This window comes from Sturnira hondurensis, unplaced genomic scaffold, assembly GCF_014824575.4.
Source record: "Sturnira hondurensis isolate 20B ecotype Veracruz unplaced genomic scaffold, ASM1482457v3 Scaffold0006413, whole genome shotgun sequence".
In the NCBI taxonomy this organism is placed as follows: Eukaryota; Metazoa; Chordata; class Mammalia; order Chiroptera; family Phyllostomidae; genus Sturnira; species Sturnira hondurensis.
In genome coordinates this window covers 42,687,019-42,758,143 of record NW_028079044.1, presented here as the reverse complement: position 1 = coordinate 42,758,143, position 71,125 = coordinate 42,687,019, and the positions used below count along the sequence as shown (strand labels likewise).

Here is a 71,125-nt window from a genome sequence, read left to right as displayed (position 1 = left end):
GCAATTGTGCGCAGTCGGCAGACCCCACGCAAGGACTTGGTTCTTCTGCTGCAGCAGCTTAGGCAGAACTGATGTCAGAGGCAGGCAGTGGTGGCAGCAGGAAGGTCTCCACAGGAACGGTCCATGGCGTGGCTGGGCTTCTTCCTGGTTGGGTGGTCCTGGCCTCTGTGGCATCCAAGTGTGGTCCCCTAGGCCTCCTGGAAGTTCGGTAACGAACTAATACTCACTCTGTAACAACCCCCTTTCTGCTTAACCAGCTAGAGTGGGTTCTGTTGTCTGCAACAGAGAACTCATCCTTGGAACTCCAGCTTGAACCTTGCTGCCTCCCCCATACCTACTTAATATCTCAGTGAGGAACCCATTCTGGGTTGACCACTTTGATCGCAGATGCTACCCCATGCAGCACCTGGGTGAATATCCACTGGGTGAAGCACAGGGCCACCTTCCGGTAAACCCTGCCCGACAGGACAGGAGAATGGAAGTACCCGCTTCAGCCGTTTCTGTGGACGAAGTGGACTGTTTTCCTTCTGCGTGTACTGCCCACCCACCCATGCCAGCACTTGTGGACTGTTTCCCTTTGAGGAGAACAGCAATGTTCTAGAAGATTCTGGATTGCACCCCTCTTTGGCTCTATGGACTTAAAGACTGTAGGGGTGAATCTGTTCACTGTGGCCAACTTCCCGCTTCCCTTCGATGAGCAAAATCCCGCTCTGTGTGATAATTAGGGACAAACCTCTGAGTGGAAAAAGACCCACAGGCTCAGGATGACAAGCTCTGCCTCGTTCATTCATTCCACCAGCACTTACTGAGTGCCTCCAGGGTGTGTATGTGCAAGGTGCCCAGACCTCTCAGTAAGTGCCCCTTTGTAATCGGGCCTCTTCCCTTTAGCCTTCAGACTGTCACTAAAGTAGTTAAAGTCTCTAAGCCTTAAATTATGAGCCAGGTGGCGCAACTTTGCTACAATGTAGTTGTGCAATTTCAGGCACAAATATTATGTTTGAAGTACAGGTGCGGGAGCAGATTTTGGTGATAAATTTTGAGAGGACGAATGTTTCAGCAGCCCAGCCCCTTGGTTCCTGACTCCTGTGGGTTAGAACCACGACGCCCATTAGCCCTGTGAAGAGCAGCCTTGTGACTCTGGGTCCTAACACGGCCTGGGGTGCCAGGATGCACACGGTGGCCCCCGTCACTGTCAATACACCTGTTGGAACTGAAAGCAAAACCACTATCTTGTTCCAGGGCTGTTCAGGGTAGGGCCAGGTCTAGCTCCTCGAGCCCTGGGGCTGCTGGGACCACACCCACCACCACCTGCCTCACCTGTCAGGGGGCAGAGTAGGAGAACCTGCGAGGTGAGTGCTGTAACCCCTTCCTCTCCTCCAGCTAGGGCACCTTGCCATCCTCCCCACCTGTATGTGGGGAGTGGGCAATGGACCTTTCTAGCCAGTTCATGGAAAGGCCCATTTGGTTCCTGAATCAGAGCCTGTATGTCTCTGGAACTAGGGAACAGGTCTTTGATCAGACCAGAAGTCGGGGATACAGGCCTGAGCCAACCACAGTCCCTCTAAGACAGACAATGACGGCAGAGCTGAGAAGCCTTTTCTTCCATCCTCAGATGCTCGGGCCCCACCTCAGGCTCTGCACAGCCGACAGCACAGCCTGTGTGAGGTGGTGCCCACAGTCCAGTGGGAAAGACCTTGAACTGGGATAAGCGTTAATTAAGGTCAGGGGAGCAAGAGCCATGAGAATACGGGGCCAGGAGGCCTCTCTGAGGTCCTGACAGGTAGGCCCTGGAGGAATTAGCTAGGGGAGGCGGGAGGGAGTGTAGAGGTTGTGTTGTGGGTAGTGAGGGGTGGGAAGAGGTGATCTCGAGAGGTCAGAAGTCAAGGGGGCAGACAAGGGCTTTGGCCTGTATCTCGGCCATGGCAGGAGCTACTGGTGCCGGCACCCAGCACCCAGAAAAGGCCAGGCCAGCATCTGCAGCCGCCTGCTGGGCTGCACTGTGGAGAAGGACAGAGCGTCCAGCCAGTCAGGGGTGAGGCCTTCCTTCTCAGAGCTCTGTCAGCACCATTCAGAGCAATGACTCCCAGAAGCTTCCAGAAACAACAGGCTGACTCACACATCCACAGGTCCAGTCAGAATGGAGCCGGGAGGCTGTGGCCTCCCCCTGCCCTGGACAGACGGCAGAGAAGGACTGGCTGCTTCCCACGGGGCGTGTCTGCGGAAATCTGCTCCCTCCCTCCACGTGGCCTCTCTGAGCCTCCCTAGACTTGCCCAGCGGGCTGCGCCCTGGCCTCTGGCTTGTCAGAGCCAGAAAAATGAGATGAGCCACGTGGACCCCAGCCAAGTCCTACCACGTTTCCGAGTCCTGGTGGGAAAGGGGCCCGGCCAGGGAAGCCTCCGCCCCCTCCCAAAGTACCGCAGGCGAGCCTCCCCAGCCCCCTGCTTCCCAGATGGCCTTTCCCCTCACCCCGCCTCCTGACCCCCTCTACGTTTTGTATGTGTTTTATTACCATTTTTAAAGGCAGAGAGAACTGGAAGAGAGGCATCAGTCACAGTGAACTTGGGGTCTGGAACTCCCTCCCCCGACCTCCTCCAAACGGAGCAGTGACTGCTGAGAACCGTTCGAGGAAAGACAGGTGCCACCTGCATGCGGCCTGTGCCAAGCAGGTGAGACAGTGACCGTGGGTGTGACAGAAGTGAAGGGAGAGGTGGGGGCTGAAAAGAAAAATCCGGGCTCCTGACAGCAGGGAAAGCCCTGGCGGAGATATTTCCCGAAGCTCCTGGGCTTCACCCTCAGGCACCTGGGCAATTCCCCTTGAGCAGCTCGGGGGGGCCACAGCACATGGGCCAGAGTCAGGACACAACACCACACACCCTGCTTTCCCACAGGCTCCCCAGACTTCCGCCATCAGTCACGTGCACTACAGGAATGTCCACTTCAGTATTTGCTCCTGGAGAGAGATGTTCTGGAGTCAGGAGACCTGGAGCGGCTCTGGCTGCCGTAACGAAGTACCAGTGACTGGGGGACTTAGGCAACAGACATTCATTCCCTTGCCATTCTGGAGGCTGGGTGTCTGCAGTCAAGGTGTTGGAAGGGTTGGTTTTTTGGGATCCTATGAAAACCTACGAAATCCACGGGACGTTTTGATTTCATTGGATGCATGTTAAAAATCATATATGCAGTTTTAAAAAATCATCATATGTAATATATTGGAAACTGCATCCTTTGTAACTAGTTTATAATGAGAAAGTTGAGTTACCAACTGAGCATCGTGCAAGGAAGTGCGTAAAAATTTTTCAAAATGATCTTAAGGGGTGTAAAGTGGGGAAACGCTCTTGGGTCGTGCCACTGGGGATGAGAGGCCAGCACAGCTGTCTGACTCAGGATGGAATCCTGTCTGCTGCTACCAGAAGCTTGAACTCAGGCAGGTCACTTTGAGTTTGGCATCTGTAGATGAAGGGTCATCATCATAGTGACTGCTACGCAGGAGGTCGAGCCCTGAGATCTTGACTGCTTGTTCTGATAAGCTGAAAAAACCACAGGGAGGACTAGATGGGGCAGGCACGGGCTTTGTTACTCACATTACAGGGAGCGCTGATGGGGGCCAGAAGGGGAAGCAGGGCCACGCCTCTGAGGCTCAGATAAAGGAGTCACAAATCCTCCACCTGACTCTAAACTATGTTATCTCAGTGTGTTCCTGAAGAAAAGTTCAAGAAGCAGTAACAGGACTGAAAGGGGGATAAGGAGGGAGTGTACAATCTGTTCCAAAAAGGGGATAAGGAGGGCGTGTCCAATCTATTTCCAAAACAACACATTCCTTCTAGCCGGGGACCCTCTGGCCAGCCTCCTATCACCAGTGGTGGAAGAGCCATGGCCAGCATGATCCTACGGTGATGATTTGGGTGGTTTTTGTTTTTGTTTTTTTTTTGAGTAAATGAGCCCAGAGGAAAAAGTGCCTACTTCCCCCAGGTAAGGAGTGGGGGAGAAATTGAGGGAAGAAATAGCTGTTAGGTTTGGCAGAGAAGGGGACCATTGACCTGGCTGAGGAAGGCAAAGAAGCGATCCTTGTCCCAAAACGGAAGCCCAGCTCCCTCAGCCCTATCAAAATTACACTGAAGCTACAGAACCACCATCTTTCAGAACTGCCTGAGGACTAGCTGAATGGAAATCCACTCAGAGATTTAAAGAAGAAGCCATGTTGAGACTGGTAGGTGGGGAGGAGACGAGGAACTGGAGGGTCCCACACCCACAAGTGACAGATAAAAATTGCAAGGGATATCTTGGCTGCTGAGGTCCACCAAAGGAGCAAGGGGTCCCAGCCCCACACCAGGCCCACAACTCAAGGTTCCAGTGTTGGGAAGGGAAGTCCCTGTAACTTCCAGCTGTAAAAACTGGAGGGACTTGAGGCTGAGGGAGACAGGACTCCTGGAGTCACAAGCAGTTGCTCTTCAAAGGCCGACACTCAGACTTAATCGGACTCAAGTGCTCAGAGGTCCAGCAGCTCCAAGGGCACCAGGACATATGGGGAGGAACTGAATTGTCTGGCATCGGGACCTGGCAGAGGACATTGTTCCTCTGATGAGTGCTTCCTTCAAAAAGCCACCAGGTTGTTGCCATACCTGAGTCTCTGCCCCACTCAGTCAGGTCTACTGAAGCTGTTCCCAGTGGCTTTTCCATAAGAGTGGCCTGTCTTGGAATACACTTCAGACTTTGCTAAAATCTCTCAAAGCAGCAGCATCGGGCCTCAGTGTGCCTTGTTCTTCTTGCTAAGTGGCCCCAGGCCCAGCACTAGCTGTAGCCAGCTGTGGTTTGCAGCTTGGCCTCTCCTGGGTACCTCCCAGCCCAGCCCAAATACCAGGCATCTGCAGATTGCTTTGCAGCTCTAGCCCAGTGCACTTGGGAAGAACACAGGGAGCGGCTGACTTTGGCCTGTACCTCCCAGGAGGCCCCAGGGCCAGTGCACCCGGTGGACAGCTTCAAATCAAGTCAAAGCACACCGTAACCTCCTCCACAGGGGACACGTTCAAGGGGTGAACTCAGTGGGCACCAGAGCCCTGCTGAAGTGAGTCCTACTCTGTCAGTGGGGCCTCTGCACAGCTGGTCTTATTTGGTGGTGGCAGGCAGTCCTTGCAGCCAATTGGCCTGGGCGTAAACCCCTCCCTTTCACCGGCAATCAAGGCTCAGCTGCAACAGGAGGGTGTGCACCTGGAGTGCCCAACTTGGGTGACTGGGGAGGCTCAGCCGCTGGAGCCTGGAGGACACTTAGTGCCTTAGGCCACTCTCCCAAGCCCAGGAGTCGAAGCAGCTCTACCTGATACTTTGAACCAAACACAGGGTGGCTGCCAACTTGAGGAAACAAAGAAACATGAGCGAAAGGAAAGAAGAGAACAAAGCTCTGGAAAAAGAACTCAACAAAATGGAAACAAGAAATTTACTAGATGCGGAGTTCAAAACACTGGTTATAAGTATGCTCAATGACCTTAGGAGCTGGGCTTAGAACTTCAACAGCATAGAAAAGGACTTGGAAACCATAAAAAAGACCCCGACCACACTGACCCCTTGTCAGGGCCTGGTGCCCACTACAAAGCATGGGGCTCCACCCATGGCAGGCAAGGTGGCCCAAGTCGGGTGAGTGGCCCTTCCCCAGCCCAGATAGGGGCCTTGGCCCTCGGTGGGCAGCAGTCAGTCTCCAACAAACTCCTTGCTGGAGTGGGGTCCTGGTGTTGCGGGTCTACACTTTGCAGAGGAAGTTCAAACCCACCTCTGTGCACCTCAGCACCAGGGCCCATTGACTGCCTTGCCGGGTCTACATGGAACATGGAGAAAACAGGAAAACAGCAGCGGCCCCGGGGGCTGATCATGAATCTCATCCCCAAGCAGCTGCTGCCCACACTGAGCCCTGTGCTCTGGAACTCAAGGAAGGTCCAGTTCCAGTTCACCCACAGGGGCCCAGAGATGCTCAAACACTTCCACCACCTCATTGGCCAGGGCCTCGTCGGTGTCATGTACTTCCCCCACATGCCCCCCCGCATGTGCTCCTGTACCTGTACAAGATCATCGTGGGCCTCATCCCCTTTCGCCAGAGCAGCTTCTGGCAGGCCGCAGGCCTCCTGAACCACAAGCAGGTTCAGCAGCAGAAGCTGGAGCAGCAGCGCCCGACACAGGCAGGGCAGGCACCCGATGGGCTGGGGTGCATTCAGGAGGACCGGGTCAGGCCCTCACAGAATCTGCTGCAGCTGTGTCTGCAGCAGCCTGGGCCTCAGGGCACTGTGGGAACCTCTGCAGCTTCAGAGCAGCCACAGCCCCAGGTTGCTGCCCAGCCCTCAACCCCCACAGGCACTGCCCAAGGCCCTCCTGGAGCAGCTTCCAGCACGCCCACTCCTGGACCTATCCTTTAGTCCCAGAACCCTGGGGCCAAACCCAAGTGCAGAGCCTCCTTTTCAACTCACTGCTGCCCCAAACCAGGGTGCCCTTCCCTCAGGCCTCCCTCTCCCACCCCCAGGCACCAGAGGCCCCTGCATGGCTGCCACCACCGCACCAGGGCCTGGCGCTCTGCTCCTTGCCCCGGTTCTGCACCTGCCGTCCACCCAGACCTGGCCTGCACAGCTTCCCCCCTCAGGCTCCACTGCAAGGTCAGATGCTACTGAGCTTGTGGTCTGGAACCTACTCACCCTGACTCCATCCAAATGGAGCAGGCCACCCTCTCCTCCTCCGCCTCCCTGGCACCTTTCCCAGGGCTTCCAGTCCAAGGAACCCCAGTGTCAAAAGGACTCTCCAGTCTCTGTTCTCCCCACATCCAGCCCAGGGACAAACCAGAGCTGGCTAGTGGATGATGGAGACCCCTCCACGCGGGTCCCTTGGGCTGCCAGGCAAGGCCAGCACTGGGAGCTGGATCACTGGCCAGAGTGGGAGCCCCAGGCAGGGCTACCCCACACCAAAGCTTCTCCTCCCTCTCTCTTTCCTTCCCCTCCTGCCTCTTTCCTCTCCCTTTTCTTCTTCCTAGTTCCTTCCACTCTTTTAAATTACTTAAGTTTTGGAGTAGGAAATAGATGAACGTAATTCAGCTATTTTTCCAACTATTCAAATTGAGCAGTGTATAGTCTTCATCCCAGAAAAATATCAAATTCCCAAATTGAGCAACATTCTATAAAATACCTGATGTGTCCTTAAAAACTATCAAGGTCATCCAAACAAGGAAAGCCTTAGAAAGTGTCGCAGTGGAGGGAGCCCAGGGAGAAGTGACCAGTACATGTGACGTGGATCCTGGAGCACACAAAGGGCATTTGGGGGAAATAAAATCTGAATCAGGATGGATTTCCATCAGTGACCAGTCAGAGCTGGTTCATTAGTTGTAACAAAAGTACCACACTCACGTAAGATGATAGTAATAAGGAAAGCTGGGGGGCGGGCTTGATGGGAACTCTATCTGCAATTTCTCTGTAAATCTATAATTGTTAATCAAGTTTATTTTTGAAAGTCTTCATCCTTCTGGGTTCAAGTGTGAGGTTCCTATTCCCCCACACATATTTATCGTTGACTTGTCAACCTTAGGTTCCCGTGTATCCTTTCAGGGGTTCAGTGTGCAAACACTAGCAAATGTGAATACCTGCCCTGACCCCCTTTTACAGAAATGGGGGCACCCTCCCCAACCATCTCTGCTCTGCTTTCCTTGCTCGTTGGTATCAGGCTTAGAGAGTCCACTGTTCTTGTTTATACCTGGAAAAACAACATTCTTGGGGCCAGTTCCCTGCTTATGGACACCAGCTGCTTCTAGTTACTTCTAGTTACTAACTTGGAGTTCTGGCACGACTTCAGGGAATAGCCGTGGCCATGATGAATCTAAGTTTATGAGAATAAAATCCTTTCGGGGGAAATAGACTAGAAATGAGTTTGGGGAAATTAATACAATCTTAAGTGATCGAGAGGAGCTAACTCACGTACATTTAAAATAGGTTATGGCTTGTATGGAATCCATGGGATATTTCCATTTCATTGGATGCATGTTAAAAATCATATAAGCAGTTTTATTTATTTTCTTAATTAGCATATACAATATATCAGAAATCACATCCTTTGTAACTGTTTAAATTTATGAGAAAGTTGAGATATCAACAGAACATGATGCAAGGAAGTGCGTAGATATTTTTCAAAATTATTTCAAGGGGTGTCAAAGCGAGGAAACACTTTTGGGACGTGCTGCCGGGGATGAGGGGCGAGCGCGGTGGAATGGAATCCTGCCTCCCGTTACCATCGGTTGGAACTCGGGGAGCATCTCCCTGTCATTCCGTTAAGCGGGTGCATGTGAAGGGCCATCGTCATACTGACCCCTTCAGGTGGCTCCGGGAATACACGAGCCCGGAAGAGGGAGTGCCTTCATCCGCCCCCCTCCCCGGAGCAGGAGGGGAGGGGCAATCGCGGAGGGGAACACCTATCAGGCTGCGGGAGGAGGGGGCCTTCGACCCCGCCGAGGAAGGCAGGCATCTCGGACATAAAACAGCAGCCTGGCTCCCGCCACCTTACAGAATTGCCCTGAAGCTGCAGAATAACGGCGCTGCAGAGCCGCCCGAAATCTAGCGGAGTGGAAATCCTGCTACTAGAGGTTTAAAGAAGAGTCCACATCGAGACTGGTAGGTGGGGCAGAGACGAGGAGCCGCTGGTCCCACGCCCACGTGTGGTGGGTCAGAATCGGGGAGGATAGCTGGGCTGCAGAGGTCCCCCCAGAGGAGTGAGGGGTCGCAGCCCCGAGTTCCAGTGCCTGGAGGAGAAGTCCCCATAACTTCCGGCTGCGAAAACCGGCGGGACTTGCAGGCCGAGGGGGACTGAAACGCTGCCGGAATCGTGGGCCGTGCCTCTTAAAGGGCCGGCGCGGGACTTGATCGGACTCACTTGCTCTGAGTTCCAGCGCCGGGAGAGCAGCTCGAAGGGCGCCAGGGACAAGTGAGAAGGAACTGAATTATCTGCCGTCAGGACGAGAGCTGGGGCCGAGAAGCTCTCTCTCAGACAAAAGTGCTGGCGGACGCCATTGTTCTTTGATGAGCCCTTCCTCCACAGAGCTGGCTGGCGGGCGCCATATCTGATTCTCCGCCCCACCCAATTTCGGGCCTACCCAAACTGGTTGCAGTGGCTTTGCCATATAAGAATGGTCTCTCTTCACTACAGACTTTGCTAAAATCTCTCAAAGGAGCAGCATCAGGCCTCAGCGTGCCTTGTTCCTCTTGCTAAGTGGCCCCAGGCCCAGCACTAGCTGTAGCCAGCTGTGGTTTGCCGCTTGGCCTCTCCTGGATACCTCCCAGCCCAGCCCAAATACCAGGCATCTGCAGATTGCTTTGCAGCTCTAGCCCAGTGCACTTGGGAAGAACACAGGGAGCCGCTGACTTTGGCCTGTACCTCCCAGGAGGCCCCAGGGCCAGTGCACCCGGTGGACAGCTTCAAATCAAGTCAAAGCACACTGTAACCTCCTCCACAGGGGACACGTTCAAGGGGTGAACTCAGTGGGCACCAGAGCCCTGCTGAAGTGAGTCCTACTCTGTCAGTGGGGCCTCTGCACAGCTGGTCTTATTTGGTGGTGGCAGGCAGTCCTTGCAGCCAATTGGCCTGGGCGTAAACCCCTCCCTTTCACGTGCCAACAGCAATCAAGGCTCAGCTGCAACAGGAGGGTGTGCACCTGGAGTGCCCAACTTGGGTGACTGGGGAGGCTCAGCCGCTGGAGCCTGGAGGACACTTAGTGCCTTAGGCCACTCTCCCAAGCCCAGGAGTCGAAGCAGCTCTACCTGATACTTTGAACCAAACACAGGGTGGCTGCCAACTTGAGGAAACAAAGAAACATGAGCGAAAGGAAAGAAGAGAACAAAGCTCTGGAAAAAGAACTCAACAAAATGGAAACAAGAAATTTACTAGATGCAGAGTTCAAAACACTGGTTATAAGTATGCTCAATGAACTGAGGGGGAGAGTAGATGAACTCAGAGAGAACTTTAACAGCATAAAAAAGGACATGGAAGCAATGAAAAAGACTCAGAACACAGTGGCCCCTGGTCAGGGCCTGGCGCCCACTGTGCAGCCTGGGGCTCTGCCCTCAGAAGACACAATGGCTCAAGAAGGGGTGAGTGGCCCTTCCCCAGGTCAACTAGGGGCCGTGGCTGTCGGTGGGCAGCAGTTGGCCTCGAACAAGCTCATGGTCTGGAATGGGGTCCTTGAGTGGCACAAGAAGCCCAAACCCGGCTACGTGGACCCCAGCACCAGGGTGATGCGGTCATTGCCTTGTCAGGTCTTCGTGAAGCACAGCGAGAACTTGAAAACAGAGCTGTGGCCCCAGAAGCTATACATGCATCTGTTTCCCCAGCAACTGCTGGCTACACTGGGCCCTGTGTTCCGCAACTCAAGGATGGTCCAGTTCCATTTCACTGAGAAGGACCTGGAGTGCCACCGAGACCTCTACCGCGTCTTGCGCAACGGTTTCGTGGGCTGTGTGCACTTTCCCCGCACGTCCCCCTGTGAAGTGCGAGTGCTTATGCTCCAGTACTCCTCCAAGAAGAGGATCTTCGTGGGTGTCATCCCCAACGACCAGAAGGCCTTTGTCACCGGTCTTCGTCAGGCCATCATCAACTACAAGCAGGTTCAGCAGCAGAAGCTGGAGCAGCAGAGTGGGATGGGGGCGTAGAAGGCACCCCGCCCTGCGCTGGGGCCCATTCTGGCGGGACCAGGCCAGGACCTCGCAGAATCTGCTCCAGCTCTGCCTGAAGCAGCCTGAGCCTCAGGGCACTTTGGGGGCCCCTGAGGCTAAAAGGGCAGCCCCAGCCCCAGGGTCTTGCTCAGGCACTGCCTAAGACCCTCCTGGAGTGGTTCCACAAACGCCCCCTCCTGGACCTGTCCTTGGGCCCCAGAACCAACTAACTGCGGAGCCTCCTCTTCACCCCACTGCTGCCCCAGATCAGAGTGCCCCGCCCCCACAGGCCTCCCTTCCTCATCGGCCGCCAGCAGGGGTTTCTGCATTGCTGCCCCCACCGCACCTGGGCCTGCTCCATTTGGAGGGAGTCAGGGTGAGTGGGTTCCCAACTCCCAAGCTCAGCAGCACCTGACCTTGCAGTAGAGCCTGTTGGGAAGCTGTGCAGGCCAGGCCTGGGTGGGCAGCCGGTGCAGGAGCAGGCCATAGCTGGGTGGTTGTACTCTATTTGTCAAAACTCACAGAACTGTATAGCAAAGAAGGTAAAATTTACTGTGTGTAAAATTTAAAAGCAAAATTTATAAAGCACTTGAAAAAGGATCCTGATGGTGGAAAAGCACTGTCAGGTAATAAGAAAAACCCTTGCAAAGACCTGGGGTGGAAAGTGCTTGTTCTGAGGGGTCTCCCCTACCCACACTGGTCTTGGGCCACCAGTCATTCACTATTGGCCAGGTGTAGAGGCTGGACCATGGCCTGCAGGAGCCCCCGAGCCTGCCCACCTGGTGGCCATGTAGCACTGACCTCCTGTTACTCTGGACTCAATTGAGGGCACCAGCCCAGACTCTGCAGAGCAGTGAAGAAGCACACGTGTGTTTCATCATACCGACGTGATCAGAAAAGTCTGACCACTGGTGGCACAAGTATTAGCAGAATATGTGCACCACCTCTCAGCTCATGTGGTTTACCTTCCACAGATGGGCTGGGGGCTGACGGTGGTCACCCCTACGTGGGGACCCAGCTGGGTACCCCGCAGGCAGTGGTGGTGATGCAGTGTCTGGACTGCAACCAAGTGGTCACCCCCCTTTTCTCTCTGGCATGTGTCCCAGGACTTGGGGTCTAAGGATTCCCTAGTACCAAAAGGACTCTGCCTCTGTTTTCTCTGCTTCCAGTGCAGGGACAAACCAAAGCCGCTGGGGGGGTGGCTGAGACCCCTCCACACTGGGTCTCTCGGCTGCCAGGCAAGGCCAGGACTGGAAGCTGGATGTCACTGGCCAGAGTGGGAGCCCAGGCTGGGCTGCCCCTCACTGAACCCGTCCTGCTCCCGCTCCTCCCTCTTTAATTTCTTCCTTTCCCTTACCCTCCTCCCTCTTTCCTCTCCTTTTTTCCCCCTAGTTCCTGCAGTATAGTTTTTAAATTACTTAAATTTTTGAGTAGGAAATAGATAAACAATTCAGCTATTTTTTTTTGGCTGCTTAAATGTATATAGTGAAAAGTCTTCATCCCAGAAAAATATCAAATTCCCAAGTTGAGCAACATTCTATAAAATACCTGATGTGTCCTTAAGAACTATCAAGGTCATCCAAACAAGGAAAGTCTTGGAAAGTGTCACAGCAGAGGGAGCCCTAGGAGTTGGGGCCACTACATGGGATGTGGGTCCTGGAGCACACAAAGGGCATTTGGGGGAAGTAAGGAAAATCTGAATTGGAATGGACTTTAGTCAGTCACCTGTCAAGCTGGTTCATTGTAGCAAAGGTACCACACTCACATAAGATGTTGGTAAGGGAGCCTGTGGGTGGGCTTTATGGGAACTCTTATCTTTGCAATTTCTGTTAGTCTGTTAAAGTAATAAAGTTTATTTTAAAAGTCTTCATCCTCTGTGTCCAAAGTGTGCTGTTCCCACTCCCCCACCACACGTTAGTTGTTGACCTTTGGTTCTTGTGCATCCTTTCAGAGATTGCATGCAAATGTTAGCAAATGTGAATATGCACCCCCCCCCCACACACACACCTTTTCTCATTTATTGGTATCAGGTTTAGAGAGGCCACTCGTGTAGAACCGGGAAGGTGTTCTTTGTGGCCAGTTCCCTGTTTATGGACCTGAGCTGTTTCTAATTTCCAGTTCTGACAATTTCAGGGAATAACTGGCCATGGGTGAGTGCCTGTTGGACACCCTTCTCTGTCCCAGTGGGACTGCTGCATCCACGAGTTTGTAATTATGGGAGACTGGGACAGTGGGATTTAATTCACACATCAATCAGCATTCCTGGGGCCTGAAGATCTGGGTGAAAGTTCCCTGATCACCCAAGTTTTCAGTAGGATTCCTACGAGTGGGCCTGTGGGTTCCCTCTGGGTCCTCTGCCTGCGCCTCTGCACTCCTGTGCCTGCAAGGTCTCTGGGCCCTAGTAACCTTACCCCAAGAACCCCTCTTAGTGGGGTTGTCCTGCCAGGGAGCATGGGTGGGAGAGCTTTCTCCAGGTTTGGGAGGTGGGTTCCCAGTGGGGACAGTGATGGTGGTAAGTTCCACTCAGTCCTCGAGGTTTGGGGTCAGTACAACCTGCCTGAATCCAGGACTACTAAGACATTAGGGTGCTCTAAGGGGCCCACCACTCTAGCTACCTGGGGCAGGGGGTGGGGTGGCCTTACCTGCCCTGTATCTCACAGACTTCCTACTCCAGCGGTCACCCCCACCTCTTTATCTGTTCCTGTACTTCCAGGAATTCTAGTTGCTTTTTAAGATGACATTTTCTCTACATCCTTACACTCATTGCCATTAACATCCCACCTTATCTCCCAAATTCTGGGTGGTTTTAAAAATTCCTCTCCCAGCACTTTATAATAAAAATTTCAGATAAACAGAGAAGGTGAAAGAGTCACATTTAGGTGGTACATCTACCAACTAAATCCACCTGGACATCTTACTACTCGCAGTCTGTCCTTAGGTCTGTTGGTCCACTCTTGTCTTTGGAGGTACTTCAAACATGTGGACATCAGTACACTCCCCAAGCCCTACTATAAGCTTGGCATTTTAAATTTACTGCTTTAAAGGTAAAATTTACATACAGTAAAATACACAGATCCTAAGGGTGCCTCAGTCTGGCTGATTTTAGATGGTAGGAGTATTTTTATTTGGTAATTACGCCTTTACTTTATCATCTGTTAGGGAGAAAATCCACACTCCGCTTATGAGTGTGCCTCAAGCTTCTTTTAACTATGAGTGTATTTAAATAAGCTGGGCGGCGGGCTGGAGGAAGGGGTGGGGACGGGTGGCGACGATGGGGGTGGTGCTTCTACGATGCTGGGGCTGTGTGTGTCTCGGGGATTCGTTTCCGGAGCTTCGGTCGCCTGTAGGGACCCGTCTGGGGCGGGGTCTGCAGTGGGGCTGAAACTGTGCGTGATGAAGAGTGTATTTTCGAATCACTGGGCTTCTGCGCAACCCCTCTAACAGTTTGAGACTGGGAATGTATTCACGGGGTCCGGAACACAGTAGGGTCCAAAAAGTGTTTCCCGAGATCACAAATGCTCAAACGCTTTGCAAGCACTATATATATTTAAAAAACCAAAGTCTACCAAGGCCGGGGGCATGCCTTTTATTCGTTTCTACCCCCGCTACCCAGCGCAGCGCTGTCTAGCGAGTCTCAGTGTTTCTCAATCGATGTACAGACCCGCAGGAGGGGGAAGACCCCAGCGCGGGTAGGCGGTTCCGCCAGGGCATCCTCCTGTGCGGGCACTGAGGCGGGTGACTCTGAATCTTGCCCTAAGGCTCAGTAAAAAAAAAAAAAAAAAAAAAAAACCAACAAAAAACACCAAAAAACAAAACCTATTTTGAGCATGCGCACAAGGCTGCCCAGACAGCCTCATTACAGTACAGCAGAAGCCTGCTCGTAGGTGCCTCGTTAGCGCAGTAGGTAGCGCGTCAGTCTCATAATCTGAAGGTCGTGAGTTCGATCCTCACACGGGGCACAATACTTTTCTTCCCTCGAAGACTGTAACTTCTAGGTCTGTACCCTTGTGTGGAAGGGGCGTTTTTGTTTGCTTCTCTGTGGGACTAGGAGACACCAGGCGTCCTCGCTTTTCCTCTTTGGGGTCACCGGAGTATCAGCTGACGCTGGGCTCAGCCTGTACTTTCTGAAGTACCTTGAGCGGGGAGGTTTCACTGATTTTAAACCCCTGACTCTGCCGTGCTACTCCGCAGCCTCCGGGCTTTCTGGGCCCGGATCGGAGGAGCGAACGGAGGGCGGACGTTAACAGGGGGCGAGACTCTTGTTAACGCTACCCCGTGGCCCCGTGCCGGCTGTGCCTGGACGCAGCTGAGCCTCTTTGGAAGAACCCCCATCCTCACCACCTCGTGCTGCGGCGGGGCTGCAACGAGGGAGCACCCCTGCCGTTCCACGCTCCACCCTTGGCTTTCGCAGGCGACGTGCATACCCCTGAGTTAGTGAGAAGTTCATGTGTGATAAATCCGCTCCTACATTCCTACCTTCTTAAGCCTTTGGGTACCTTCATCTACATCATGCCAGGGAAATTCTGGCACGTCAGTCTGATTACATAGAGGCCAATTTGAGTCCACGTTTCTGACAAGTAAACTGCTAGAGCTCCTTGCCTGAGTGTGCCAGTTTTCTTACTGCCTCTCAACTCCGACGCACTCTTTAGGACCTGCTCTCCAATAACCAACTGGATTCTTCAAGCCCTTCTCCTAGTGTGCCCCACGTCAAACTGCCAGTAGGGGGTGCTGGAGGACAGGTAGGGAGAATGAGCGCCTCAGCTCCTAAGTGCCGTTTTGCTTATTCTTGCTCCTGTTTCATGGTTCATCAGTGGCGTGAGTGAGTGGGGCTGCCCGGGGGTGCTCTGCCCTAGCCGTGAGCTCAGAGTTCACAGTCTTTTAGTGACTTCGCAGTCTCAGCCCACTGACCACTTTACTGCAGTCCCCCCAGCCCGGGCATGGCATATTCCAGGCCTAGTGCCAGCAGCAGGGCCCCGATGCGCTCTGAGCACCTGCTGTCTGCCAGTCTCGGTTCGCCTGGGCACCAGGAGGTTGTTCCCTGTGGCCCTCTGGACATGGCCTGTGCTGGCCGGTATGCACTCTGCTTCGACAGCTCTCAGGGTCCTGACTCCCTGACTCTATGTGCTTTTCACCCAACAGCCTTGGGAGGCCTGCATCCCAGAGACTTACTTCCTGAGACCTGGGGGCTGTGGGCCAGCTGTGGCCTGGGCCACCCAGCACCCCCCTGCTACCCAGCCGTCTGCAACCCCTTCTCCAATGAACTCTGAGCCTGAGCCTTGGGGTAGGGAGGGGGCCTTTCTTCCAAGTTTTTCTTTACCCTCCCTCAGTCCTACTCACCCTTCCAAATTCTCACCGCCTCTTTTAGTTATGCCACTGTCATAGTTCAATAACTCTGTAAATTTTTCCTGTTCAGATGATCATGTGTCTTGCCTCCTGGTTGAACCCAGAGTGATAAGAAATTAAGCAGGAAGTCCAGAATCTGTGATAAGTGCACCCATACTCATAGATTAAGCCTTTGGCAGTCCTTGGAAGTCGTCGTTACCGCTTCATACTGGAGAGACACTCTTTTAAGTGTAGTCGTTGTGGACAGGGATTTAGCTAAAGCCCCAAATTTATCCAACACTGTGCAATTCACAGCAAAGAGAAACCTTATGAATGTTAACAAGTATGAAAAGACCTTCAGGAAGCTCTCTGCTTTGACAAACTCAAGGGAGTGCTTGACAGAAGCTGTTAGAATAGAGCCAATATGGGAAGAATTTTTGCAAACCTCAAACTTATTGAGCATTTAAATGGTAAAGAAACTGAGGTAAGGTTGAAGATATAATGTCAAGCAGCAGGAAGGGATCATCAGAAATGTATTTCATGAAATCTGATAACCTTTGAAATGCCAACCAAGCACATATGACCAGAGATCCAGTCATGTGTCTGAAATCTAAGGCTGTGACTTTATCAAGATTATTTTGGGGAGAACTGTAGGCTCAGAAAAAATGGAGATCAAAAGAATCGCTTCATTTGATTGAAGGTATGCATAACTCACTGTCATTGGATGAACAGAAACTTAAAAAATATGAAGTATTGTGGCCCTGGCTGGTGTAGCTCAGTGGATTGAGCACGGGCCTGCGAACCACTTGATCGCGGTTCGATTCCCAGTCAGGGCACATGCCTGGGTTGCAGGCCAGTTCCCAGCAGGGGACTCACAAGAGGCAACCATACAAACATGCAAACACTGATGTTTCTCTCCTTCTCTCCTTCCCTCTAAAGAGAAATAAATTAAAAAAAAAAAGAGATGTGTGTGAAGTTGCAAAACCAATTGAGTAAGGTATAAACTCTAGTAATAAAGAGGACCTGGACTAGGGGTCAGAAACTGGTCATATATACCTGCTTCTGGATGGTAGAGTCATAATATTTATCTTTCAATTATAGTTGATATTCATTATTAGTTTCAGGGGAAACAGCACAGTGATTAGACAATCATGTACTTTACAAAGTGATTCCCCCAGTAAGTCTAGTACCCACCTGGCACCGTACATAGTTGTTATATTACCATCTTCCTCATGCTGTTCTTTACATCCCTGAGAATTCCATGTTAGATTTGAATGCCTTTAGGTGAGCAAGTTCTAGCTGACCGAAGTTCCCATCATACCCTACGTATTTTACATCCGGTGACTTCCCGCCCCCAATCACACCAGCCTGCCCTGTGAAGGCATGGGCGGACCTGAACACGAACAAAAAATGAAGCTGAGGAAAGTGCTCTTGGGAAACCGGTGTCTTGCATGGTGACACATTAGAACTTTGCCTGCTGGACAAAGAGAGCAGTCTGCTTATTGAAAATATTTGGTTCACCATTAAGATGGCGTTTGGTGACCAACAGAAAAAAGAATTCCTACTACGTATTGCACATTGCTTTATGTACACTATCTTATTTAATACTCACATCAAGTCCATGGGTGACCTCTGCCCCCCATTTGGAAATGAGTTCAGAGAACTACTACTTCGCCCAGGGTGAGGGAGCAGACTGGCGTGTGCTAAGGGCGGGAGAGGGGAGAGGGGAGAGGAGCCGTGCTCAGGAGACGCAGACACACACTGATGTTGGGAGTATGGTGTTCAAGTGCGATCCCACCGAGCTCGGAAGAGGAGATCCTGCTTGGGGGGCGGGGGGAGGGTGTACAGAGGGCTGCAGTTTCGGCCACTCCACACTGTGGGGGCTCTAGTCTCCGCCAGGTCACTTCTCTGTTGGTCCTGGCCGAATAGCTGTTGAGATGGTTTCCTGCTCTTCCTGTTTTATCTTTAAAATTAACCCCCATCAACTAAAGTGACGGAGGTTTATGCTGGTTCTCACAACCTGAAAGAGCCTAATACAAGCAAAATTTTGTTCATTGTAAGAAGTACCAGAAGCCACTTCCAAGCCAAAACATAAGAATTTAATGGAACACATAATTTTCATACACACAGTTTTCTATACAAAATGTTGATTTTTACAGGAATTTAAAATAAATAATCTAAAAATTAGTGTCACTGATCACAAAAGAGGTATTTCTCTCTTTGACTCTCTCGCGGTGACCAGCCTCCTACGTGGCCACAAGAGGCGGTATCTGGCACCTGCTGTGAGTCCGAGCCCGGGCCGCCAGCCTCCGGCGGAGAGTCCTCACTCTCTCCAGCAGATCCGGGCCCTCCGCGTGCGGACACTGGGCTTGTCTTTGGTTCAGAGACACTTGAAAACAGAAAAATTAACAATCGTTTAATTTTCTGATGTTAGCAATGATACAACCTTTATTCTAAAGGTAAAGGTGTTGTAAAAATCAGTAAGGAAATATTCTAAAAACCGAATTTCTTAAACAAAAGCCTACTGACATACTTACTACTGAGCCCTATGTTGTTCCATTTACAAGCTAAATATGGATTTGTTGAATTGAATGAATGCTGTCAGACAATTTGTCTGCTTTTGGTTACGTAGCATTTTTTAAGTTTGGAGATACTGCCTTTTCAATCAGGAACAAAGCCTGTCCAGAAGAGAACGTGAGTTCTTTGCAACAATGGGGGAACTTCCTCATGAGGATACTTAATGGAATGAGAAGAGGCATTCCAATTTACCAGAATTAATACTGTATACACCATGATCACTTCCCAATGATTAAGTAAAAATAAATGGGGAAAAAAATAGGATGCCCCTACTGCCTGGGTTTGGTAACACTTCCATTGCCTCCATTTTAGGATTTCCATTACCAATGTCCTGGGAAGATGGCATCACTGTGAGACAGGATACTAAGAAGCTAGGAAAACTCCTGGGCAAGTGGAATGGGGACACTGAGACAAGGAAAGTAAGCAAGGCCAAACAGCTTGGGAAAATTATAGCCAGCAGGCAAATGGCAAGACCTTATCTCCTCTAACCAAGGACACCTGAGAGCAGATAGTTTACACCTCCTCCCCCTGCCAGAGACTGCGTAGCTTCCCGGGCCACACACCACGGGGGTCGGAGAAAGAGAGAGAGAGAGCCAGAACAAAGGGAGCCGGCTCGGAAGAAGCTGCTGACTCCCCTTTCAGCTCTCCCTCCTCCTCCCAAGAGAAACAGGACCTCTGTGCTCCCCCTAGGAATTCCCCTTCCTAAATTCCCGCATTTCCTCTCTATAAACTTGCTTCTGGAAGCTCAAGGAGAGGTGGATGTTAGGGCTTTTACCCGCCACCTTCTCAGACCGCTGGCCTCTGATATTTAAAAAGTGCCGATTACAATTGTCTCTGCTTTGGGCTGAGCAGTGACAGGCAGCACGTGCGACTCTGCTGCCTCTGGTTTCAAACGTGCCACAAATATAATTGAAGTCATAGTCTTGCTTAAATATTGCCAAACTTAAAATAACAGAAGAAACCTTTCTGGTTTACCGACTTACTCCAGGTAGAGGAATCCATTTCAGAAATGTCACTCAATAGTGAGGTTGTGGGCAAAAACAGCTGGAGGCAACCTCTTCGCTTTGGCACCTGGCACTACTGTTACAAGAGGGAGGTGACAAAGGGCATCTGGGCGTGTGGCCGCAGCACACTGCAATTGCTGAGGACAAGGACAGGATGAAAAGCCCCTCTGAGAAGGACCCTGAGAGGAAGAATACCATTCAAAGTGCAAGGGAAGAGCATTTGGGATTAAGAGCTGAGTAGATCTGATAAAGCACTTTAAAAATACCTTTAACCAAAACAGAAAGCCATCAAACAACTCAAAAATACAGCTGCTAGGATAGAGCTCCCCAACTTTTCCTGGAGGGGGATTATGAAATGTGATCGCCAAGCCTTCCCGGAGAACTGCCTGCTGGCTCTAACGAGGCAGCACCGAATCCCAAAGTATACAGACGATCAGAACCAACAGGCGCACATTTTACCTGACACCTTACGTAGCAAGCAGAACAGCGCTCTGCCTGTTACTGGTGCCCCCACCCCCATTTTCAATCTATCAGTCCCCTCATTTCAGAAGTTACACTCACCCTTCAGCTGTGCTTGTACTGTTCCCTAACTCCCACAGCTTTACATCCAACGAGACACCCAAGTCTTTGACTTTTCATCCTAAAGTCACGTAGGACTGTCCCTTCTTTGCCACTCCCACCCTAGGGTCCACGCCTCCGGGAGCCAGACGCAGAATGTGTGGGTCACACTCATCAAGATGCCTGCTTTTCCCTGCTCGAAAGAGCTGCAGCTAATGGTTTTAGCTCAAAGAATCATTAAGACAATTGGCTAAATACCAAATGACTAATTTGATCTGGTGGGGGGATGGCATACGAGTCACCCTCAAATATTAACGGGCTGTCATGTGGCTGATGTAGGAAGTATCACCTGCATTGTTCCAGAGAAGTTTCTAGTGAGAATTAAAAAAACAAAACAACACAGACGAGAAAAGCAGATTCAACTGTATGAAGCCTTTAGTGAGACGCTAGCAGAAAATGGAATGAGGCAGCGGGCTTGGCAGCTCCGTGAGTACGCTGGCCACCACTCCCGCCCACCCAACGCGTGGATGACTTGCTTATCGGATACTGGCTCTTCAGGGCCTTCCAAACTGGAGAGCTCAGGTTCCTTGCCTCTCTTCAGTCCTAAATCCATCCTGCCCACAGTGGTTTAACACATCTCCCCAAAGGGACATGCAGTAAATTACCACACAGCTAAGGGGTCCCCCTGGCCTACAGCGACGTTTCTCTGTGTCATCAGCACACTCCTCCTGGTGCCTCCTTTCTAGGTCCTAACCGACACCCCAGTGCTGGGCACCTCCCGTCAAAACGCCATTCTCCTGCCCTGGTTGCGTGGCTCAGTGGGTTGGAGCACACACCAGAAGGCTGTGGGTTCGATCCCCAGTTGGGGCGGGTGCACGGGGCAAACCATCCATGTTTCTCTCTTCGTTACCCACCTCCCTGTCCTGCCACTCTTCCTTTCTCTAAAATCAATAAAACAGCCCTGGCTGGTGTAGCTCAGTGGATTGAGCGCGGGCCTGTGAACCACACGATCATGGTTCGATTCCCAGTCAGGGCACATGCCTGGGTTGTTCCCAGGCCAGTTCCCAGCAGGGGACACACGAGAGGCAACCATACATTGATATTTCTCTCCCTCTCTCCTTCCCTTCTCCTCTAAAGATAAATAAATAAAATCTTAATAAAATAAAAATCTGTTTAAAAAAATAAAATCAATAAAACACATCTCCTTGGGTGAGGATTAAATAAACAAAAAGCCATTTTCCTAACCATAGCCAATCATCTCCCAGTTTTAGGATTAAATGGCTTTGGATTAACTTACATGCCCCAATGAAGGACACAAAAAATCCTTACCCATTTACCTTTGAAAAACGGCTGGTTATTAATTCACTCTTCTCTCAGTGGGGAAATCGGGGAAAGGCTAGAAAGAGTCGGCAGCGTGGTGGGAGGTGGCCTGCGGGCAGAGGGCCCACGTGGAGGGAGACGCCCCACCGATGAGAGAAGCTCTGCCAGCTTCTCCCCTTTTTCTGCTTCTGAATCCACACCTTCTCTAAAAGCCTCAAGACTGCTCCCTCTCTCACGCTGGGCAGGTGTGGCAGGCATGGGGAGAAGCGGCTGCAGCGGTTAGTGTCTTCGGAAAGCCAGTGTTAAATGCTTAGTTTGTGCGCAGCAACGGTCCACTCGCCGCTGTCCCCAGGCTCTCTGGGTGTGTCTGGGACTTGAACCAGGGAAGTACGAGAGGGATCGGCGGTTTTGAGAGTGGGTGCAACTAAACAGTGACAGCATCTCACCCGTGTTTTTACTTTTTAAATTTGTGAACTACTAAAGTAATGTGCACCGCAGCATCGCTCATAAAAGCCAAAAAGTGGACACGAGCTCAATGTCCATCAACTGATAAATGAATAAGGAGGCCGACACAGAGGCCCACACTCTGTGCGATTCCATTTATGAGAAATTCCCTGAGGAGGCAAATCTACGGAGACAGGGAGTGGATTGGCCGCCAGGGCCGGGGCTGGGGGTGGGGAGAGTGAAAGGAAACGAAGAATGAGGACAAGCAGATACGGGTTTTTTTCCGGGTGCTGAAAATGTTCTAATGTCGTGGTAATGGTTATATAACTGAATATACTGTTTAAGATATGGTAATACGATACCACTGAATTGTAGACTTTAAAGAGGGGAATGGTATGGCATGTGAATTATATATCATTAAGGCTATTATTTTAAAAAAGTAATGCCCTGGCTGGTGTAGCTCAGTGGACTGAGCGCGGGCCTGCGAACCAAAAGGCCGCTGGTTCGATTCCCAGTCAGGGCACATGCCTGGGTTGCAGGCCGGGTCCCCAGTAGGGGGCACATGAGAGGCAACCACACACTGATGTTTCTCTCCCTTTTTTTTCTCCCTCCCTTCCTCTATGTCTAAAAATAAATAAATAAAATCTTTTTAAAAAGCAAGACATACACATTGTAAAAGACCTAAACAATACAAAATGTAGTGAAATAAAAGTCCCCTGTATCTGTACTCTACTTTAAACGGCAATTCCGACTTCTCTGTTGATGCCACTATAATAAGCCTTAGAACACCGAGACCCAACGTTTGATTACGCCCTAGCGTAAGTTTCCTCGTGTCACTGTAATATACGATTGTCCCGAGGGCCAGCTGTTGGCAAAGCACGCAGTTTTACTAAAGTAACTAGAATGGCACCATGGGAACAGCTCATACGCCAGTACATTAAGGGGATGCCAAGGTCCTCAGAGCCACAGAACAAAACAATGCCACCAGGTGGCTCCAATTTTCTCATGATTGAAGCTGTTTTTTCAACAGCCCCACCACCTCAGCCCACTGTTTCTGACCCGAACCAAAAAGGTGATGAGGGATTAGCTTTCAGCTGAGCAATAACGTGAAGAAAAGGGCCGAGACACCTGCAGGGTTTGTCCATGACAACAGACCGCACCAAACGAATGCACCTGTGGCAGGGCACGAGCCAGAAGGCCCGCCCAGCACTCACCTGCGTCACGGGGCTGTGCGGCGTCCTCTAAGGCATCATGTATCTCCTGCTCCAGAAACGACCGTCTGCATGCATCGGAAAGAGCGGAAGCTTCCCTTTCTAAGTTCAACCGAAAGTCCTTTTCTTCAGCCTCCTCCCACTAGATGTAAACCAGGGAACAAAAGGCCACATAAACACCGCGGTAATGCACGTTCCTGCAGTGGAGGACACCCCTTCTGCTCCCTCTCTCCTGCTGCCTCCGGTGCGCCCAAGCATGTGGGACCAGTCTGGTGTTGGGCGATCTGGTGCCTGCCCCATGCATGGCGACTGGGGACCTGGACGCAGAGGCGCCTCGGGTGCCACCAGCAGCCCACAGTGCCATGTGCCCACGAGTCCCAGTGCCACCGAACTGACAATTGGTGTCACTACACTGCAAACCTCAAATTCTGTTAGATGAAGCTTTTTAAAATTAATGGCATCTGTTCTATTTAACGTGAATGCTATGTCTTAACGAAGTCTACAAAATTCAGAGAATAAACTTTCTCTTTTAGTTCTATTTAGAATAGCTGGCCTATGTTACTGTACAAGGCACACGGCATGACGGCGTAATTTATGTATGCCGTCAGGTGATTCCAACAGGCGCGGCTAAATCCATCTTTTACAGATACAACAAAAAGAAAAGAAAAAAAGGAACAAATGTTTTCTTTGTGATGAGAACTTTTAGGGTTTAGTCTCTTAAGGACTTTCCTGGCTAGCGTACAGCAGCTGTTAGCTATAGTCGGCACCTTGGGGAGAACGAACTCTTTGCCCAGCTCCGCTACACATGACAACTACAGGGAAGTCGAATCTCTATTAGCCCCTATTTTCTTCTTCCTAAAGTGAGAAAACAATAGCTCAAAGGGTAATTAAAATAATCAATTTAAAATACTATATATAACTCCTATAAAACTATAGGAGTTATATATAGTTATATAACTATATAACTATAAAGTTCATCAATAGTCAAGAGATGCTATAGCTTTTATACGCAAAATTTCTGCTATAGAAATGCTAATGAGTTAAATACGCATGAAATAACAACAACTTGAAAGAATCATAGGGCCCAGGAGGACCACAGAGATCCATCCCTTCCCTGCTACTGATGAGGAGCCTGAGACTGAGGGATCCTCCAAGGCCACACAGTAGCCAGGCCAGGACCCAGGACTCGGGACACAAAGGGCATCTCTGCACACGGCGAAAAGCCCTTCCGGTTCTCACTGTGCTCTCAGAGGAGCCCCTTTACCCACAGGAGAGTCACCCCTCACTGTGCAGCCCAGCCCCAGCGATCTGGGCATCGCTCCCACCCCTCCCTGTCCTGGAACGAAAGGGGAGGAGGAGGAGGAATCTGGAAGAGTAACTGGAAGGAAAATTGTTAGGAAAAGGTTTCACAACGGCCACTAGGATCCAGCAGCAGAAAGCCAGCTGCACAGCTCCTGACCTCTGCCTGGCCCTTCAGCGTCCTCAGGGGGCCACCGTGCCTGCACACCCAGAGCGCAGGTGCCACGCTGTTCAGGGAGGGTCAGCCAGAGGGTTCAAGTGTGTGATGTACGTGCTTCAGTTGTCCCCCCAGCGCCCGTTCTCTGACTCCTCTTTGGGAGCAGAATCCTAACTTCATTCGGGATGACAGGGCTCCCTGCTAAAAAGCCTTCCTTTCCAACACTGCGCCAAAAGGGGCTGGAAACGTGACCTGGGAATTCTGGAAAGCAGTTGGAAAGGAACCATCCAGCTGGGAGGTGGGGCCCTTTACACTCCCGCCCCACCTCCTTCCTGCCAAGAGGAACGTCTGTGTGCGGGCTGGAGCCCCACCTCCCCAGGTGGTCAGGCACCCGTGACAATGACAGACACACACCGGGAAGCAGTTCGGAGAGGCCGGGGAGGCCGTTTCCCTGAGGACCTCCGAGTCAGGACACCACCCCCGGACGGCCCACCTCCAGGCTGTTTTCACGTGAAAAAGAAAAACTTGCATCTTGCTTGCCATCGCTGTTATTTCGGCTTTTGTTACTAGCAACTACATATAGTTGTTTTTTTAAAAAATCCTCACTCAAGGATCCCATAGGTGTGTTAACCCTGGCCAGTAACAGAATGGCGATGGTTTGGAGGGGAATGACGCTTCAGCCAACAGAGCCCCCTGGCCTGGACAACACGCAATTGTTAACTGTTCGAAGTCTTTCACGTTGCAAGCATAAAGAGTCAGGTGAAGCAGTACTGTCTTCAGTCAGCCAGAACAAAGCCCAGAAGCCGAGACACTGAGACCCACCAAGGTACATGAGGAAGGCGCACAGTAGATTTTTAGGTGGCCTCCATCAATGTTGGACTTCTCTGAGCAACACCTATTATTGAAATTAGACCATCTTTAAGATATTTTCCAACAAAAAATTACCTGGTTTGATGCTTTTGTCATTTGATTATGTCATGTTTCAAAATTTAAATTAACAAGTTTAAAACATCATTTACCTTTTTGACTTCCTTTCCCAGCATTGCATTTAAGACTTCTGTTTCTTTCCTTCTGTTTTTCCGAAGGAGTTTGGCCATTTCCTGGTAACATTCATTTCGCTGCAGATCATCCTGTCTTTGTTTATGTAAAGCCTGAATTCGCCAGTCAGTATCTAAACACGCTTGTTCAGCTTTTGCCAAGTTTTCTTTAATTATCTAAGAAAAAAATAGTCAATTTTAGAAATAAGGTCAGACTACGTATAATTATGGTGTATCTGTGTAATGTATCTGAGTGTCTAGGGCAGCTGTTTGTAGCCCTGGGTGCATATTAAATCACCTCTAGCCCTGGCTGGATGAGTCAGTTGGTTGGAGCGTTGTCCTGTGCATCTAAAGGTTGTGGGTTCTATCCCCAGTCAGGGAGCATATGGGAGGCAACTGATTCATGTTTCACTCTCAATGATATTTTTCTCTCTCACCCTTCCTTTCTCTCTCTCTAAAATCAATAAATACATTCTCAAGTGAGAATTTACAAAAGCACCTTAGGTGTTTAAAACAAACTGATGTCCCTGACCCACCACACACCAGTTCAATCACTCTCTGGAGCAGCTGGATATTGGTTTTAGAACGTTCCTCAAGGGATTTGAATGTATAGCCGAGGTTGAGAACTTCTAGCTAAAAGACAGGTGGGGGTTAAACAATTTTCATGTTTCAATCCTTTGAAAAGGAGTCAGAAGAGTCCATTCTTACAGACTGGACAAAAGCCTTTAAGGAAAAAAATGGGAATATTCAGGGAGTATGAGCCAAGTAATTGTTGCAGAACAGAAGGTGGGGGGAACTCCTACACTATTCCTGGCTTTTGGACCAGGGCCGGGCCCTCCCATAAACCTGCTTAACACTCCATTTAAGGGATCCTAGAAAACGTTCTCTCTTGCAGGTCTCAAATTCTACTTCTACTCATTTAAGCCAGAATTTCTCCACAAGAAATTCTATAAGATAAGTTTGGGAAATTTTCTTAAAGATTCACAGTATACCACATCTTTAAATTTGGCATGAAAAATTTTAAGGTAGCATTTCTAATACGCATTTGTTACCCCTCCCATTTTACTAAGTAATAGTTATTATATTCTAGAGAATACATTTTGAAACTACCGGCTTATATGCCAGGCAGAGACCTGATATTTTTAACTACTCAGGAACAATTTCTGAGACATAACACGGTAGGGCACTACAATTTATAAAGTTACTAGTTCCACTGTATTTTCTTCTAAGTCTTAAAATTCTCAAAGTAGAAAAGACACATGTATGTAGCTGTCAATGAAGTAACCTGCAAATAAAGTAACGTGAGGTTCTAGAGCAGCGCTAACAGAAGCGAAGAACGAACTCACTCAGCAGAGTTCACGCTTTACTCCTCGATGACAGATGGAAAGTTCCCCCTTTATAAACACAGTGCATTGACCACATGTTTACCTTCTGAGTGTCTCGGTTCTGCATTTGGTCTGTTTCTATCAGCCTATGAAATAAGCGTTCTTCACCGTCCACCTTTCGTCTATAGGCATCTGCATCTTCTCTCATTTCTTTTGCAATAGTTCCTTGACTTCTAGTAAGATTCTATGGAAAAAATTGTTAAGAAAAATAATCACCAGCTGTAACAATAATGCTAGAACACAAAAATGACGTTTCTTTTTTCCCAGAATAACCAATAGGCACACAAATAAAAAATGGAATCATCTAACTTTCAAGGTAAAAAATGAACAGCAGGGACATCAGTGGAAGGAAGAGTAAGGACCCCGTGAAACTCTCTCTCCCCCAAATGCCCTGAGAACCCTGGCGAAACCAAGTGGCTTTTTTCAGAACTCTGGAAGTCAGCAGAAGGCTTGTGGCAATCTGGGGGGCATTTATTCATAAAAATGGCCGGATCTTGGTAAGAACAGCAAGCACATGGCCTCTTTAATGTGCGTTATTCCTATTTCCACCCTATCACTGCTTTCGCCTTGACAACCGGCAGCCTGGCAGCCAAAGGGGGGAAAGGAAGGAGCTGGAGCACCTCGGAACTCTCGTTCCAGAGAACTGCCATCACCCAGCTGAAGGCTCTGAAAGGCTCCACTCCCACGGCAGTCTTCATCTGACCCGACTCGGAGCTCTGTGACTTTCAACAGCCTTTTCCTGGGGACATTTGCCCAAAACCACCACAGGAAACTATTGCATATACTGGCTGCCCGAGGTGGTGGATCCCGGTGAGTAAACAGGCTAATCAAGAAGCTTTATAGGAAAAGCGGGGGAACTGATGTCCACAGGGGGCTCTGAGAAGCCCCAGTAGCTGCCTGGGACTCTGGAAGGCCGCGCACATGCCAAGAGCTGTGGGAATGCTCAGACCTGAGAAGGCCGTGTGCCGCCAACTGTGTGAACTGAGGTTCTGCACACTCAGGAAGTGAAATCTAAGATGGAGCTGTCCCTACCTGAGTGTACAGGGCGCCCCCAGCAGGACGCACACAGAGCCCTTGGGCAAAGGCCGGAGGCTTACTGCTGAAGGCATCCAGGGAAATCTCTGTCCCCTCACTAAGCTGCCTGAGGAGGGTCTCAAGTGCCTACACCTGGCAAAGACGAGAGACTTCACAGAATTAGTTCAGAAAAATCACTAAGTGAAGGAACAACAAGAAATGCTGGGGAGGGAGGAGAATCTGATCTGCCATATTACATTATTTAAAATGTCTAGTTTTCACCCTGGCTGGCGTGGCTCAGTGGATTGAGTGCGGGCCTGCGAACCAGATGGTTGAGGTTCGATTCCCAGTCGGGGCACATGCCTGGGTTTCGGGCCAGTTCCCAGTGGGGGGCTCACGAGAGGTAATGATGTTTCTCTCCCTCTCTCCTTCCTTTCCCCTCTAAAGATAAATAAACAATATTTAAAAAATATAAAAAAAATAAAATGTTTAGTTTTCAACAACAAAAAATTACAACTTATTAAAAACCCAAAAAGTATGGCCCTACATACTTTTAATAGACATTAACTACATGATCCTCAAAGAAGATATAATAATGGCCAGTAAACATATGCAAAGATGCTTGACATCACTAATCAAAACAAAAATACAACCGAAAACCACAGTAAAGTACCACTTCACACCTACTGGTACGGCTGTAATCAAAAGGACGGATGATACCACCTGCTCACGAGAATGGAGAGAAATGGGGACCCCGTGCACCTAGGAGTACATCTAAGAAACTGACAATGTACGTGTGAACAAAGAGTCATATGCGAGTGTCCACAGCAGCACCACTCACCGGAGTGAAAAGTGAAAACCACCCAAATATCCACCAACTGATGAATGGATAAACACAATGTGATCAGTCTATACAACAGAGTATTATTATTCAGCCATAAAAAAGAAAGTAATGACTTAGGCTACACAATGTGATTAAACCTTGGAAATATTATGCTACCTGAAAGAAATCGTCACAAAACTCCACACACTGATGACTTCACTTACGTGAAATGTCCAGAGTAGACAAAGCCAGAGACAGAAAGTAAATCAGTGGCTGCGAGAGGCAGGGGAACAGGGAGGGAGAGTGGGCAGTGGGTGCTAATGGGTACAGGTGTTGGGGGGGTGGGGGAGCAAACAGCGTTTATGCAGACTGAAGTTAAAAAAGCAAAATACATATCGATTGTTCGCAGCAACTAATCTCACTTATCCTTATTGATGACATTAGCAGTTATTTCCTACGGGATTTTTTCTCTACTTTTCTAACCATCCACTGGCAGCATAATTTCCATATAATTAGTGAAAGACAAAAATGTTTTTCAATTACATGCAGAGAAGGCATGTGTGTGAAGAAGTTTATTGCCAAAAATTGTAAACCACTTAAACTACCAACAACAGAAAAAAAAGTTTAAGTTATGGCTCATCGATCGCCACTACCAGCATCGACCACAAAGACAGGAAGCCTTTAGGAAAAGAACTGTATCGAGCGGAAAAGAAAACAACAAACTATACATCTGAACAGTCGGGCTGACTGGATGACAGTTTTTCTTATAATAAAAACAAAAACAAATAAAATGAGTATCCAAAAACCATGAATAAATACAGTCTATAAGGAGATTATATAAACTCCACTTTTCTTGTATTGGGAAGAGCTGATTTATACCTTCTCATAAAGTCTTTTTTGTGATTCGAGTTCCAGGTGTCTCATTTCTAGGTCTTTGGCTATGGTAGCAATTTCTCGATCTCTCATATATACCTATGATTAAAAAATATTGTGAATACCAAAAAGAATTTACAAAATAATTTTAATAGAGTGAGTAATCTTGTAATCTGACTTGCTTACTAGTATTTTAAATACTAGTAAGTAAGTATTTTAAATACTTCCTTCAAGTATTTAAAATAATGGGTATTGGGCTTTTGAAATCAGAATTGATATTATATTAACATTCAGTATGGAATCTAGGAATAACGTCTGAGTTAAAGTTAAGATTAATTTTCTTTTTTAAAAAAAGATTTTACTTATTTATTTTTAGAGAGAGGGAAAGGGAAGGAGAAAGAGAGGGAGAGAAAAATCAATGTATTATTGCCTTTGATGTGCCCTCTACTGAGGACCTGGCCCACAACCCAGGCATGTGCCCTGACTGGGAATCAAACCGGCTACCCTTTGGTTCACAGGCCGGCACTCAATCCACTGAGCCACACCACCCAAGGCTGAGCCTAACTTTCAACAAAAGACAGCACAATTACCATATTTTCATCCACCCAAACTGGGAGAACAGATGGCAGGTTCTTACCATTTTACACTGGCCAATATTAGGGGTCATAAATGCTTGAGCAATTTAAATTTGGGGTGGATAAAGATATAGAATGTTTAATCTTATCAAATATAACATATTTAATGTTTTTTTTGATTAAGCTTCTGTTCTTTTGTAAATTTAGTTTGTTACTAGTAACTTCAAGTTTAAATATATTGTGGACTCCTCAACCTGTATATCCCCTGCCTGGATTTAGTTTCTTTAAAGTTCATCTGTCTCCAAAATTTGATTACTTAGAAGCTTTTCACTCTTAATCCTCTGAGGGTTTGAGTAAGGTACTCTGTCAACAGAGAAAATTTTAGAAACTGCCTTATATCTGAGTTTCTGAGCAAGGCAGTAATAACGCCAACAGGTAAAGGAAGGTTTGGCCCAGCAAATGGTGCTTTTTAGGAATTTCAATTACAGAAGCTCTCCTGCTTACACATTTTCAGAGGTACAAACAGCTATGTGCCAGGGCAAAAACAGACCACCTCTGCTCGTTGCTATGAGATGTCCTCAGTCACCCGTCCGGGTCACTCTGCACTGCAGCAGTCTTTCCTGCTGCTGCCTGAATCGTGAGCAAAGAAGTGCGTGCCTTTCGCAGGTCAGCAGGGTCAGAGCTCACCGTCAGAACCAGGAGTGGGGAGGGTAGGCAGAGGCCAATCACACCACTGGGAGGACTTCACAGGAGCTTTGACCAGAAAAATTGCCTTCTATACTTCAAAGGGGTTTGGAATAAACAGGTCAGAGTCCTAAGCCAGTATTACTTTTGGAGAACATAGACTTTTCTAGAATAATGAATTATCGACTTTACAAGATGATTAAAAGGAACCATAGATTTAAAAAAGTTAAAATTAATTGGCTTGGAACAAAAATATTACCACATGTTATAAAGAGGTAACAGATTTCTAATACTGATGAGTTAAAAATTAAAAATATTTTTAAAATATTTAGTATTTTAGCAAAACTAGGTTTGAAACACCCTAAATTAGTCTATGAAGTCAATGTAATCCTAACTAAAATTCCAAGAGGACGGAGGTGAGGTGGGGAGTCAGAGAGCGAGAGCAAGAGCGAGAGCGAGAGAGAGAGAGAGTCACAAAATTTTCGAGGTCTGTCTGGAACACTGGAGAACACTGGAAAACTGAAAGGGCGGACGGACTAACAGTGGGAACGAGGTCTGCTGGTCAGGAAAACACGGTCACGCAGCGTGGCACTTCAGAGGAGACAGAATGGTGGGGGAGATCAAGTGTCTACGGGAATTTAACACGCAATAACTGCGTGGCAAATGGCGTTGCTACTGTTCAGCATGAAAATTCTTTTACTGGCCATGCGTAAATTTCTATATTAAAAACAGTATTTCCTCTACTTCACAATTAACATAATGGTTCATTGATAATGCCATTTTTAGAGCAAGTCATCAGGGACACCGGTCAACCTGACCAACTTTCCTGGCATTTCTAAAATATTTAACTATTAATGAAATGTATGAAGGAGAATGAGAATAGCTGAGGGAAAGAGCCAATTAAATTAGAGGGGCTATTTAGCATTCATTGTGAACTCTAGGGGTATTATTTAGCTTAAACGTGTTCATTGCATTTAAATGAGATCAGATGAGAGAATACAGGAGGACTAAGGAAAGAAAAAGAAACCTTTCTCTCAATCTCGTCATTCAGTCTTCTCAGTTCCATTTCCTGCTGGTCTTGCTGAAGCTTCAGAAAACGCCTTCTTGCAGCGTCTTGCAGGTGCATTTCCTTCACTTTCAGCTCCCTTCTCACAGCAGCGAGTCTGAAACACAAAATACAACAGGGGAGGGCAAAGGTGGGTTTACCGTCGTCCGTAGAGAAAAAGACACGTGGGTTATGCTGACTACAGCAGCTTTATTAACCCAAAAGAATGTCACAGTGGCACAGTGCATGTCTTTCTCAGCGGCTTAAAAAAAAAAAAAGATTTTATTTATTTATTTATTTATTTATTTATTTATTTATTTATTTTTAGAGAGGGGGAGGGAGAGAAAGAAAGAGAGGGAGAGAAACACCATGGTGTGAGAGAGACAGACATCTGTGTCAGTTGCCTCTCTCATGCCCCAACCAGGGACCAATCCCACAACCCAGGCAAGTGCCCTGACCGGGAATCAAACCAGCGACCCCTCAGCTGCAGGAGGGTCCCCAACCCATGGAGCCACACCAGTCAGGGCTTCAGTAACTCTTTTTAACCCACAGTAGAAACCTGTTTCACAGAGTCATACCCAAGAGAAAAGAATCAATAAACACAGAAGTTTCCCAGCAATGAGGCTTAGTCTCAAAGCTCAGCCCATAATCTTAATTACTTTCAACAATTTACTTTAATGAATATTTAATACTTCTTTCCCTATCCTCCAAAGTACAAAGTGCATGAGATAATCATTTTATGTTTCAATTTTCAGGTCACATAGCTATGTTTAAAACATAACTTAAAAATTATGCTCTGTCCGGAGTAATTTATCAAGCACAGTCAGTCACACACAGCGTTTCTGCCCACTGCAGAATAACATCATCAGGACACCGGGTCCTGTTATTACTTCTGAGTCATCAGTGCAGAGTTACATCATAGGATAGCTTCAGCATTCCATTTTACTATATGCCAGTTTTTTTTGAAAAGTGGTATATACACAGATTTTTTATTAACTTAAATATTTGCTTAATGGAAATACCACAGCTGGATAATGTCATATATAGTGTTGTTTCTATAACAAAAAATAAAAATTGTTCAACTAACTCCTATGTCCAGATTTTTTCAAAGTGATAAAACGTACTTCTGTCTCTGGTGCATCATCTTCTCCTCCTCTTGTAAGAGCATCTCTCTCCTTGTTTCTTCAGCTTTACGAAGGAGCTCTTGCTTTTGGTACCAGGCTTCATCTTCAACTCTTTGTTGGTCCACTTCAGCTTGCATGTTCTCAACTGCTTGTCTTAAGACGATATTTGTTATTACATAAAAATGCAAACAAGAAAACCGAGTAATTTAAGTACAACAACAACCAAAATATAAAATGCATACATGGTTAATATACTTGTTTTACTTCTATATATAAGAATTAAAAACTTTAAAGATATTTCCAGCCTTCAAGTGCTGATTTTACACAAATACTTAATAATTTACATGTATTTTTTCCCCTTTTTAAAAAAAGATTTTATGTATTTATTTTTAGACATAGGGGAAGGCAGAAAGAAAGAGAGGGAAATATCAATGTGTGGTTGCCTCTTAGGCACCCCACTACCGAGGACCTGGCCCGCAACCTAGGCATGTGCCCTGATTGGGAATCGAACTGGTGACCTTTTGGTTCACAGGCCAGGGCTCAATCCACTGAGTCATACCAGCCAAGGTTACATGTATTTTTCATTTCTTTTTTATATTCATAACAGGTTTTGATTTTATGGAAGAACAACTTTTCCATGATTACCTCTCTCTTAAGTAATCCAATTCATCTTTCCTAATCCTCTCTCGTTCCTGTGTCTGATAGTCCACAATGAACTTCGGATATTGATTGAACACTGGATACTGCCCTTTGGTCAGCGCCACAAAAACACTGAGCGTCCTCTCTGGGTGGATATCAGGAGGTGTGGTGTCCATCAGGTGATAAACTTCTCTAATTACAACACTTATGTCCAGATTATTCCGATGGTGGAAAAAGTACTGTAAGAAAACTTTGTGTTTATATCGAGATCTACTTAATAAAGCATTACAGATAGATTTAAAATAGTAGTTTAAAAATGTAAATGTGAATTTATCTTCAAAAGAATTTTTTCAAATAAATTGAAGTTTTTTAACCCAAGATCCAATTTCATATTTTAGATTTCATAATTTCAAAAATTTCACAACCATCTTATAAAACTTTTGAAATAACACTTTTAAAATTTTAACTCAAAATGCAGGCTTCCTGTATAATCCAGAATGCTTCAACAATGGAATAAATACTTCTACTTGGATTTTTTTCCCTTCAAAATCCAAAATAAATAAATTTGAAAAAAATCAGCCTTTCAAAATAAATTAGCTTGGTTAAAAAAATAATATGAAATATTTATTTTTTTATTGCATCCATGTAATGCATTTTTAAAATAATTTTTTAAAAAAGATTTAATTTATTTTTTAAGAGGGGAAGGGAGGGAAAGAGGAGAGAAATATCAATATGTGGTTGCCTCTCATGCACCCCTTACTGGGGACCCTGCCTGCAACCCGGGCATGTGCCCCGACTGGGAACTGAACTGGTGACCCTTTGGGTTGCAGGCTGGTACTCAATGCACTGAGCCACACCAGCCAGGGCTGAAACATTTCGACATTGACTTGTTCTGCTGGCAAATCCAATTTCATACAAGGTGGACAAAAGTAGGTTTATAATAGTTCGTATGGAAAATAATACAATAGTTAAATAAAAACAATAATGCAAAGCCCTGGCTGATGTAGCTCAGTGAACTGAGCGCGGGCCTGCGAACCAGAGGATCACGGTTCGATTCCCAGTTAGGGCACATGCCTAGGTTGCAGGGTAGTTCCCAGCAGGGGACCCACGAGAGGCAACCATACATTGATATTTCTCTCCCTCTGTCCTTCCCTTCCCCTCTAAAGATAAATAAAATCTTTAAAAAAAACCCATGTTTAAAAAACAATAATGCAAGAACAAACTGTGTTTCNCCTGCCTGCAACCCGGGCATGTGCCCTGACTGGGAACTGAACTGGTGACCCTTTGGGTTGCAGGCCAGTACTCAATGCACTGAGCCACACCAGCCAGGGCTGAAACATTTCGACATTGACTTGTTCTGCTGGCAAATCCAATTTCATACAAGGTGGACAAAAGTAGGTTTATAATAGTTCGTATGGAAAATAATACAATAGTTAAATAAAAACAATAATGCAAAGCCCTGGCTGATGTAGCTCAGTGAACTGAGCGCGGGCCTGCGAACCAGAGGATCACGGTTCGATTCCCAGTTAGGGCACATGCCTGGGTTGCAGGGTAGTTCCCAGCAGGGGACCCACGAGAGGCAACCATACATTGATATTTCTCTCCCTCTGTCCTTCCCTTCCCCTCTAAAGATAAATAAATAAAATCTTTTAAAAAAAACCCATGTTTAAAAAACAATAATGCAAGAACAAACTGTGTTTCCTGTACTCACAACTGTAAACCTACTTTTGCCCCACCCTGTACATATACCTCCCACCTTCCCCATATGTACTTCATGAGCATAAAGTAAAAACAAAGTTTGATTTGACAGGGATCACAAAATGAGCAACAAACAAAACCCAATTTAATCCATCCTGTCTACCAAAAGAACCTCTCCTTTTAAAAACCACCTCTAATGCTCCTTTTGGTCACTCTCCTGCCGAGCTTCAAATTCTAGTTACCACCCTGCACGTGTAAGTATCCAGATCATGAAAGACCAGATGGGTCACTGCGGTCAGACCGTGCACAGAATAAACCCAACTGCTAAATATCCTTTACACGGAGGTAAAAAAGCACGGAACTCCCACGTTATCACGGTTCTTCTCCGAAGCCATGGAGTTAGACTACCAGTCTGCTGGGATCGCCTGCTGAATTGTCCGCAAACTATGAAAGGACACAGATGTGGTCTAACTTGCTCTCTACTCTCATCCTACCTCCAGCACCAGTACCCGAAGCACGGTAGGTGCTCGGTCATGAATGCATTTTCAAGGGAAACGAACGAAACTTGAGAACTGCTACGCAAGAACAGGGATACAGACCTCAAAGTCATCTCTGAGATTACAGTGCAGCAAAGGAGCCCTGGAGCAGACGTTGTAGGCCACCACGGTCGTCAGGAGGAAGGACGGGTGGTTGGAAAAGACATGATCAAACAGTTTCAGCCACTCCTCCCTTGTCAGCACTTCCGAGAACACCGTTTCCAGGAGCGGCCACGCGTACAGCTACAGTGGGTCAGAAAAAGTGGGTTCCTTCTCCAGGGAAGGGTCACTGTTAATGCTGCCTTACGTTTGGTCTAGTTATTAAAACTGCTTATATTAAAAACATAATTATGAAAAGAGCTACCTTAATTTGGACCCTTCTTTATAGACTTTCAGGAAAGCAGTTTAATGAGAAAAAAGAATGAAATACTGTTAAAAATACAGTGATAGTATGTTTTTTTTTTATTATCCGCATTCAAGAAACTACAGTTTTATTTACATGAGGACCAATAGGGCTTCCGGAATAGGTTCCGGTGCTCCGGGGACCTGGCACTCCTCACCTGGGAGGTCACATCGTGGTCGATGAAGTGCTGGAGCAGCTCCTGGTCATGAAACGCCAGAACGTTCTCTATCATGGCGAGAATGTTGATAGGAGGGTTAGGGAAATACTCAAACCAGTGTTGACACCAATTGACTACGAAGGAAGAAAACGAGACATTTATCTTTACCTTTCTATATTACCAAATACTCTGCAATGCTTAAATATATCCACTCTTCATGTTCTCCACATGCCCATTAATGAAGAAAAGATAACTCTTTATATTCTAGAACAATAGATTTAAGAATTCCAACATGTTAATGTAGTATTGCAGGTCCATAGAGATTTGCCAATTTCTTCAGAGCAGTCAATGAGAAACAAACAAACAAAACTCCTGAAGCACTCCCGACCCTAGCTACCGGCACTGTGTTGTTGATTTGGTTTTCCTTTTAAAATAAAACTTCTGGCTTTACTGGAAGAGCAAACTAGTACAACCCTCCTGGAGAATCAATTAGGAAATTCCTATTTTATGGCCTGATAATACCAATTCTGGGAATCCATGAAAAAGAAATTATAAATATTTGCATGTGAAGATAGTTATAACACTGTTACTTTTAATAGGTAAAAATTAGAAACAACCTAAATGTTCAACAATAGATTAAATCAGTACATATACATTATGGAATATTATAGTCAATAAAGTTTATAAATGCATATAACACATGAAATACTAGTATGATTATAAAAATAAAAAACAACCTGAAAATGTTAAAAAATTCAGGAAAAAAATCCAAAAGTCTAACAGTTGGGGAATAGACAAAGTACAGTGCACCTAACGATGAAATATAGTAGGCAGGCAATAATTACGTTTTTCAAGAACATTAATGACTTGGGGGAATTCTCTGGGGAAGAGGAATATTGGTAGATTTTCTTTTCTTTTATATGTTTTCCTACATTTTCTCCAATGATCCGTAAAAATTTATCAAAGCAAATACAATGTAATAAAGTAAAAAATGTAAAAAGAAATATTTACAATATATAAGCTTGGAGCTTTTTATTTCTACATTTCAGAATTTTATTGTTACAGTTAAGTCCTTACCCCTTCTCTTCTGTGTACAAGAAAAACACTTTAAGTAATTTAAAAACACCTATCAAGTTGGTTATTTTGTTGAAATGACCTATCTTTGGAGTTCTGGTTATTCACTGTTGCACTGCTCTGACGTCACTAGCACGAGGAAGAGGATGCTTCCCAGTGTGGGGATGACGGTGGCAGGCAGCAACCGCAGTGGTTGGACACAGAGGCCACGGCGTCTGACCGTTGGGTTGCACCCTTGTCCTGCCATCAGCCTCGCCTGGGCACTCAGGCCCATGCTCGGAGCTCTTGGAGGGGACCACACCGCCGCCTGCCTCAGGGTTGTTGTGAGGGTTAAATGAGTTAATATGTACAAAACACGGAGTGTGTGTAAGCGCTTTACATGCTGACTACCATCCTGTGGATAACCACCGACCTTCAGTATGGAGTGCGTCTGCTTCCCCCTGACTAACAGCACGCAGCCCGTGACGATAAACTACAGCTATCCACATTCTCTTGTAAATACAAGGTGTGTGTATAAATGTTTGCACTGTCTTGTGCTCTCTGGCTGACTGCTTCACTCCAGAAATGTTTGACGTTGCAAAGAGACACAGACATCGGCAACATGTACAGGAATCCACTCCGAGTTTCGTTACTTAATGCTTATTAACTTACTTATGAGAGTAGCTACAACTTCAAAACAGATGAGCTGGTTGTTCTGGAATAATTTCACAAACGGAAACGCCAGGAGGGGAAGATAGGGTGTCTCACTGAAGATGGCAGACCAGTGAGCCAGAGCAGACAGGGTCCTGTGAATAAGACAAGGAAACGAAGACCAGAAAACAGGTTATTATTCAAATTTATCGGAATAGCCAATATAGTCACATAACACAAATGTGATACAGAAGGTGTAATTGCTCAAAATTCTCCCTCCCACCCCAATCATCTAGTTCACCTCCCCACAACCACTGTGGAAAGGATCGGTCCTTTTAAAAAAAATCACAGATAGTGGATCGGCACCTGGCATTTGTCACCCAATGGCATCTGGGAAGAGTTCCTATCATTATACTCAGAGCTTCTGCACGATATTTGACAGAAACACAGGAAGGCACACACTACTTCCTTTAACGTTGCCCTAAGGGCATGTAAGCTGTGTCCAATCTTTAATAAACGACGCTACGCTTAATGTCTCTGGTATGTCCACCATTCTTCACATGGGACCAGAGGTAAGATCCTAGAAGTGGATGCCGAGTCACAGGACGTGGGTGTTAGTAATTTCTACAGCCACTGCCAAATTTCTCACTCTTGTCAACATATCTGATCATCAGCCTTCTTTCTGAATCTTTAATTTATGTGAGAAACTGTATTTCAATATAGTTTTTAAAACAGATGTACTTTTCAAGGCAGTTTAAACTGGGGTTTCTTTTATGATGGAGGAGGTGAGGCATCTTTTCATTTTTAAAAACCACTTCTGCTATGAAGTATGTATTCGATCCTTTTTCCATAGTTTATAAACTGACAATCATATATTAAAGAAAGAACACTAACAATCTATTATTGAAGAAATCAGTCTTTTATTTGCTAGGTCGAACATATATTTTGTTTTACATGTCTTTGCATTGAAAATTATTTTCCATGTGATAGTTTCCCTACTTAAATATTTATTTATTTATTAAGATTTTTATTTGCATCTGGCTATGTTATGCCTTACTATGGGACTCTAATTCTCCCACATTTACTTCTAACACTTTAAAGGTCCCTTTCCCCTGAACTTTTTGTTTTGAAATAATTTTAGGTTTATAAAAAGCTGCAAAAATAATAGAGTTCCTCTACATCCGTCACTTAATGTTAACATCTTGTATTAATATAATCATCGATACTAAAGAACTGACATCGGCAGAGCGCTATCAGCTGAGACTTCATTCGGATTCAGCGTTTTCTCCACTGTCATTTGTCCACCTCACCAGCGCAGGAGGCAGCACCATCATCTCAGCTTCTTCCCGTGTGAGAGTCCTCAGTCTCTTACCGTTTATGACGCCAACCTTTTTGAGGACTCCCAGAGGGTTATTTTACAGACTGTGGCTCCATTTGGGTTTGTCTGATGTTTTCTCACGGTTTGACTGCGGTTACACATTTTTGGCAAGAACACCACAAAAGTAATGTGCACCGTATCGCCAGGTCTTACCACTGGTGGGTTTACGTCTGAGTGCGTGGTCGAGGTGGTGTCCGCTGAGTCTCCACACTACAAAACCCCTCCTTTCCCGTTTGTTTCCAGTACATATTTTGGGGGGGGACACACACTGCTGCAACACACTGAACGTACCTCTGCAACACCCGGAGGAGCTTCCTGCTCCTGATGGGGTACTTCTTCTGAAGGCTGAGAAACGCCGTGTGGACGCCTTTATCTAGTAGGCTACTGAACGCAGTGTGGTTTTCAGGCAACTGCAGCAGGGAACGCCAGATGAACATTCTGAAATGGAAGTTTAACTTTATCCGAGAGAAATCTGGGCAGTGAAACCACCTGCTGTGAAGGAGCTTCAGTGTTACCTGTACTTCGTTGGGTACTCCCCATAGCCTTTTAATAAGATCTGTAAACGCTTCTTGTTTAATCCGCCCGACAATTCATTCTACAAAGAAAAAATACCAGTAAATGATATAGCCATAAAACTAAAAAGGTAAACTGGTCCACAGTGACTTGACAACAAAGCACACAGAAAGAAATATTTTAACATCATCGGGCTCTCTCTCTACACATATACACACACACACACACACACACACACAATCTCTCTCTCTTCCTCTCCCATCCCACCCACCAAAGAATTACTCAAAGGTTATTCATATCTTTGTCTTTCTTATGGAGTTTTTAAAATGAAGACTTAGGTATTCACATCCTTTTAAATCAAATCAATATCCAAGTACACAGTTCCTATAGCTTGCCTTTTTATAATGAATATACTCTAATTATTTTCCTTTCCTCCTGACTATCCTTTTATTTCCAGGGTATATAGCTCTATCTCACATATACGATTAGTTACCTACTATTCAACATTTTGGTTGTTTCTAAGTTTTTCCTGAATGAACTTCTTTCTCTCTCTCATACATACACAGTACCAGATCATCTCACACAAGCAAACAATGAGTTGGTACATTCTTTTTGAAGAATAACTTGGCTATTACTATAGAAATTTTATGCATATATTCTGACTTAAAAAACATCTACAGATACACTTGTGCAAATGTTTGAAGACAACTGTACAAGGATATCCACTGAACCCGACTGTATCTATAGAAGACTGACAATACAACCTACATGCCAGTGAGCAGAGTACCCATTAGATAAATAAAAGTATATCCATAAATGCAATACTATGAAAATGTTTTTTAAACACTGTAGCACTATATGCAATAATATAAACAGATATTCAATCTGTTACAGGATAAAAGCAAGTTATAGAATAGTGCTTACGTATGATTACATTGATGAAAAATAAGAAGGTAATATATGCAGACACACGTTTATATAAACACAGCAAACTTAAGAAAGGCTATCAACAACCATTAACAATGAGTGACCTCTGGGGAGAGAGATGGAGACTGGGCTAGGGAGCAGGGATGAAGAAAAGTGTGCTTTCATTTCCCCCTTTACAGCCTTCTGCATTGTCACCGCCTAACAAATGAGCACACCACAGACGTAATCTCAAATTCTCTAAGAACCAGGCTGAAAAAGTAAAAAGAAGCAGGTAAAATTAAGTTTAATAATATATATTATGTAACCTGCCCTGGCTGGTACGGCTTAATGGATTGAGCAGGCCTGCAACCAAAGGGTCACGGGTTCAATTCCCAGTCAGAGCACATGCCTGGGTTACAGGCCAGGTCCCCAGTGCAGGGGGTGCAAGAGGCAACCACACATTGACATTTCTCTCCCTCTCTTTCTCCCTCCCTTCTCTGCCTAAAAATAAATAAACAAATCTTCACAAAAAATATATAATGTAACCCAATGTAATAAAAATATTATCATTTCGACATACAATCAACACAAAGTAATGGATTATTAAGATATTCCCCATTGTTTTGCTCACACTGAGTTTCCAACGCCCGAAGCTATTTCACACGTGAGTATGTCCGAGCTCAGACTGGCTGTGCCTCAAGTACCCATCAGCCACATGTGGCTGCTGGCGAGTGTACTGGGTGGTGCAATTCTATCTGTTTGACTTTTTAAACACCCATAAGCATGTATTCACTTTATATTACAAAGCTTAAAAGCATATGATAACTTCCGTTACAACTTTCTTCCCTTCACACTATTTTCTTTCGTTCCCAAGGAGAGGGGAGGGTGGAGACGGCTAGAAAGCACGCGACTTGTCCACGGCAGAGTCACAGACAGGCAGCGGTCTCATGCGACATAGCCTTACCTCTTTATTCTCAAAACCGTCAGCCAGGTCGTGTTTTAATATTCTAGTTTGTATTTGGTTTTCCCGAGATCTTGCTGGCCGCCGCGCTCTTCCCGATGTCACTTTCATCTTGAGGTCACCAGATGTCAGTTTACTCTTGGGCAAGTCTTCGATCACCTTCACTAAAGGAGGGGGTGGCTAAAGGAGAGAAAAAAAACCCAGTGGCTGTCCTTAGAAAACAAACCTGTTAACATATAATCTACGAAATTGGTTTTGATCAATTTAATCAAGTGCCTTAATATGCATAATTATTCTTCAGGCAAAAACAAAATACCCAAGAATGTTTCCTCATTGACTAACAAATGGAAGTAAATTTCTGCCACATTCCTTTGAAGAACGCAGTAAAGATACACAGCTAACAACAACCAGTACAATTTAATTATCCCACGAAAACTGGCCTTCCCCACAGCCCACAGTCCCTTCTACACGTCCCCGATACAGTTAGTGGTGTGATCATCTGTAGCAGACGAGGCACGGTTAGACCCGTGGCCTCCAGAATGCTGAGGGAAGCACCCTAATATTCTTTGGGCTCAAGCGAAATTTCTCAGGGAAACTGCCAGAAGCCTGGGCCCTGCCTCTCTGTCCTTGGTGACACTTTTCAGTCTGCACAGAGATGGCTCCTAGTCCCTCACTGCATCACAGACGTCAGGGGCAGTTCAGGCAGCACGGCCTAGACGCCTCACTCTGCCCAGCCTGTAAGACAGGAAAACCAACCCCCAACTTTCACTTACTTAAGGTAAAGTGACTCACTGAGACATTTTCTCTACGAGTAATACACTCTTTCAGAGCAAAAGATCTTCTTTGTTCAAAGGACCTGAGCAGATGAGGTATGTCAGGCTTTGTGAGTTCTAAATCTGCTTCAAGTGCAATGACTTTCGTGGGTATTTAAGTGTGTGAGACCATTATCGCAGAATGTTCCCCACAGTAATTAGCCGAGACCCAAATCAAAGACAAGGTGAATGTGTGATATAATAAACTTTTTCGGGTTCTGACTGGTGTGGCCCAATTGGCCAAGTGTCTCAATTGGTTGGGTGTCATTCCGCAAAGCAAAAGGTCCCAGTTCAATTCCCAGTCAGGACACATGTCTGGGTTGTGGGTGTGGTCCCTGGTCGGGGTGTGTACGAGAGGCAACCAATCCATGTCTCTCACGTCGATGTTTCTCTCCCTCTGTTTCTCTGTCCCTTCCCTCATCTCTAAAAATAAAATCTTTAAAAATAAAAAATAATAACTTTTTTGAAACCAAAGCAGTAATTCCTTTCACATGAGAGTAAGAACACAAGGAATACCCCATACGTCCAAATGAGCACATCAGACTTCAGAAGAACGCGTAGCACACGCATTAGCTCAAATCCAGACTGTCATGAAATCCAGGAGGGTTTCTCTACGTACAACGGAAATGAATCACCGTTCTCCGGGAAAGCGCTTTGAAGCAGAACCCAAACTCTTCCAACCGCCTCTCCTTTTACCCCCACAAGAAATAAATAGAACAAAGCAAATACCCTGGTACTTTAAAATATACATATATATCTTTATATAACATAGATTACTAAAAGACTACTGTGAGACTACTTCCAACAAAGAACTTCCCAGGCTACCCTCACAGGTTCAGAACTTCCGCTTTTGAAACGTGCAGCTTACTGACTACAGACCAAAGGACACTGCCCGATGGTCAGCTGGAGTGTGTGTGAACACGTGACACTGTAAAATGTGCAGAGTAGGTCATGTGATAACATACATGGCACAGGTATTAATGAGTTCTAAAATTATGAAAGTATTTAAAGTTTTAACTCCATGAACAAGGTTTTAAAGTGTTTTTCCAAGGTACATCATTATTTACTCATGTCAAGAAAAGTTACAAGGATAATGTAAAATATAATAGTGACAACTCTGACCAAAAAAAGTACAATGACCACTCATTCAGTGATTTGATTTTCCAACTTTTTATGCACTATGATCAATAGTGGCCTATCTTCTGAATATTGCCCGTCTTTGATATCCTTGAACTACCTTCTCTCCAACCTCAATCTGTTCTTCCAAATCTTTATTAAATTTCTAGTCAGGTGCCACACCTTTTCCTGCTTGAATCCATGCTGTTTCATGAAACGCAGTCTCCCAAGTTAGAGCCTGAGATGTGACCGGTATTGCCACCGCTTAGCAATGTCAAAACCTGAACTTGTAAGTGGGAACCGCTTCCTTCCTTAGCACAGTACAGAAATTCTCCAGGGGCAAGAAAAGAGGACTTGGGGATGGGATACAGCGAGTGAAGTTTGGGGGCGACTGCGGGCCTGGGCGTTCCTGCAGGCGTGGACTAGCCACGAACACACTGGTGGTACTGGCACTGTGTCCAAAACGGAGAGGAAAGACCATCCTACGTCTAATATACGCTGGCTTTTCTGGTCAACAGGATCTCAGTTTGCCCGACAAATTAAGAAGCAGAGAGGAAGTCAATAGCTCACTCCTATCTTGTTTTTTCTCAGATCTCTCTCTGCTTCTATTAATAACATTTTCCTAGCTCTTATAAAATTCAGAGAGGCTAAAGACTCTCTCATTAAAAGCAAATAATATATCATTAAATTTTTAGAGTGTACGTAAACAGTAGAGTGTGACTCCTGTGCTTGAAGAAAACGTATGTGCCCACACTCAGCAGATCCTCATTATTTGCAGTAGTTAGTTCTACACAAGTCCCCACCAACACCGAGTTAGTGGATCCTGAGTCACTGCCCACAGGAAACGACAGAGTTAGGTCCCTGTGAGCCTCTCTGATCACATTCTCATCAACTAATCCGTGCATAACCTCGCTTTGTGTTCATTTCTCTTTAAAAATGCTTACTCGGGCCAATAGCATCATAACTTGTGCCTGAACAAAGTCTATCTATCATCGCCTTCCTGTGTTTAGGAATACAGGACAGCACTTAGCACTGTGCTTGGAGGCTATTTGGAAGGACAGAAGCACCAGCAGAAAGCACAAACATGTGAAAACTGTGGCAGCAGACAGCCCATGGAAAGGATACTGTTTACAGTATGAGAGCTGAAAAATGGCAGAGCACGGTCTTGTTGACCTCGGCTGGGAACCTGCCTGCCGGACAGCTGAGATGTTCTGCTCTGCACACGCGGACGCAGGCGCACACATGGACGCAGGCGCACATGCGCGAGGGCCGGCTTCATATCACAGACTCATTTTCACAAGTGGGTGGGTCCCAACTGTGTAAATAAAGAGTGGTGGCTGCATACAGTTACACACACAGAAAAAAAGCTGCGAAAGTACACATTTGGAAATCCTCTGAGAATGGTGAGACTGTGATTTTTATTTATCTATCTGCTTATTGGTTTCTTTTGATTTTTCGCTGCAATAAGATACTCATTATTTGTCTGATTAAAAAAAAGTGACAAGGATGGCATGGACGGGGACGCTGTGGGAGGTTACGCGTGCGGGGACACAGGCTGGATGGGTGGAGAAGACGACCCCGAGAGCACCTGGAGAGCCGGGCAGGCGACTGGACTCGCTGCAGGGGCGCGAGGAAGGGGGCCGCCAGAGCAGCCCTGTTTCAGAAGTGACAATAAATCACAGTCTAGAAAAATGCTTCACAAAAGATGAGTTGGTGGGCGCTGAGCGCTCCGAGTTGTGTGTGTCTGGGTAAATTACTGTCATTCAAGAGCGGCTCGTGAGGACCAATACAAGGATGGCTACTGTGGACAGAGCAGGCAGCACATGTGTAGTTTTTCCAGCTTAAGAAACTGCATCACTTAGTGCCGACTAGACTTAAGAAATAAAGGAATGGAGCAATCACAGTGCTCCGAGGTTTCCTGGAACAAGAGAGGGACAGAAGCGGAGAGACTGGGGCCGCGGGCCTCCTTTGGGAAGCAGATTATGGGGGCTCCTTGGGTGGGATGTGGGGCACGGAACAGACACCCTTTAGGGAAACAGACATTTAAGAGGATGAGTGAGAGGCAGCAAGTCTGGAGACACGGCTCTGGGAGTCGGAGGGAAGAAAATGCCCAGAAAAATGGGCCAGGTCCAAGGAAGTCAGAAGATTGTAGCATAAAGAGTTTATTTTTGATGATACATTTAAACCTTTTAAAACACTGATGTGTTTACTTAACAACATACCTTATTTATTTCTTGCGTTAAAGCCTGAACTGAATAAATGTTCAGACTTCCATTTTCCATGACAGAGGCAATGTACCGTCCATGTGGGCTAATCACTGCCGAGCTAATTCCTTCATCAAGGCTCCCGACTTCAAAGAGAAGTTTACAGGTCTGTATATTGATAAATCTCATGATACCATCTTGACTCAGAACTCCAAGAACCTAAGAGTAGAGAGAAGCAAACCGAGAAGTCATACGTCTGAAAATCAGACCACACACACAAGTAGGTACGGGTGTGCATTTGCACACTCATTTCTTTGAGGGGAGGATGGTCACAGGCGATCACATTCGCAGAGACCATTACATATTTTCAGATCCCCTGCTGGGGCTCATGGAGGTTCGCCTGCTCAGGTCCAGAGAAGCCTGGCTTTACCTGGAATGAGCAAGGAGCCCGTGGAGGGGAACTGTGGAAAGGCCACCTCCAAGTCTTCCCTTCTTCCCACAGGCAGGCCCACCAATGCCAACCCCTACAAAGGGAATGCAGACGACAACATAGTTCTTAGCCTTGACCTCCACACTGGCTGTCGGATGAAAGGCAGGTGGGACGTGTGTGCCCCTCCACAGCTCCCACACTCTGACCAGGGCTCACGTCCCTCCTGCTGCTCCCACACACGACCCTGAGGCTCCCCTGCCTACTGACTGACTTTGGGCCGATGTAACTAACGTGGGGGCTAGAGAAAGTCTCGAAGCTGCAAGGAGAAGGGGGAGGTAAGAGGGAAGCTAGTCTTATGGAGAAATAAATTTTTAACTCATGCTTTGCAAAATCAAAAACATACCAAAAAAGATTAAGCAGCTAGTACCCTCTGCTGCCTTGTCTGCGTACAGTACTTTCCCAAAGCCAGTGGCTGTGAGCGGTGCTGCCTCTGACTATTGGAAACGCTGATGCCACTGGGTATATGAAGGACTATGCTTTGGAGGTGGTTGGAAGCAGTTTCAAAGTGACAATCTAAAAGGCATGTCCTTCCGTTGGTCAGGGCAGAGGACACCCCCCCCCCGCCATTCACAGTTGGCACGACCTCCCCAAAGGCCACTTCAGCCATGCCTGTGAGGTTTACAGAACATGTGGACTCCAGGCCGCCACTGCAGTTCTGGGGCCTTCCCCGCATACAGGCTGTGTGGGACGCTGCGCGGGACCCTGTGTGAGAGCCAGAAGGCGCTCAGCCCAGCGGTGCTTGTAGAAGAAATGGACTCAAAACCGGTGAAGTGCCCGATACTAAAGGACTGGTTAAAAAGCTATGCAATGCTGTAAGTTCTGCAGTGACAAAGAACTGTCTTCAAGGTGAATTAAGTGAAGAAAAAAGCAAGGTACATAACTATACAAAAAGTGAGAAAAACAAAAGACTGTAACATAGGTTGTGGAGAGTGATTAACTGGGCATATCGTATACTAGCAATGTCAAATCCTTGTGGCAATCAGGGAACAATTAAACGAGGGGCTCCTATAGCTCAGAAATGGATACAACTCTTCTCGGCACACAGAATGCCCTGCGTTCGTGTCACTAACCTGATTAGAGCCAGCGTCAAAACTATCAGGAAGAAATTCTAGGTGGCGAATGGCTCGAACCTTAGCAGGCATCTGGATGACTCTAAGTAGCTGTTTAGCTTCTAGGCACCACAAATGAAGGTGGTTTGACTTGCCGCCAGCAGCCAGGACTCGGCCATCTCTATACAGTAAAAAGGGGGAAAGAAACACGAGAAAAACTGTTCACGGGTGTCCGATGTGATCCAATACGATGATGGAAACGTTCTGTTCTCTGCTGGGCAGTACAGTCACTGTAAGCCGTGTGAGTCACACTTAAATGTGGCTGGCGCTTCTAAGGAAATGAATTCTTAACTTTATTTTTTATTAACTTAAATCGTCCCATGCACCCAGTGACTACCATCTGGAAAGCTCAGGTTCATAGTATACATACACTTTTTACTTACTGTACTGAGACACCAGCTTAGGCAATATTTGATGCCTTGGGTTTTTGAGTACCATTGCGACTTTGTAGCAAACTCTCGAAGTCAGTCACCACTATCCCATTTTACGCTTCACCCTGACTACAGTGAATTGGGACAGCATTGCTATATGAAAAACTGAAAATCCCAAACTTTCTTCCTGCGCAGAGAAGGCCGCGTTATGTTTCTAAGGGAGCAGAAAGAATCGGCGGTGCTGATGTGCCAGGCTGTTGCTCACTCATTCATCAGACCTGCCTAGTGCCCTCTGCCAGCCAGGTCTCGTTCCCGCTGCCAGGGACACGGAGGGAACAGGACCTGCGAGACCCTGCTCGTAAGGGATTTCCTGTGCAGAGGAAGGTAAACAAACAGTGGACTGGTGTCAGCCGAGCAATTCTATAAAGAACTGCAGGGCGGGTGGCGGTGCAGCGCGGGGGGAGGGGAAAGCGTTGCTACGGAATGCTAGGATGCACTGCTACGGAGTGATGTCAAAGGCCGGCAGCGGGCGGTTTGGAGGAAGACTTCCGCGCTGGGCAGTATTCCAGACCGGCCAGTGCAGAGCGCCGAGAAAGGAGCATGGTGAGTCGTAAGGAAGAGCGAGAGGCCAGTCAAATGTGGTGGGGAGAGTGTAGGCGGAAGGAAAGGTGATTACGGAAGAGAGGGAGGCCTGGGCCTGGTGACCAGCGGCCTCAGGGGCTACAGCGGGGAGTTTGGACTTCATCCTGAGTGCAGGAGAGAACCTTTCTCAGGGCGCTCAATAGGCAAGTGAGATGACCTGACAGAAAGACGTAAAAAAGACCGCTCCACCTGCTTTGCAGAGACGAGTGTTAGTAAATGGGACTGAAAACGGGCTATTCTGGTAGTCTGAAGGGGAAAGGGTGAGAGCTGTGGCAATGGACAAGAAAGCAGGCCAATTCAGTGCACTTTGGTAGAGCTGATGGGATTTACGGATATCAGAAGGGAGGGGTGAGAGAAAGAGGAAATAACACCTATTCCCTAACTCCTTCCACTGAAAAGACCTGGAAAAACTGACCATCCCAGTGAGTTCCTTTAGCACCTTGTTAATAAAGCCGCATTCCTGGGAGAGCTGGCCCATTCCAGGTTTGGAAGAGAGAATGTGCAGGGTGAGCCTCAAACACGTTGTTGGACCACAAAGAACCAAAGCATTCCCAGACGGCTGGGTTTCAGGGACAGGGTGAAAGCAACCTGAAGGGCATCCCACTGGTCAGAAATGAGAGGACTGGAACAACACAAACCTCCCGCCCACCCGATAGCCACCATTCTACACTCTTTTTTCAATAGGTTTGGCTTTTTTTCCCCTCAGACTCCAAGTATTGGTGATATCACATAGTACTTGTCTTTTAGAATAATAACTTTAATGGATTAAATCATGCCAACTATGTTTAAATCTATGAGTTTGCAAAGACTCAAGACAAAAAACTTCAGAGGCCACCTTTGGAAGATGCCAGTAAACCAATTAATTACTTTGAAAAAAACAATTTATTTTAAAAAGAAGGGGAAATGAAACACCAATCCTACCTTTCTTTTACAAAGTAAAAAGTAACAAGAGTTGATGGAGGAAGTTTCTTTCTGCAGGTTTTTAGGTAACAACTGTAAAGTAACAAGAGTCAAGGAGAGGAGGGGTCTGTCTGTAGGTTTCCAGTTGATAAGGGAGAACGGAAGGGCAGAATCAGAACGGCAGCATTTCTAACCTCCAGTGCAATACGGGGTCCAGGCAGCGACCCCCAAGGGTCACCAACATCACAGGAGGAAGAGTTCTATGCCCCTCCTTGTGAAAGTATGCTAACCACCTACAATATATTCTTGCCCCCAAATCAAACCTGAACCTGGCCCCAATTTACAGAAAATATAGATGCAACCAGTTTACAGAAAATAGAGACGGCAGAGGATCAAACTCAACAATACCACAGGGATGCAAAGAGCAAAACCCAAAACACAGAAAATTCTACAGGATGGCCCTGACTGGTGTGGCTCCGCTGGCTGGGCATCGCCCCACAAAGCAGAAGGTCGCTGGTTGGATTCCCGGTCAGGGCACTGGCCTGGGTTGTGGGCCCAGTCCCCAGCTGGGGGGTATGCAAGAGGCAAATGATTGATGTTTCTCTCCCTTTCTTTCTACCCTCTTTCCTTCTTTCTAAGGAATAAAATAAATAAAATCTTGAAAAGACAAAAAAAAAGAAGGAAAAGAAAAGAAAATTCTATAGGACAACCAGTTCTTTAACAAAAAAACTTCAAGAAAAAATAAAAAGGGGGTTACATCACCAAGACGATGTGTGAACCTACTTTCATCTCTGATTTGAACAAATCAGCCATAAAAAAACCCCAAAACAATGATTAGACAAATCAGGAAAATTTGAATAATGACTTGATATATGACAATGTTGTATCAATACCAGTGGGATCTTCTTCAATATCTGGAAATTACCATTTTGTTAAAAAAATATGATAAAAGTGCTATGGTTATGTTTCCAAAGGGCTATGGTTATGAGGATATGTTTCCTTATCCTTTAAAAGTACACACTGAGGCCCTGGATGGTGTAGCTCAGTGGATTGAGCACAGGCCTGCGAATCAGAGGATCCCATTTCGATTCCCAGTCAGGGCACATGCCTGGGTTGCAGGCCAGTTCCCTGCAGGCCAACTCCCAGCAGGGGACGCACAAAAGGCAATCATACATTGAGGTTTCTCTCCCTCTCTCCTTCCCCTCTAAAGGTAAATAAATAAATAAAATCTTAAAATAAAATAAAATAAATAAAAAAATAAAAGTACACACTGAAGTTTTTATGGACGAAAGGATAGGCTTGGGCTACAGTGAGCAGTGAAGTGGTAGGTGGACTTATGGGTAAAATAAAAGTGCCTGTTAGCCGATGATGACCAGAGCGCATGAGAGTAGGACTTCATGTGCTTTTACATTTTTGTATGTAGTTGAAATTTTCCACAATGAAGTACCACAACAAGTTCTACAGACCACATCTAACTTTGAATGAAAGTTCTCCTCATATGACAATAAGATACTGAATGAACACTTGTAACATTTTACTGGAAGTTAAACATTCTCGGTGTCTGACAATGAACGTTACCTGGTCACAGCGAACACTTTGTACGATATACTAGAGCTTTCGGGCTGAGCTGGCAACTGGTATTTGCAACGAAGAGTATCACACTCCCAGGCAAAGACGGAATTATCTTTAAAACAGCTGAGGATGGTGTTGCTTAATGGTAGAAAGAAAACCTAAAGAGCGAGGAAAAAAAGTTACTGTTCATATAAGGATCGTAGAGTCCTCTTTAAATTTAAAATTATACAAGTAGCCCATTTTTCTTTTTTAAAAATTATCTTTCTTAAACTACAGAAAAATACATCCACAATATTTGAAAGGGGATAATACTGATATTTCACATACTACTATAAAACTAAAAAGAAAAGGTGAGCTCCTGTAAATAAGAAAATACGTGACTATAACGACTGGGCAATTCCTAAAATACTAAGTAAGAATTTAAAAATATTTATCCTTATAAAAGATTCAAATAAAAATGATGAGATGCCATTTTATGCAGATCAAATTTACTTAAACCTAACACACACCTCTATGTATACATAACTATACACACACTCACATGTATACTACACTTACAAGCTATGTACCAATACAAACACTACATGAAGTACTAATCACTGACACTGTGAAACATAGTACACGGTGTGAGCACAGGAAAAGGGCACTGCCACACACTGCGGTTGGTAGTGAACGCAGGTTACAAATACTGGAGAATATACTTCAACCGCCTTCAAAATGTTATCTATTCTGAACTGGTCAATCTGTTTGTAAGAGTCAATCCTTCAGGGAAAAAACCCCCCAGCAAAGTGCTTAAGATAAATGTATATAAATGTCTGTTGAGCACTAATAAAAATGTAAAAAGTTGGAAAGAAATGCATGATCATATTTTCTTGGAGATTCAATTTATTGGATGACAAGTGAAATTGAAATTGACAGCAAAATTGAAAATATTTTACTCTCATTTCTATTTTTTATTATATAAGCACTATACAATGCTTACTTTTAAAAATAAAAGATTTTATTTATTTTTAGAGAGCTAGGAGGGGAGGAAAGAAGAGAGAAACAGAAACATCAATGCGTAAAGTTACCTGTCACACGCCCCCACCAGGGACGTGGCCTGCAACCCAGGCATGTGAGCTGACTGGGAACTGAACCAGTGACCCTTTGGTTTGTAGGCCAGTGCTCAGTCCACTGAGCCACTCCAGCCAAGGCATAATGCTTACTTTCTATAATATTAAATTTTAATTAAAACTGACAAACATTTTGTCACAAGTTTCAGTGGTCTCAAATATAATTGTGTGTCATCTGTGTAAAACACACAAAGGAAGGAAGGAAAAGAAAGGAAAGAAATGAAAGAAACCAATGCCCGAAGGACAAAAGCCTGCGGCCCAGTCTCTCAGCACAAATCCCCTCAAATAGCTTGAGAGGTTTCACAGGGTTTGATCCTCAGTTACATCTCTAGCTATTTATTTTTTGATTCCCATCTAGAAGCGCCTCCTTAACTAGGTTATCTATTGTAACACTTTATATTTGAGCATATTTTGTCATTGTCTCTACTGGTGTGTCTTTATAAACTGTATTATCATTTTTTAAGTGTATGATTGTGTTGGAGAGGACTGGGCCTCGGGGAGGGGGAGGAACACCTTGAGGAGTTTGTGGCCTTTCACTCAGTCCCTGGTTTGTCAGGCACTTTCATGCTATTGCTAGTGTCAGAAGGAAACCTGTTTTCTCTCTGAATGCTAAATTCTTTGGGGATGAAGTGTTCAGTGTCTTTTAACCCTGGACTGGAGTGTCTCTTAACTATGCAGAAGCTGGATATGGCCAGTATCAGAGTAATGAGAGACAGCAGCCGGAATGACTCTGACCAGGGAGGTCAACTCCACGTCCACCGGGGCTTTTCCCACTGTTGCAAAAATTGTGGGTCCATGAGGAACTCACACGAAACACCTCTGCAACGTCAACTCCAACCTGTGTTACGTCACCCAGCCTATTACACATGTACAGTTAAGAAGTGATTCTAACAGTTAATGAGAGGACTTCAAAAGTTTCAGGGGACGGTAAGGCACAATTTTAACAAAAGTTGCAGTTTGTTATCACAAAGTTTGTTTTTCTCACACACACAAACACATCATGGTGTCTCTTTTTTCAATAATGAACTGCTAAAGCCATGGCTGGTGTAGCTCAGTGGATTGAGCGCGGGCCTGCGAACCACACCATCGCAGTTCGATTCCCAGTCAGGGCACATGCCTGGGTTGCAGGCCAGTTCCCGGCGGGGGACCCACAAAAGGCAGCCATACATTGATACTTCTCTCCTTCTCTCCTTCCCTTCCCCTCTAAAGATAGATAAATAAAATCTTTTTAAAAGGCTTTAAAAAAATAATAAACTGCTAAAAAATCCCCCATAATATACACAATACATAATGCATCATGGAACATGCTGGTTAAATTTTAAAAGTCTACTTAGGATAAAAGTTAGTAAGATATACTAAAGATGCTCTCTCAACTACTGCCCCGCCCAACCCAGCTCCCCACTTCTGTCCTTGGCTCACTCTGGCAAAGTCAACCTCTGGTGGATCCCTTAAGAAAGATTCTGGAAGGTGTCTACAATAGGAAGGTTATACAGAAAGAATCTGCAGTGACTATGTTATAATCGATAATAAATGCATTAGAACATGGTTTCCAAACCAATGTCAAAAAAAGTGACTTAAGATTTTTACTATAACGAGCAGTGTTTTTCCGGAAAAGGAATGCAGTTTATTCCCACCGGGAGAGGCAGAAGCGTAACAGCTAATGAGCGCTGACTGCTGTTTCGGGGATGAGCCGTGNTTTATTTTTTGATTCCCATCTAGAAGCGCCTCCTTAACTAGGTTGTCTATTGTAACACTTTATATTTGAGCATATTTTGTCACTGTCTCTACTGGTGTGTCTTTATAAACTGTATTATCATTTTTTAAGTGTATGATTGTGTTGGAGAGGACTGGGCCTCAGGGAGGGGGCGGAACACCTTGAGGAGTTTGTGGCCTTTCACTCAGTCCCTGGTTTGTCAGGCGCTTTCATGCTATTGCTAGTGTCAGAAGGAAACCTGTTTTCTCTCGGAATGCTACATTCTTTGGGGATGAAGTGTTCAGTGTCTTTTAACCCTGGACTGGAGTGTCTCTTAACTATGCAGAAGCCGGATATGGCCAGTATCAGAGTAACGAGAGACAGCAGCCGGAATGACTCTGACCAGGGAGGTCAACTCCACGTCCACTGGGGCTTTTCCCACTGTTGCAAAAATTGTGGGTCCATGAGGAACTCACACGAAACACCTCTGCAACCTCAACTCCAACCTGTGTTACGTCACCCAGCCTATTACACACGTACAGTTAAGAAGTGATTCTAATCACAGTTAAGAAGTGATTCTAACAGTTAATGAGAGGACATCAAAAGTTTCAGGGGACGGTAAGGCACAATTTTAACAAAAGTTGCAGTTTGTTATCACAAAGTTTGTTTTTCTCACACACACACACATCATGGTGTCTCTTTTTTCAATAATAAACTGCTAAAGCCCTGGCTGGTGTAGCTCAGTGGATTGAGCGCGGGCCTGCGAACCACACAATCGCAGTTCGATTCCCAGTCAGGGCACATGCCTGGGTTGCAGGCCAGTTCCCGGCGGGGGACCCACGAAAGGCAACCATACATTGATACTTCTCTCCTTCTCTCCTTCCCTTCCCCTCTAAAGATAGATAAATAAAATCTTTTAAAAAGGCTTTAAAAAAATAATAAACTGCTAAAAAATCCCCCATAATATACACAATACATAATGCATCATGGAACATGCTGGTTAAATTTTAAAAGTCTACTTAGGATAAAAGTTAGTAAGATATACTAAAGATGCTCTCTCAACTACTGCCCCGCCCAACGCAGCTCCCCACTTCTGTCCTTGGCTCACTCTGGCAAAGTCAACCTCTGGTGGATCCCTTAAGAAAGATTCTGGAAGGTGTCTACAATAGGAAGGTCATACAGAAAGAATCTGCAGTGACTATGTTATAATCGATAATAAATGCATTAGAACATGGTTTCCAAACCAATGTCAAAAAAAGTGACTTAAGATTTTTACTATAACGAGCAGTGTTTTTCCGGAAAAGGAATGCAGTTTATTCCCACCGGGAGAGGCAGAAGCGTAACAGCTAATGAGCGCTGACTGCTGTTTCGGGGATGAGCCGTGACAGATGACTGCCGACCTGATTATTCATGACTGGATCTGTGATGTTAATTGCCAGATTTCCATGATTATAAAATTGTTCCTAATGAATCACGCCCCTATTTAGATAGTGTCATGTCTTGACAAACATAAAAAGCTTAGAAAAAACTTTAAAAGCACTAACAAAAGTATCAGGGGGCGGGTGTTGTTTTTTCTTATAAAATATGAAAATTCTACGCTTTCCAGATCCAGTTTCTTTGAAAGATTTTATTTACTTCTTTATTTTAGAAAGAGGGGAACCCAGGGGGAAAGGGAGAGGAACCCGGCTATGTCAGAGACTCACCCCCACCCCCCACTGGGGCCCTGGCCTGCAGCCCAGGCATGTGCCCTGACCGGGACTCCAGAGGGCAAGAAACATCTATTATGCCCCAAGTGGGGATCGAACCCACAGCCTAGACATGTGCCCTGTGACTGAGAATTGAGCCAGTGACTGTCTGCTTTGTGGGTCGACGCCAAACCAACTGAACCACACCTGTCAGGGCTCTCCTGCTTTACATTAGAATGATCTATTTACACACATAGTGCATACTGTACATGTATGTCTTCATTTAATTTCATTCTCTTATCACTAACATCTGAGTCCTATTTTTTAAACTAAAATGTCTTCATGGTCAGAGCAAGGTTAGAAGGGGCAACTCTCCAGCGAACACGAATTTCAATTTCATGTAAAAAGAACAAACGGTTTTGTGTCAATGTTTCATAACGGTTTCCATTGTGGGTTCAACTCCTGATGCTCTCTTCTTTAGAACTTAAAATTCAATTTAAGTCCTAAAGCAATTAAAGAAACAACCTACTAAGACATTTGGCTTAGATTCCTGATGAATATGTTGGCTACAACTTTGGTCTTTTTTTAAAAAAATGATCAAAGGCAAACTAAAGAACTCTGGGATTTCCATGGAGACGACAAAATAAATTTTTGGCTGACACGCAGTGCTAGCTGCTCATGTTAATAACCAAGAAATTAAAAGAAATACTACACGTATAACATAACCTGAAGCAAAATAATTAACCACATGGGAACTGAGACAATCCTGAGGAGAGTATTTAGCTAATCAAACAGAAAAGAATGAAACCTTAAAAGCAAAAGGAATGGAATTTTTTAAAAAAGTGATGTATGTATAAAACAGAATACTGATCAGCAATAAAGAAGAACAAACTGCTAATACACACAACAAAATAGAAAAATCTCAAAAACATTATGCTGAATGAAAAAGCTTTATACACGCCCCTAACAACTGCGTGGGAGTTCAGAAGAGGCAGAACTAATCCTGGCTCCACCTGGAAACACTTCAGAGCAGCGCTTCCCTGGGAGGGGAGGGGTCTGCCGGAGCCTCTGGGCCGATGGTAAAGGCAGGTCTGCACAGGTTCCAATGGTGTATGTGGTTGTCAACACTTAGCAAACCAATACGTAAGGTTTGTGCATTTCACCATGTGTGCATGCATGCATGCATGTGTGTGTGTATACATCAAAACATACGGCACCCTAGTCAATGGAAGGGTAGATATTCATGGGCAAGTACCCGGATACCAGGAATTTACTTGAAAATGAAACACAAGACGAGCTAGTGAACAGAGGAACAGCACACAAGGGTGAATCTAGCACCGGAAGACGTCAGCGACAGAATCTAGATGGCGGGTGTTCGTGTGCTCACTGTGACAGCCTTACCCCTTGGTTGTGCACTTGCCATTCTTCATAACAAAATGTGGGGAGCAGTTAAAAACTCAAACAAAACCAATCAGTTAAATAAAAACTACCAAACTTGCTCCAGCTGAAGTTACACACTACAATAGTAGTTAAAAAAGTAAGAAGCTCAGCGAGTTACAAGCTGTAGCCACGGGCAACAGCTTCTGTTCTGTAGGCTGAGTTGCCCTGCTTGTTGCTGAGCAACGAGAACACTGGTTATGTGGGACAAAGAGCGCCATCGCCCTTAAATCATCTACACATCCTGCTGACCAAGAAACTGGCCTGAGAGCCCCAAGAGACCAAGACATCCCCCCACCCCCACTGACCTTCTGTATGCCCACAGACTGGAGAATATTCAGCTTTCTCTTTCTCTGAAAGGTGTCCAAGTCCCAGAGCTGTGCCGTGTCAGAAGAAGTGCTGATGGCGTACCTCCCCGAGGCGTGCACGGAGATCGAAGACACTGCCGACTCGTGTCCTCTCATCCAGCTAACCAGCTCCTTGGTGACTGGGTAAAAAGTGAGACGGTCACACGGGCACAACACTATGTATCATCCAAGAACTAATGCAGCTCATGGCTAGGTACCCCCTCAACATCCACAATGATGGAAGCCTGTGTCCGTTAATGAAATGCACTATGGGACACATTAGTAACGTGTGCGGATCACGGAGCTGTGAGGAGATGAGGCTGAACCAGGGTCTAAGAACAGCCTTCGGTGTGAGCTTGGGAGCCTGGGCTGTCTCATGGGGAACACTCTCAGTTTGGAGAGCACCCCTCGGGCCGGTGTTTAGGAAGTGCATTTTGAGGTACAGCGTGGATCTACTGGGGAGAGGGGAGAGATCAGACATGGTGACTGACTTATTCACTGCTGTAACGACCCAGGAAGGAGGTCAGGAGGGTCTAAACTAAGATGCGGCAATTCAGAAAGAACAAACTCAAGACACAAGAAGGAGAAAAATGAAAGGACTTTGTGACCAAATGGCTGTGAGGAGATAATGTTGATCACAGAGGAGATCAGCATTAATTAATGTTGATACCATGAATTAACATGAGAAATACACAAGGAGGAACACTTTTAGCAGTGTAGGAAGAATGGGATAATGCATTTGACTTTTAAAATTGGTTCAGAGGTACACGCATGTGTACGCATGTGTGTGTGTGACATACAAGCAGAGAATGCCCACGATTAGGAAAAATACCCCAAACTACTTAAGATAATTATCACTGGGCAATAAAATCGTAAGTGATCTTTATTTTCTCTTTTCATTTTCTGTATTCCCAAGTTTTATATGGTAGGCATATTTTAATGAGATTTTTTTCTTCCTCTAGAAAGATGGAACTGAGGAAGACAGAAAGCTAGATGTAAATCTGGGAAACATTAGGATACAAAGTAGGTCAAAACAAAAGACAGCAGAACAGATAAACCCTAGGGAGAGAGCTGTGGTTTCCAAACACCAGTTAACAACACTAACAAGTCTGGCATCAGTTAACGTTGAATTTTTCCACTGGTCTTCAGTAAGACGAGAAAAGTAAGACTAACGAGTTTTTCATAAAGCTACATTTAAAGCTACTACTTTATAATCTAGCATTATATCCTTCTAAGTTTGTTTAAAAAATCCCTTGTTTTATGAAGTTATGTTTTTTCCAAAGTCAATTAGAAAAATAAAAGTTGAGAACCTACGTGGGATCTTCTACTTCTTCTTTTTAATTGGGTCAAAACCCCGAAAGCCTGGGAAGTGATAAAAGAAGTAGGAGAGAGACCACGGTGGGGGCTGTCAGGAAGGCAGGCGGAGAACCGAGACAGAGGGCGGCATGGAAACTAAGACTGCTAAGCTCGTCCACACTGTTAGATGCTGCTGAGAAACAAAATGAAAGTATACGGAGGGTTTGAGCAATCAGAAGTTACTCAGGACCCTGGAGACAAGTCTCAGTAGCATGGAGAGCGGGGCGGGGGGGGGGGGTCAGAATCCATTGATGGAAGCTGTGAAGATGCAGGATTCGGCAGCGAGGACAGAGGGTATTTGGGGAGGTAGAGGCAGTACCTCAGGAAGGGGCTCCTACCAAGAAGAAGAGACTAGAAAACGATGGAACCAAGAGAGGAGAACAGAGTGGAACCCAGGGGAAGCAGTCACAGATGAGGACAGAGACTCAGCTTTTCAGAATTTCTGTGAGAGCAGCGCTTGCCACCCCCCAAACTGGGCGCAGTTTAACGTCCATCAATAGGTAACAGGTTAAATGATTCTGGGAGGGCCAACGTCCACAGATTTTGGGCAGTGACATGGAGTATGCTGAATGAATTTCGGAGGTCAGAAAACGACTGCACAGAACAATACAGATAGTGACGCTGCTTGTTAGAAGGTGAAGAGGGGTCTGCGTGAACACAGGCTGGAAAGAGGGGTCTCTGTCACAGAGACACCGGCCGAAGCACGAGCAGGTGACTCCGAGCAGCTGGGCCACCAGGTTAGGTCCCTGGTCCCTCTGCTAAGACACTGTGGCACCTGGGTCAAGTTACCTCTCTGCCTCAGTTCTTTCGTCTGCAATATGGGGATAATAATTGTCTACGGGCATACCACCCTGAATGTGCCCGATCTCGTCTGAAATATGGGGATAATAAGTGCCCATATCCATGGGTTATTATGATGGTTAAAATTAATTAACATTTAAAAAGTCATAGAACAGAACCTGGCAAAGAGTAAACACTGTATGAGTGTTAGCTAAGCTATCATTATATACTACTATTACAGTTAATATACATTTTTCTAAATATTGTAACACATCAATTACTTTAATAACAAGAAAAAATATAGTTGATAGGTTACTTTAGTAACAAGAAAAAATACAGTTGATAGACCTTTTTTCTTATTAACCGGTTCATTTAGTAGAACTCTAGGCTCTAATAAAAATACATAAAATACAATAAGTTATATTTCAAGAGTATTATTCTTGGCCTTCAGAGATGTATGGTCTTCATCCAGGCTCCTGGGAGGCAACCTCTCAAACCCTGGAGTCTCCCCAGTGGTGGCCCTGTCCCTGTTCCTCAGGGCAGGTCCCTCAAGCAGCAGCATGGGGTTTATGCCAAGGAGAGCTCCTCGGGGTGGGGGCTGGCCGTGCCAGAGAGATGGACCGTGTGAGTGATTGGAAGGCTGGGGCTTTGGGTCACTTGACATCAGCCTGACCTCCACAGACAGGAGGTCAGGGTGGAGGAAGCTGTGTTCAAGTGGGTGGGCAATAAGGCAATCAGTCATGCCTACATCACGAAGCCCCAGTGAAAACCCTGGACATCCAGCTCAGGTGGATTTCGTGGTTTGGCAATGCGCAGTGAGGACGGCCACACAATGATGCCGAGAGGGTGATGCATCCCCGAGGACAATGGAACCTTCTGGGAGTCTACTCTATGTCTCTTTGGCTGGTTCTAATTTCTATCCTTTTGCTACATTAAAACTATAATCACCAGCATAGTGCTTTTCCGAGTTCTGCGGGTCATCCCAGTGAATCATCAAACTAGAGGTTGGCTGTGGAGAACCTCAAACATGCAGCCAGCTGACCCCACGGAAGGATGGCCGTGGGGCCCGAGCTTGCAGCTCGTGTCGGAAGTGAGCACTGTCTTTTGGGGACCACTCCTGCAACCACAACAGACTGTCACACTCTTTGCCACACTTCAGTCTATATTCTACTCTGCTTCAAAAGACAACTAAGAGGACTTCTTACCTGTATCAAAACATTTAATAGAATAATCGGCTAACGCCACAAGGAATTCAGACTTCCTGTGAAGATTAAAGGCCAGTGCTGTGCAGGCTTGTGCTGTTCGCTGAACAAGATTAAACCTATTAAGAGATGATTGCATTAGTATCAGAACTTCTTCCAATAATCATAAATTTTAGGTTGGAGGAGTCCTTAGAGAGGAAGAACATGAAAGCTGGAAAATGAGTTCCCATTCTGGTAGACCAGAAATGGATTATAAACAGTGCTAAATGCCATGTAAAGGAGTTTGCATTTTACTTGCACAGAATGGGAAGACCGCACGTGCCTTTTGGAAGATGATCCGGCAGCATTGGTACATGGAGAGAGGGACAAGGAAGAGGTCACTAAGAAAGCTCCCAGCCAATCTCAACCAGAGCCATGAGCATAAAATGAAGAGGACAACGGGAGAGGTGTCAGAAGCCAAGTGGAGAGAGGCTGAGAGACCCGTCTCACGTGGGTTGAAGAGGGAGCAATCAGGGGTTCTCCACGTCAAAGGGAGAAAGCATGTCTCATCAGATTGTTATGGTGACTAACTATAGGATGACTAAATGAAATAATATATATTGAGTGCTCAGCAGAGTTCTTGGCACATAGCTAAAGTTTATAAAAAAAAAACAACAAACTTTTAGGCTTGGGCAAAAGATGAACAAGTTTGGGGATGGGAAAAAGAAAGTCTGATTTTAAACATGTTGAATTTAAGGCCCTTGCAAAACACCTAGAGCTGTATTGTGCCAAAGAAATAGGGTGTGGGCCATATGTATAATTTAAAATTTTCTAGGAGCTATATTAAAAAGTAAAAAGAAACAGGTCAAATTAATCTGAACAATATAGTTTACTTAATTCAATATGGTGAAATGTTTCAACATTTAATTAGAATATTCATGAGATATTTTACATTTTTTCCCATACCACGTCTTAAAAACCCAGGGTGTACTCACTCTACACTCACAGCACATCTGCATTTGGACCAGCTACCTAGCGAGGGCTCAGGAGCTCCAGGCAGCCGTGGCCACCACCCCAGGCAGCAACCCAGAGGCCATGCAGTGGCCGTAGGAGGAGATCTGCGTTGTCTGTAGGTGGCAGCTGAATGAGGCCTGAGGCTTGGTGGTGATGGGCTCATCAAAGAGAACACCTGAGACACGGAAGGAAGCTGGCCAAGGACAGACCCCAAAGAATCGCAACAACAAAGAGGCAGACACTGGAAGAAGCGTCAGCAAAGCAAGGGAAAAAATACACAGAGAGGAAGGAAAATCAAGAAAACATTGTATCCTGAAGCGTAAGAAGAAAACTGCAGGACAGTGGGGAGGCATAAGTATTTAACACCAGGGGAACTCGGGAAGACTTGGAGGAAACCCAGTGTAGTGACTTTCGAACCACACAGGCCTGATCGCAAGTCTTATCTCCGCCACTTGTTCCTCACTCAGCTGTCAATATTTATAGAGAGAAGAGGGACAGTGGACAAAACAAAAGAGAGGACCTCATGTCCCGGGGTGGTGACAGAAGACAGATTTGCACTAGAAGAAATTAGGATCACCCATTTTTACAAATAAAGCGATACAGAGGAAGGGATGGTGAACTCACAGATATATTTGAGGTTGCAGCTGGGGAGGAGGAAGGGAAGCTTGAAGGTGGCAGTGAGAACAAGCGCAGGAAACTGAGAAAGGTTCGAAACCCTCAGAGGAGAATGGGAGAGGTAAGTAACAGCAAGGCAAATGCAGCACCAAGCATCACTGATGTTGAAGTTCATGGCCGCAGTCTATCAGCAGTTATTGTTATTTCACGTAGCAGTGGCAGCAGAGGGGAGGCCGTTGTACTGATTCAAGACCAGGAATTGGCAGGGTAGGTTAGGCAAGGGTAAAGGGTGGGAGCATTGTGACCATCACTTTTTTGGTCAAGAGCAGAAACATGACGAACAGGTTTCTACCTGGTACATTACAGATAAATAAATTACATGAGAACTCTTCTTTTCCTAAGCTTTTTGGGAATGTTACTGAGATCACGTCCCCTACAAATAAGGACATGCAGAGTCACAATACAACCACTGGAATCAGAAAATTACGTTTCATATCACCACCATCTAACCCTCAGGCCCCACTGTCCCAATAGTGGCCTTTACAGAGCAAGGGTCAGCTCAGGTTCACCATGCCTTTCCTGGTCATGGGGCTAATCTCCCTCAGTCCCAAACAGATCTTCAGTCTTTCCACAACTTTCATGACCTTGACCCTGTGAAGATTACAGGCCAGTCTTATTCACACATAAAGCCCTTAATTGACCTTTGTCTGCTGATTTGACCGATCAGACTCAGGTTCCTTGTCCGAGGCGGGAGTACCACAGAGGTGACGCTGTTGGCTTTTTCCTGCATCCTCTCAGGTGGCACAGTTCTGATTTGTCCCACTACCAGGTAATTTGACTTTAATCATGCAATAAGGTAGTGTTTGCCAGGCTTCTTCACAGAAAATTACCTTTTTTCCTCTGCAATTAATAAATATTTTGAGGGAGGTACTTTCTGACCATGTAAATATCCGCTCATTGAACTGTTCGTTAACTGCAGCACAAATGTCGGCATTTCTGTTCCGTGCGGTGGGCTATGCCCCATTACTACCATTATTTATTTTGATACTCACGTGGTCTACAATCTGGCTGAGGGAGCCTCTTCAAGTGACATTTATGTCCTTGTGAAGCATCCCCACTACTTTTTGCACAATTCCTTGGCTGGCTACAAAATGTCCCAGGCTCATCTTGCACTTCCCTGCCTCCATCTTGACAGCGGCCGCTTCTGCAAGAACCCCTGACTGCTTTCAGCACAGAGTGGTGCTTGGAAAAGAACCGGCACTGAGTATGTTTGTGGTTAAGAGGGAGGGAGGGTGCTTGCTCCCTGTGAGTGGACAAAGCTGGGAAATGCGTGTTCCCGTGACTCATTCGCTTGCTCATACACACACCTGTATTTATGTCTACGTCTGTCTACTTATATTCAAAACCAGAGTTCGCTCAGCTACATCCAGTTGCAGTCCAGTCCTGGGGGCTCATTCTAGTACCTTCACTTTCCATATCTGACTCCCCTTGCAACAGTTAGAAACGTGGTCCCCAGGATCCTCAGTACATTTACTCATTAGGTCCAGGTGCCCATCTTTCACACAGTGGCCCCACCCCCCACGCAGATGCCTCTGACTCGGGCAGGAGCGAGGGGCAGCATGCAGGCCTCCTCCCGCCCATCCCCCTGCAGGGATGCCTCCTTGATCAGTCTCACCTCACTGCCTTTGTACCAAGTTGTTCAGCAGAGGAAGAAAAGGGGACGAGGAGGAGGAAGAGTAGGGCCCAATTCTGTGAGATTCTTAGATCTAGTATTCTGACAACAATGTACGAAGACACTGTGTTCTTTTTGAGTTGCCTAATGTGTACCAGGAAGTAAACGACAAATAAGCAATAATAAAATTTTTAATTTACGGAAAACAAACCACTAGAGATACTGTTAAAACCTGAAATTCAATTCTCTAAAAATATCTGTATTATCTTTCTATCTTTTCCTACTTTTTCTTCCATCAGCATTTATGACAGTGCGTGATACCTTATGACACCTTTTACAAGGTGCGTGAAATATAGAAAGAACTTAATAAATCTTCCTGAATGAGTAAGTAGTAGCAGATACTAAAAGTCAGCAAAGTAGTAATATTAAATAAGGTAAATATCAAAAGTATCACTCACCTATTTCCAGGCAAGTCGAAAACATAGATATTTCCTTGATGGTCCCCAGCGATTAAGCAATCACCTGAGCTATCAAAAGCCACATTCAAAAATCGTAAAATTTTGGGAAGGTAATCAGAAGTTGTGTGAATGATATTCACTATAATTCTGTAAAACAAATGAACACATACACATTAAATTCAATGTCAGGCATCACTTGTTATTATGAAATATATGGCTTCCCTAACCTTGAAGTGGTTTGCCTGCCCATCCTTCCCTCCTACTGCTGCTCTTCGGAAGTCCTACAATGATGTCTGAAAACAGTCCAGAGAGGTAGTCATTACCCAAGTAGCTGTTCGTTTCTTCAAATCCCTGACAAGTCACTGTATGTCAGACACCGAACAAGCCAGGAACCATGGGGAATTGACAGACATGGGTCCTGCCCTTGTGGGACCTACAGTTCACTGGCACAGACGCATTTATGAAACAGACGCACATAGGACCAGATTTATGAATTGCAAGGAAGTCACAGACCACAATAGGATATAAGAGAATTCATTTTTGACTTAAATAAATTGTTGCATTACACAATAGACACACACTGAAAACAATGATGTGATTGCTGAACAGTACTGAGTTTTACATAAATCACAAGCCACCATATGTAAAGAAAATTTTCATTCAGTATTCCAGTTTTAAGGTGTCCTAATGAGTTTGTTTTTGTGATAGGGTGTTCCAAAGTGAAGGTGCCCATAGTTTCATTTGCAGCTATATCTGCCTAAAGTTAGGCAAATATATGTTTTTTGAGGAACATCATGTATAATATCTCTACTGAAAAGAAAGCTGTTATAAAACTTACAGCATAAAATAACGAACTCCTTAAAATAAGATATGTGTGTGTATATTGGGTCATTAACCAGAATAACCTATTCTTTATTGCAACAATAGTTTTCAAATCATGATAACTTTTATCTTAGTTGACTTTTTGGGAATTTTTGAATTTTAATATTAGAAGCATCTACTTTCTACATTATCACTTCATTAAAAATACTCAATTAAGTATTTTTATACTAAAAATACTAGAAAAACTGAATTAAATGTGTCAAAGGTTTTGTGTAGTCTACCTAAATGGGGCTGTTCAGGCTCACCGGCTACAACAGCAAAATTCTCACAATGCTCACTTTCCTCTAGTCCCAGACCGAGAGCCCTGGTCTGACCCACTTCGGTCAGACCCCTGAACCTTCCCCTCAGCCCCATGCGTGCACATCCTTGTAAAGTCTACTTTCAGCAGGAATCCTGCTCAGTCAGGTTAGTCAGATCGCCCTGCCCTCTGTACCTGATCACCCTGCTGTGTGATCTCGATCCCCACCCTCCGCCCCCAGGTGACTTTTATCCCCCGGCCTGTCTTCAGCAAGAATCCTATGGGGTCAATTTAGCCAGAACCCCCTCACCCCCGAGGCTTTCTCGTGTTAATTTTCCATCCCCTGACCCCTGACATGCCCTCTGTCCATAAATTCCCACTTGACCAGGCTGGATTCAGAATTAAGTCCAGTTCTACATTGAGGTCTCGTACACCATGGTGATAGTCCTGCATAAAATCTATTTTTGCCCACTTAACTGTCCAGCTCTGTTTTTTTTCTGATCTCTTCAGAGAGGGGATGGATAAATGTATTGAAATGACAATAACATCAAAATGTTCCTTGGAAAATAAACTCAGAGCAAATGACTTTTCTCTCCAGTCTTTTTCGTATAACATTTTTTATGTAATTGGATTATAAAATTACATGATCATTGTTGGAAATATGGAAATCACAGAAAAATACTAATACATACATAAAATTGATTATAACCCTACCATCTAGATATTGCCATAATTAATATCCACATTCTGCCCTTCTGATTTTTCATATAAATCACTATACTAATATTTATTTTACAAAAACTGCCTCAATTGCTCACAGGTTGCCTGACAAGAGTTCCAGAGTCCTTAAACATAATAAAAACATCAAATATTTACTCCACACAAGCACGCACGAGACATTCTTTTAGAGTCTTCACAATACCCTCTGACAACTTTGTCTGATAGGTGTGATCATCTTCGCTTACAGTCTTAGGGATTAACTTGGTCACAGAGCTAGTGAGTGGACATTACTTTAACTGAAGTGCCTCTGACTCCACAGTCAGCGCTCCTTGCTCTTTAACAACAAAGGGAAAGCTACGTTTCAGTTGAAGAAGCAATAAGGACACGCCCCCATGGACTTGTTTCTTTCATTTCTGGAATCTTGCATGCATATCTAGATGTTTTAGGACAAGAAAAAAGAGGATTATTGTGGGTTGGCAATAACATTTAGAATATTTACAGATCATCAGAAGTAAAGTGGTATTTACATAAACTCCAAATGTGAAATGAAAACGCCCTACTAAAGAATCCCAACTCCAAACAAAAAATGTTTTCTGTGGAGTTGCAGGGTCAGCAGCACCGACAGAGGACTGAGGGCACCAGAAACCATGCAAGCTGCTGGCATGCGGACTAGCACCATGTCTAGGAAGGCAGAGTTGACACTTGAAGCCCGTTGATTTGGCCTGGCTGGTGTGGCTCAGGGGACTGAGCATCAGCCCGTGAACCTAAAGGTCATGCATTCCATTCCCCTCAGGGCACATGCCTGGGTTCCAGGCCAGATGCTCGGTTGGGGGTGTGCAAAAGGTTGGGGGCATGCAAATGGATGTTTCTTTCACATATCACATGGTTGTTTCCCTCTCTCCCTCCCTTCCCCTCTCTCTAAAAAACTAAATAAATAAGACCTTAAAAAAGAATCTGATGATTTGTAGAAGAGCAACCAAAGAATCAACAGAAGAATTACAAGAACAAGAAACACACTAAACATGAACTCAAGTGATGAAGCGAAGTCCAGGAAACCCTAGGGAGTTATAGAAGCAGTAAAGTCAACCTATCTGCAGCAAATGGAACCAAGATGGCATCGCTCTGGCGCAACAGCTTCCATTAAGATCACATGGGAGAGGCTGAGCCTCAAACAGGACAGATATCCCGGAACAGAACGAAAAGGAGGGCTGGGGAGGGAGGGACAAATGGGCAGAGCATGGAGGATTGGGGGGGTGGCGAAAATATTTTGTATGGTATCACAGTGGTGGATACATGCCATTATAATATTCAGACCCACAGAATGTATACAGCACCCAGAGTCAATCCTCATGTAAACTGTGGACTTTGGATGATCACGACATGTCAATGTAGGGTTTGTCCACTGCAACAAATGTTCCACTCTGGAGGGGGATATTGACATTGGGGAGGCTATGTATGTGCAGGTGCAGGAGGTATATGGGAAATCTGTGTAAATTCCCCACACAAATTTGGCCGTGAACCTAACCTGTCCTTTAAAAAAAAAGTCTATTAAAAAAACAGCAGCAGCAGCAGCAGCAGCACTGGCCTTACTAGGTTGTCCTGCACTGTAGGACACAAATCCTGCACCACTACCCTAAACAAGCCGAAATGTAAACTCGCGAGAACTGGAAGTTTGTTTAATTCCATTACTGTTTCCCGCGCTTAGAGGCTTAGCACGTTGTAGATGGTCAACAAATAGTTGACGAATGCTTGCTGGCCTGAATGCAGACCAGGACTGAAGGAAGGATTAACTGCTACATTTGGAAGGGGTGGAAGTGCACTCACTGTTCTTCCCTCTCGCGGTCTTTTTCAGCTGCAACAGCTAACCAATATTTACTGAGCACCTACTATGTGCCAGGAATGCTGTAGGGGTGGCGTGATGGTTTAGGCAGGCAGAGCCCTGGCACTCACTAAGAGCGTAAATTCTCCTACATGTTTCTGAGGACCACCTGTCCCATGCTCCATGCTAATCCTGGTCAAACCCCTGCTCCCAGGCAGTGAAGGTCCTCCAGGGCTCAGGCTGCCCGTATTTCCTGAAGTCACGCAAGCCAGGGATCACGAGATTAGCGCCAGAACCCGAACCTCTCTACCAGACGCCCCGCATCCCTTCGAGCGATCCTCCCCAACAGCCCCTGGAAAGCCTCTCCAAAGACGCAGACGCGCTGCTCGCCTGCTGTGTCCACCCCCTTGCACAGCCCGCACCCTCCTGCCGCGGCCTTTACCCTTCCCGAGTGGCCGGGGATGGTTTGCGGTGCCATATCTTGCCGCTTTCCTTATTGCCTAGGTCTGTGCTCTGCATCTCGATGCCCACTACGGCAGCCACCAGCCAGGTGACAACTGTCCGCTGCTTTCCCGGTAGGCCCCGCGCTCTCGCCCGGGAAATTTGACCGCTGGTCCGCGATGGCCAGGATCTTCCTCCGACTGTACCAACCACGCGCAGGACGCCAACCTTTGTATTTATGACCAATCAGAAGGCGCTCCCTCCCAAACTCCCCAGCCAGGCACTCCCTCCCGCTTTGGACGATGGAATCGGCCAACGACCTTTTAGACTCCGCCCCTTTTCAAAGTCCGCCCTTCTGGAACCAAAGCCTTTTGGGAACCGTAGTTTTCTGCAGGTGGGACGTGGGTGCGAGGATTAGGCTCGGGAATTCTGTATTCTGGAGTCCTCGCGGAGTTTTAGGCTCCCAGTGGAGGCAATAAAAGTGATGTTCTCCAGTGGTCCCTGCGGTCCATTCTACACTGCGTTTAGGGATTAAGGGGTTGTAGAGACAACCAACAGTACATTACCTGTACTTCAAATACAGGTCATCGAAGTGTTCCTTTTATAGAACATTTGGGCACAAAAGAACCTCTGTGGAATCCACTCTTGCCCTTTTCACCATCATCACGATTATCTTTTTCAATCCCTGATCTAACAAGAGGCTCCAATATTATGGTGTCCAGGCCCCAGCGATGCACCAGAAAAGCAATGTCATCATCAACCAGGGGCATTGCCCTCACTTCTTTTTTAAAATTTATTTTTCATTGATTATGCTATTATAGGTGTCTCAACTTTTCCCCCTTTGCCTCCCTCCACCCAGCATCCCCCGCCCCCTTTGGCAAACCCTTCACCATTGTTCATGTCCATGGGTTCTGCTTATAAGTTCTTTGGCTACTCCAGTTCCTATGCTGTGTTTTACATCCCCATGGCTGTCTGTAACTCCCTATTTGTACTTTTTCATCCCATCACCTCTTCACCCATTTCCCCATACCCCCTTCCATCTGGCAACCATTAAAACATTTTCTGTATCCATGACTCTGTCTTTGTTCTTGTTTGCTTAGTTTGTTTTTTAGATTCATTGTTGACAAATCTGTATTTGTTGCCATTTAATTGATAGTTTTGATCTTTTTCTTAAATAAGTCCCTTTAACATTTCATGTAATAATGGTTCTGTGATGATGAACTCCTTTAGGTTTTTCTTGTCTGGGGAGTTCTTTATCTGCCCTTCAATTCTAAATGATAGCTTTGCTGGGTAGAGCGATCTTGCCTGTAGGTCCCTGCTTTTTATGACTAATATTTCCTGCCCATCCCTCCTAGCCTGCAAAGTTTATTTCGAGATATTAGCTGACATTCTTATGGGAACTCCCCTGTAGGTAACTAACTGTTTTTCTCTTGCTGTGTCTAACATTCTCTCCTTATCTTTAACCTTAAGCATTTTAATTATAATGTATCTTAGAGTGGGCCTCTTTGCATCCACCTTATTTGGGACTCTCTGTTCTTCCTGACTTGCAAGCCTATTTCCTTCACCAAGTTAGGGAAGTTTTCTTCCACTATTTTTTAAAATAGATTTCTAATTTCTTGTTTCTTTCTCTTCATCTCCTGCCACCTCTGTGATGTGAGTGCTGGGATGTTTGAAATTGTCCCAGAGGCTGCTTATACTACCCTCATTTTTTTTTTAGCTTCTTTTTTTCCTTTTGTTCTGATTGGTTGTTTTTTGTTTCCTTATGTGCCAAACCATTGCTTTGATTCTTGGCTTCATCCACGGTGCTGTTGTTTCTCTGTAAATTGTTCTTTATTTCAATCAGTGTATCCTTCATTTCTGACTGGAGCTTTCTTATACTGTTGAGGTCCTCACTTGAGCATCCTTATAACCAGTGTTTTGAACTCTGCATTTGATAGATTGCTTATCTTTGTTTTGTTTAGTTCTTTTTCTGGAGTTTTGATCTTTCATATGGGCCATGTTTCTTTGTCTCCTCATTTTAGCAGCCTCCTTGTGTTTGTTTCTATGTGTTAGGTAGCCCTGCTATGATGCCCTGTCTTGGTAATGTAGCCCAATGTAGTAGGTATGTCCAGTGGCACAGCCTCCCCTACCACCCAAGCTGGATACTCGAGGTGTGCCCTTCATGTGGGCTAAGTACACCCTCCTCTTGTAGTTGAGATTTGGTTGCTGTTGGTAGGTTAGTGGGAGGATTTACCCAGGCCACTCAGCTGCAAGGACTGGCTGTGACCACCAACCTCCATCCTCCATGGAGGATCAGCTGTGTAGGGGCAGGGTGGTGGTGCTCTGTAGTTGTCCACTGGGTGTGCAGGCTCTGGGGTTTCTCAGGTGATACAGGCCAAGGTCAGCCCCCACCTGTGTTTTGCCAGGGGCCACACTGCCTGAGCTATAAAACAGTATGAGATGGCTCCTAC

At 45.8% G+C, this 71,125-nt stretch overlaps 2 protein-coding genes, 1 non-coding gene and 1 pseudogene across 5 annotated transcripts; 3 read left to right on the top strand and 1 right to left on the bottom strand.

The window, feature by feature from the left end:
- Positions 1-5,519: 5,519 nt before the first annotated feature.
- LOC118988783 (mediator of RNA polymerase II transcription subunit 25-like) lies at positions 5,520-6,972 on the top strand (annotated as a pseudogene).
- A 1,460-nt stretch (positions 6,973-8,432) lies between these two features.
- On the top strand, positions 8,433-12,532 carry LOC118988641 (mediator of RNA polymerase II transcription subunit 25-like). Its single transcript, XM_037048471.1, has 2 exons — positions 8,433-10,720; positions 10,807-12,532. The coding sequence occupies exon 1, from the start codon at positions 9,826-9,828 to the stop codon at positions 10,657-10,659; it is 834 nt and encodes a 277-aa protein (XP_036904366.1). The 5' UTR covers positions 8,433-9,825; the 3' UTR covers positions 10,660-10,720; positions 10,807-12,532.
- A 2,016-nt stretch (positions 12,533-14,548) lies between these two features.
- Positions 14,549-14,621, top strand: TRNAM-CAU (transfer RNA methionine (anticodon CAU)). Its single transcript has one exon. It is a non-coding gene; the product is annotated as a tRNA-Met (tRNA).
- A 3,221-nt stretch (positions 14,622-17,842) lies between these two features.
- Positions 17,843-68,908, bottom strand: TBC1D31 (TBC1 domain family member 31). Of its 3 annotated transcripts, XM_037048467.1 has the most exons (21): positions 68,677-68,907; positions 64,576-64,722; positions 60,841-60,956; positions 57,461-57,639; positions 51,232-51,383; positions 47,702-47,861; positions 46,160-46,360; positions 42,013-42,189; positions 40,145-40,224; positions 39,921-40,067; positions 38,273-38,406; positions 36,548-36,681; positions 36,051-36,230; positions 33,760-33,992; positions 33,115-33,267; positions 31,973-32,108; positions 29,693-29,785; positions 27,020-27,160; positions 25,574-25,768; positions 23,102-23,240; positions 17,843-18,373 (listed from the first exon to the last, which is right to left on the bottom strand). In XM_037048467.1, the coding sequence occupies exons 1-21, from the start codon at positions 68,751-68,753 to the stop codon at positions 18,231-18,233; spliced, it is 3,117 nt and encodes a 1,038-aa protein (XP_036904362.1). In that variant the 5' UTR covers positions 68,754-68,907; the 3' UTR covers positions 17,843-18,230. The 3 variants fall into 3 exon arrangements, with proteins under 3 accessions (XP_036904362.1, XP_036904363.1, XP_036904364.1); XM_037048468.1 differs by lacking the exon at positions 29,693-29,785 and having other exon boundaries at positions 68,677-68,908; XM_037048469.1 differs by lacking the exons at positions 51,232-51,383; positions 60,841-60,956; positions 64,576-64,722; positions 68,677-68,907 and having other exon boundaries at positions 17,844-18,373; positions 57,461-57,549.
- Between the last annotated feature and the right edge of the window lie 2,217 nt (positions 68,909-71,125).

Bases quoted from the DNA above. Each gene is read 5' to 3' on its own strand.
- LOC118988641 (XM_037048471.1), top strand. From the start codon at position 9,826: ATGAGCGAAAGGAAAGAAGAGAACAAAGCTCTGGAAAAAGAACTCAAC.
- TBC1D31 (XM_037048467.1), bottom strand. From the start codon at position 68,753: ATGCAGAGCACAGACCTAGGCAATAAGGAAAGCGGCAAGATATGGCAC. The intron at 29,786-31,972 runs GTTTCTTTTTCT...TTTTAATCATAG, and splicing joins ATGACGAGATTGAGAGAAAG to GTATATATGAGAGATCGAGA. The intron at 27,161-29,692 runs GTATAAATCAGC...TTTTTTCCATAG, and splicing joins AAAAAAGACTTTATGAGAAG to AATCTTACTAGAAGTCAAGG.